Source organism: Leptidea sinapis, chromosome 16, assembly GCF_905404315.1.
Source record: "Leptidea sinapis chromosome 16, ilLepSina1.1, whole genome shotgun sequence".
NCBI classification, from domain to species: Eukaryota; Metazoa; Arthropoda; class Insecta; order Lepidoptera; family Pieridae; genus Leptidea; species Leptidea sinapis.
In genome coordinates this window covers 9383965-9444912 of record NC_066280.1, presented here as the reverse complement: position 1 = coordinate 9444912, position 60948 = coordinate 9383965, and the positions used below count along the sequence as shown (strand labels likewise).

Here is a 60948-nt window from a genome sequence, read left to right as displayed (position 1 = left end):
AGGTTCTTATAATATGATCCCTTTGCATAGAAAATACTTCAACATAGTGAAGTAACAATTTTAAACAATTCCTACATTTTACTGCAAAGAACTCATGTCTCAATAATGTGTGTACAAGAATTATGTAATAAATAACTATAAAATTGAAAAACTAAAACCGTTACCTGCATAATAACTGGTAAGGTGTTATCAAGAAAAATCAAAGTATCAAAATTATTTATTCCTACTTTTGTTGGTAATACCATATAATATGAAGTTTTTTTGAATTTTCCTAGGTTCAGCCATAGTAGACATAATATATCTACTGTGGTTCAGCTTTCGTTAGCCAGGCTATAGAAGAAATGACACACGCACACAATTGGCAAGTATTTGAAGCTAACGCTCTGTCCAGTGCAATAATTAGTCTGAGGTTTTGTTACTGTGTTTTGTTTTGTCACTGTCAAATAAAATAAGTTTGTCAATAATGTCGTATGTCAATATTCAATTCTCCATTCTTGTCACTTGTCACCGTGTCATTTGAATTTTGATGTCAAGTCAATTCCCGTTTCCCAATTGTCATTGTAAAAAATTAAAATTCGATAGTAAGATTATAAATTTGTTGTGTATAAGTTTAATTAATCGACAAATCATACAAATAATACTCATTGACTGAATGATACACGTACAGCAATTTTATTTCAATAATATTCGCAAAGTATTGTTACGTAAATGCCATAGTCAGAATTTACAATAAGGTCGATTTTAATGAACTGTGATCTGGTGTTTCAAAGTCATAAAATAATACCTAATTACCTATTATTTATTTATTATATAGAAGAAATACAATGAGTATATCAAGGTAAGACAGTACATGACAGTCACATGTGATACGTTTATTACTTACATAAAATATTTTAAATATTGTTTCCACTTTCCAAGAAATACTATTTCGCAATTTTTCTCGAAATTGCAAAACAAGTTCCGTCAAGTTCACATTTCGAGCTAATGCCATTTTACTCCAATCACCTAATTAAAGACTACCAAATGAAATATTTATCTTCAAGGAAATCATATCCTTTTAGATAAAATCTCCGTACCTACGTAAGGTAATATTGTTATGCATGTTACTTGTGATTAAAGATAAAAGTGTAAAACTATAATATATATCTCATATTACCTAACTTCTACATACTTCTTCTCACTAACCATAAATTTTAGAATTATTTTATTTCTTTTCATTATTCATTTATTTCTGTATCCCTTATCTGTTTTAATACCTATTTACGTATGGGCTTATAGCAATAACAGTTTCTGTATATGACATGTAAATAGGAACATGTTTACTGAAGCTGTACACATATTGACAGAGGGTATCTTGAAAGTCAACGTACTGAAGTATGAAGCCCTTCATATAGAGAGCTTGTCCTCAATTACTTATTTGAACTTACTAAGAGAGCAAATAATCCGCTATCTACAGTGAATCTTACAAAGATAGTGTTGATCATGCTTACAATCTCGCTGTTATATCCTATGTTAACTTTAATGTCACTGCACGGAGCTCGGGTCACACACATTGCATTAATCATGCTGCTTGCGCTTATTATTCACATAACTGTAATTTTCCAATGATTCAAGGTATATAATGTATTTAGATAGCTAGGTCATCAATCATGGTGTTTATTAGTTCAGAATAAAACGAAAATATGTTTCATTTAATGTGTTGCCGTATCATGCTCAAATAAAGACCGGATGCTTTATTATTATTGAAAGAATCCTGTGGAATCCTGGATTTTTGCTCCTACTTCGGAGTTTGCTACAAATCAGTATACTTACTATAGAACACACGCTTTTATTAGATTAGTACACTTGTAACCTTGTTGCTATTATATGTAGTGGGATATTTAGTGGCTGGGGCTCCAGAGTGTATCGTGCCAGCTAGCTAGGAACTTGTTAAGTGTGTGTTTGTGGCATGTCACCAGAGGAGGGGCACAGTGAGGGAAGCGATGGCGAGTGCTGCGTACTCCTGGACCTCAGCGGCACTATGTCACTCGCTGTTGACAGGTACTCATGCACTATTATGCAGGTAGCTTGTTGCACTGCTTCATCTGAAATTGACAAATATTGAAATATTATACGCTTATTAGTATTTTTAAGCTTGAATTATTAAACCAATATAGTACGGTGCAGCCTTAACTAAATATGTTTCTATTCAACTCTTTATACTGTGGCCTCTACGGAAGGTATACCACAAATTAGCCAATGTCACGTTAAAGTAGACCACCAAGCTCACTAGATATGGTAATGGTTAATCAATACAGCTTTGTAACTTTCCATACATCACTTCCGCCATTGAAATTTGAAACTTGTGACACAGTATAATATAGATATGTAATACATTTTGATATCCAATACTCATAATAGAAATAGATATTAGATAATATAACAAAGATTCTATGCTTAGACTAAGGATTGGTCTACACTGCGCTCCAACTAGATACCGCAGGTGTAGTTGCAAAGTGGCAACTAATACTACACCTAAGCGAGGGTACCCGAGCCACTCTCGAACAATGTGTGATGTTGACATGCCATTTGCTAATAATTGAAACTAAAATGCCTTATTAAACGTTGCGAAGTAAAACTTCACATTTTATTAGTAAGTGTTTTGTATTTTATTAATTTCCATGTAAAATAACAAACGAAGTGTATGTTACAAAATTTGTAAGATGCCACACACACAAGCATGTTTGTACTTGTTGTAATAAAAAAAGCTATTGTTCTTAAGTAGTGCAGCGGAGACCAATCCTTAATCTAAGATTCTATGTACGAACGACTATAATAGTATATAAGAGTTCCAACAACTAGCAAACATGTGTATCACCAATCCAATCGTCAAAGTCAAATCAATTGAAACATCAATTAATTATCAATGAGTACTGTTTCTATTACACGGATGTTAAATATCTTCGCATATTTTTCTCCTTATCTGATCTTATCAATTTCTTTTATCACTATTATTATTTATCACTAATTAAATCTGCTGAATTATTTCTCATTATATTATATACCTCATAATTTAATGAGATTTGTTAAAGCTTAATAGCTGTGTGCATAGTCGCGCCTGTTTACGAATACATTGTTAGTTGCACATTGCAATGTTTGTCCGTACTCGTTGATGGGTAATCTCACGCTAACGTCGAAGATATAAGTCGACGCGGAGTCCCAAGGTGCCGCAGATTAGTGGCGGTTGCGAGGTCGAGTTGTTGTCACTGTTGTCGTTGATGGTGGTAGAGCGCCAAAATCATCATGAGTGGGTAAGATGCTATGTGACTTTCAGTAAGTAAATTGTAGTTTAACATTGACCCCGCGGTGAAACAAAGACAATGTTAATTGTTATAAATGATCAAGATTAGTTGAATAATAAAATATAATAAACATAGCTTTTGACCGCGACTTGTTCACGATAAAATACTCTTAAAAATTAGTTTTTTTTGAAATGGGAGAGTGGTATTTCTCCGGGATTGCCTAATTCGGTTGTGTCCGTTACCCAACATGGCACTACCACTCCAAAAGTTCGGGCAATCCCGCCGGAAAATCCTGTATGTATGGAATATCACAATGAATAATCTAATTACTAATCTACGTTAATATAAAACCAATAAAAAATACCTGACTGATGTACTTTGAGAAAATTGATTGAATTAAGAATTTACGGAAATACATAACTATCCAATTTATTTATTTGAGTGCTATCCGACACGTGTTTGCCTCTACATGAGGCATTTTCCTGAGATGTTAACTCGCTGAAACCTGGCACAAGAATGAATTGAATTGATTTGAAAAAAAAAATGAATTGAATGAGCAGTTCAGACTTTTGACTCTCTTCACTCTCGTCGGTAAATATTAGGTACTCTTTATTATGCGGACCCGACCAAAAATCTCACAACCTCAGGTACTCTTAAATATTTCAATATACAATGTACTCTAATATATCCTTTTCGGTTCTTCTGTCAACGTATCTGCAAAAATTACAAGTCATGCAAATAATAAGGGAAATAAATGAATGACGTAACCTTCCTTCACAGAATTTAAATTTAAAATAAGAACAAATTATACTGACGGGTGATTGGTTCTTTTCTCAATGTTTTTTAATAGCAGACGTGTATTGTGTTAACACAATATTCGTTTTTTATTAATATATTATATACTCTAAAGGCGTACCAATATGAATGCTAATAATTTGTTAGGCGCTATTTTGTCAAAAATAATCAATCTTAAATATCTCAAATTGCCGGCAAGTGAACGTTTTTTTTTTCGAGAGGAGTAAAATACATTTACGTATTGAAGATCCCGAAACGGGGCACATATGTCGGGCTCGGGTGTAAACACCCCCTACCGACTAAAAACCTCCTCTGTGCTGATAGCCCTGAAGGCTTTTACAGCGAAGCCGGGCGGGGGCCTTGGAGGCCGAGCAAGTGAATGTGGATAAAAAGAAAAAAAAACATGCGACAATGCAAAACATATAAAATAATCTTCCTTCACCGCAAAAGAAACTGTTGCGGAATGCGGCACTATGAGGGCTGTAAGTCAGAGTCACTTAATGACCTTCCCTCTAAATGAGTCCTAACAGATACAGGAAATGCGTTACAGGCGCGAATATGCGACGATATTAATGTTTTGTTTACAAAGGGGGCGGAAGTAGAATGAAAGGTTATTGAGAACTGTCGACCGGACAGGATGCCTCTAAATATTGTTGAATACATTTATGATTGGTCTCTGAAGACTAAGTTAGTCTGTCTGTATCTGTAAAACTGCAAGGCATGAACTTAGAACTCCAAGGATGTGTCTCTACTGGTTAGGGAGCAACTGTGCTCGCCACTGCCAACAGAATTTCTGAATGTGCCCATCCGTAATAGCGTTTAACATAGTTGAGAATTCTATTACGACTGTCTTGCTCTATGTGAGCTACCATTGTGCCAATAAGTGAGTAAGGCAGGCAGAAACAATTAATTGGCAATCCCAAAGGTATCTCACCACTATGGATGCCTTCGAACCATCAGAAGTTTGTGTCTATGGTAGCTGGCTAAGCAATTCTCTGGACAGTTCCATCATCATAAGTCAAATGAATCGAAGAAGAATGGAACTGTAGGTCATTCAGCAAACACAGAAACAGTTTAAATTACTTGTGTGTTGTTACTACTAAAGAACGCGAGTTATGAGTGAAAGGAGGCTAGTAAAAATGGAAAAGTTGGTGCTGCTATTTTGACCACGATTTTGATGCAAATTAAGCTTTTGAAAAGTAGCACGCCTCATATATGGCACAGTATAAACACCTACCCCTTAGCGCGGTAGAAAAACCAGCAGATGCAAAAAGGTATTATGACGCATAAGCCTTAGGGATACATGAATGTGCTCTTGTGAGGAAAAAGGAAAAGAGAAGTTTATTAACGAAGTAGGAATCTACTTACGTCAAAATGACAAATGACGTACGGAGTGGTACGCTCTGCGAAAATAAGAGACCTACCTACGGATCTGTAATCAATTTTAATAATTGTTGATGACGTTGTTCTGTACATAATAAATAAAATAATGTTTTTTTATGAATTTGTCTATAATATTTCTTAACAACAAGAATTATTTCGTAAAATATGCTCCCTGTTGTTTCACAGCAGAACTGTCAAACCGTGCGTTAATAAATTCTCTAACAGAAAATATGTCCATATAAAAAAATATTGAAAATAAAAAGAATTGTTGGTCCCAAATCGTAATATTATAAGAACTATCCTATCTCTCAAGTTGGACTAAGCTGCACTCCATGAAGTGATCGAGACACTATTATATAATATATTATTATGTATTATATAATATATTAAGATTAGACCATGGTCGATTATTTTTGAAACCATTGGAAAGGGAAGAGAATATAACAAAACTGCAAGGGAAAATAAATTACGGGTGATCTGAAATTGGAACTTATATATTTGAGTTTTTCACATTAATTTTAAGGTTATGTGAAAAATGAGTAAAAACATAAGTTGTTGATCTTTTTTATTACCAACAACTTAGCTATTTTACTTTATTCTATAGTACTTGTAGTTTCGCCGTATTTATAAACCGTTTTTTACCCTTTACCCCTCTTTTCCACTTCCCGACCTCGATCGCCCTTCGTTTTCCAACAGATTTTATCCTACTACTATTTTGTTTGACTTTTAAAAGTGAATTCAAATTCATTTTTGTATAAATATGCCTGATTTCTGTCCATTTGTTTCGTTGAAATCTCTTAATAATACCGCAAATATTCAAGTAATTATTACTTTAAATTGATAATTGATTGATACTTCACAATTATTAATGTATGTAGATAAGATATGATAAAACTATATTCAAAATCACATTTACTGATGAGATGATGGTGATATTTTTATTCAGTTTTATATAAAAACAGTGCACGACTAATCTATACATTTATACATATAAATAAAATTGGAGTGTCTGTTTGTAATATGTACTTACACCAAAATAACATTTTTTACAATTTTTGTCTGTCTGTCTTCCTGTTTGTTCCGGTTAATCTCTGAAATAGGTGGACCGATTTTGACGGGACTTTTATTGGCAGATAGCTGATGTAATAAGGAGTAACTTAGGTTACTTTTATTTTAGAAAAAATCTTGTATTTTAGAAAAAAATAATGTTGCAATGTCTAACTCAAAAAATAATTTATATGGCAAAACAACGTTTGCCGGGTCAGCTAGTGCTTAGATAAGATAAAGATTGACGTACATTAGATGCACCGGTTTGTTTTGTGCACGCCACATCATTATACTACCACTAACTACAATAAATTATTATGTGTATGTCGATAAGTTAAAACATGTGCATTGAAACGTTAAAAAAAATTGGGCTTCGAGATAATGATGTAAAATATTGAGAAGAGGATAATAATTGTAGGTTTTAGTAATGATCATAGTAGATACAAAGATTAATATTATTTTACATTTTATTCGTACATCTATACATATAAATAAAATTGGAGTGTCTGTTTGTTTTTACAATTTTTGTGTGTCTGTCTTTCGGTTTGTTCCGGCTAATCTCTGAAATGGCTAGACCGATTTTGACGGGACTTTCACTGGCTATTATTATATTATAAGGAGTAACTAAGGCTACTTTTATTTTAGAAAAAATCTTGTATTTTAGAAAAAAATAATAATGTTGCAATGTCCAAGAAACGGTCTAACTCTAAAAGTAATTTATATGGCAAAACAACGTTTGCCGGGTCAGCTAGTATTACATAGATTTATTCAGACTCATTATATTTTCGATAAATGATGCAAGATGCTTATGGTAACTAAAGTATGAAATATATCTTTGGAATACTGCGTTAATTACTATTTTTGATCTTGTTGTTGATACAGTGCGACTTGTTCACATTTTCAAATAAAATTTGGCGTCTAAAAACTCAATCAACGGAATCGCTGTATCCGATCCAAAATTTACATTAATCCTCTAAACTGCATATGAAGTCCTGGTACATGTTGCTACGATGACGCATAATTTCAACCGCTATGAAAGACATTACTATCACCGCTACCATATTTATGTTATTTTGGTGTCTATGTAGTAATACGTCGTGTGCATGACGTCAGAATACATTAAGGTATACTCGCGTCATACATAAGACAATCTCATTCTCTTATTTTCTTTTCAACTGTCATCGCCTGGTGCCAATACATTGTGTAATGCTTCCTATCTCATTGTCTCCCACGTTAAATTGTATGAATGTATGTGTCCTGTCTATTTCTACTGTCTCGCTTTTTCGTTCATCGACTTTCAAATCACAACAAAGAAGTTTCCATTCCAAAATTATTTTTTTTTTATCGTAGAATAAAATTAATTATTTAATAGCCTGAAGGCGGTCACTCCATTCCCAATCTGTGGCATCATTAAGAAAGTCATTTATGTTATAGTAACAATTAACAATTCTTTTTATTCTCTTCTCTAACTGGGCTTAGCCGAGAAGTAGGTAACATTGTGATTATGACAGTTCCTACTAGCAAATTCACTTATGAGGCACCATCAGATACTGCTTGACCAGATATGAGAGCAAATGAACAAATACGTGGCCGGACCAGCCCTTTAGAGCGTTATAATCTGGGCCGATGTCCATATTTGGAATTTTTTAATTCCCTATATACTCCAGGTGACCAAGGAATTTGCCATCCCCCGATTTTTAGTGACCCCGTAGCATCGTTCATTATATATGTTAGGATGTCTTATAATGAAGTTCAATTATAATATTATGTAGGTGGGTAGAAACTTGTTAATAGTTATTTATGCAACTGTTGTGTACTACTAAACTTTAATACCTAATTATCAACAGTTGCATACAAGACTTTATTATGAATCCTCTAAAAGATTCTCGAAAAGTTAGTTTACTGCTAATATTAAAACACCAGTCCTAGTAGTAACCTAATATCATTAATTATTACTGCAAATAAACTAAGTATTAATGAAACAATTATTTATTTTAGTAGTAATTTACATTTTCTATAGTGCAATAATTAAAATTCACTCGAATATAATGTTCTTTTGCAGCGTTTAAAATGAATTTGCTCATTTTTTGTAAACAAAATAATAAAAATATCGAAGAAAAATGGCGGGGATTCGAATAACCTACTTTTTTTTACGGCGCGCAACGTTCTGGTAGTGTGGAACGCGCGTAAACGAAAATGTTCTTTTTTTTTGAAATTCATACAGATACCACGCATCGAGCAATAAGAATGTGGCTGTCTGTTGAAACTCTTTGCGCATGCAGGGATCAAAAAAAAAACATAGGGAGTGTTGTTATGAAATTCAGCACAACATTACAACACTCGTTTAGATGATTGGTTATTAGAACATTGGGTGTTTTAATGTTGTAATAAGCTAACTGTTTCAGAATCTTTAATAGAGGATTTAAAGCATGGGTGTAGATAAAATATATTAAAACTCACCGTTTCCCTTTATTTCAATCTGTGTTCCACGTTAGCGATACGCGGCCGTCGTCACGTCGCGCCCAGGCTGCCAAACGATGCATAATGCCGTCGCAATAAAAACAAAATACATGTTGTAAATGCTTAAATCCTTTGATAAGAGCATTTATTGCAGACTAATCAGCGATAACTTCAACTATATTTGCCATGTAACAAAATTGTTGGCACATACTCCTGGGAATATTCACCAATATTCAATCTTACTTGATCTTCTTTGCTGACAACTGACGACGTCGTTTTAATCTGAATCTTTATCATTTAAGGTTGACCGAAGAAAAGGAGAGGACGCCTTGCCTGAACGTAGAAAATAACAGCCAAGATAAAATGTTGAGCTCGAAACGTCGAATACTGCTGGATGTGTTATTCGTGTGCTGGGGGCTGGGAACCTGGCTGGGAGTCAATGGCTTCTTCGTACAGCTGCCGCTGCTCGTGGAGCGCCTCCCGGAGGGGTGGAAGCTGCCGTCGTCGATGTCTGTGGCCATTCAGGTGGCAAACGTCGGCATGCTTGTGTACGCGGCTTTGCGCAAGTGGATCCCGCGAATGACAGACGCCGTGTTCATATACGCGTTGCTGGCCATCGGTACGGCGGCTCTGTTTCTCAACGCGTTCCTATATGCCGAGACGGTGGAGGTGGGTGGCTCGCAGCGCTCGGTCGCCTTCCTCGTGCTCACCTTCTGCGTGGCCCTGGTCGGCTGTACGAGCTCCGTGCTGTTCTACCCGTACCTGAGACATTTCCGGGAACTGTACCTGGCCACGTACCTGGTCGGAGAAGGACTAAGCGGCTTCATTCCGTCAATCCTGGCGCTGATCCAAGGTGTCGGCGGCGAGCCCGTCTGCGTTCCATCGGCTGACAACTCGACGATGCAGGCCGTGTACCCGGCGCCCCTGTTCAGCTCGACTGTGTTCATCGTGGTGCTGGGCTTTCTGTCCACGCTCAGCCTGGCCAGCTTCACCGTGATACACAACTACTCGGGGTTCTCGTCGGAGCGCGTGCGCGAGTGCGAAGCTGATAAGGAGGAGGAGGCGTCGATGCCGGCGGAGGCGCTGCTGCTACGCAAGTGGGTGGGGCTGATGCTGCTGATGGCGGGGCTGAACGCGCTGTTCAACGGCGTGATGCCGTCCGTGCAGACGTACTCGTGCCGGCCGTACGGCACTCACGCCTACCACCTGGCCGTGACGCTGGGAGCCATGGCCAACCCGGTGGCGTGTCTGGCGGGCGTGTGGCTCCGACCGGTGCGAGGCCGCGTGCTCGCCGCCATGTTGTCTGCGGCGGGAGCCCTGCTCGTCTACATCCTGGTCACGGCCGCCATGAGCCCCGCGCCGCCGCTGCACTCCACTCCGTTCGGCGTCGTGCTCATTGTGAGTTATACACCTACACACTCAGTAACATCGATTGACAAACACAAATGGGCGTTTTTTTTATTTTTGTGTACCCAAGTCAATATTACACGAAAAATAATTATTGACAGCTAATTGATATTTAGGTGTAATCTTAGTTAGTAAATTATGTTTTTCTTTTAAGTTCTCATTAAAAGCAAACTGATTATTGCTAAGTGATAATAATTTGTCTCAGCTTAGCAATATACACCATTAATGTATAAAAGTTATGTAGTTAATTTTGTTTTGCTATTACTATTGACATACTATGTACAAAAATGTCCGAGCGGCGCGGTACTACTACGTATACGATAAACACATTAACTTATGCAGATAACATTGAAACATTCATTCAAATTAACACCTTATTGCGTGGCAATAATGTTCAATGTCTATTGTATAAAACTCTTGCCTTGTAAACGCGTAGGCAGAGTTTTGCTTCAGAATTAAGTCTAGTTGTTTATTGTACTTCAATGGCTATAAACATGCACTGTCTTATACATAGTAAAACGCTTTTCGAAGGTATAAAGCTATATTAGTTAAAACGTTTTTTAAGCCTATCGAACGTTCGATAAAATTCCTTATTCATATTCGTTGGATAAATCTCCCATAACTAATACGTCTCTATAGTACGCAATGTTGCTATTTCGTAGAAAAAACATGATTTTAACTAATTTAATGAGGAACTGTCAATGGAAAAGAACGTCTTTTCAATGTCAATGGTTTGTCAGTTGTCAAAAGTCGATGTCAAAATAATTTCAAACTTCAAAAATCAAAGTTTTGAAGTCTGTCGGTTGTCAATCTTTGACGGATATCCAACAACTTTGAGCGGGAAGCTATTTATCACATTATTTAACGAACAGCTGATCGATGTCGGCCATGTTTTTTTGCGTTCAAGTGCTTAAAATAGGTATATCGAAGGGTCCTAGCTACTTGAAGTCACGTCAGCTTTATCGAAGTGATAATGAGCGTTATAGCTCTAATATGCGATTATGAATACCATTATTTAACAAGCGTATATAAGCGATGTTTTAAATCTCCGCTTAGTCATTATGAATAAGACATACAACCAACAAACATGAGTCATACTCTTATCTGTCTATATCACTGACCTCTACAATATACCACTGGACTGGCGGCTGTCAAAGTGCTCTTGTGCCTGTTTGATATTCGCCATTTTGGCGCTGTTACAGGGCCGTGTAGCGAGAGTCTGCGGTACTATTGAAGAAAACCTCAGCAAACATCGATAGATGGTGGGAAACTATTTACAAAAAAAAATATGTTTACTTTATTACGTTGATTCTTGAAGGATAAATAAGTTCCTTCGCAGCCATTTGCATTATACGTCATAATTAGTTCCCTGGTCGCTGGCGAGTGGCGCTTCAAATAGGCACAATAAATTTGCTGTCAAACATATGGAACAGCCTGTCCAGCGGTATTTAAACAGGTCAGTGATCTGTATAGATGTTCAGGCGCTATCAAATTACTTAACTGTTTTGTCGGTTTGGCCCATTGAATAACATCCAAATTATTTTCATTTATGTCGTAATCACTATATATTATAAAACAAAGTCCTTTGCCGCGTCTGTCTGTCTGTCTGTTCGTGATAAACTCATAAACTACAGCACCAATTTTCATGCTGTTTTCACCAATTGATAGTGTGGTTCTCGAGGAAGGTTTTAGTATATCGTTTGTTAAGTTTTTGTATATAGGAACGGTATTTGTTGGAGGTGTCGGAAAAAATAAGCCGTATCGGAGCTTTCAAAAACGAAAACCTTGTCTAAGCAAGCCCTTTTTGATATAATAATGTATTCTGGAATTGTGTATCTTATATAGGTCTACAGAAAAGTCCGCGATAAGTAGGCATATGTCTATCAATTCAGTATAACATACTTTATCTATTTTAACTTTTTTCAATTGACAGAACAGCGTCTGTCGGGTAAACTCATGTATGATATTATAAATTCAATCATTTCCATTATAATTCGTCGATCATTGAAAGTGCTCTGCACCTAGCTGGGTTTTTATTAAGCTATTGCATGGCTTCTATCGCGGACCTTGAGCGTGGATACCGAATTCAGAAATTCCGTAACGAAAATAAACTAACACTTACTTACTAGATGTATATAGATATTTCGCCACGGTCATTCAGTTGCCGTGGAACAGCGGTTATTACGTATGCTTTTTGTGCAGAAGGTCCCAGGTTCGAGCCTGGGGTTGTTTTTTTTAATTTCATTATTATTTTTGTCACGTTTTTTTATTTTTTATTACTATGACAAGCATTTTTATTTAGTTTCACCTGTCCCGTTATCTATCTGTAATCAAATCTTGCAAGTTAAATTTTACTCACTTCCCGTTTGCTTATTTTTATATTAATTTTATAAAAAATAATACTGCCTAAATAAAATATATAAATAATTATAATTGCATAAGTTGATAAAAAATGCTATGCAATAGCTTTACCGCGGCAGTCCCCGAGTGCCACACGTCTTTTTTTTATTTCCTGATCTGGGCCATCAACCAGATGTTATTTTTAGTGGTGTAGTAAAGCTTTGCGATCGTTTGAAGCTTTCCTGTTATCCTTTAAGGAAAAGCTTATTTATGGGCAGAAATCCAGGAGCTTCATTTGAAAATCAACGTTCCTTTACTCTCTATCTATATCATTTTTAGCTTTAGCCCTTTTTACACTCTAACTCTAACATAATAAGCTAGTAAATTCAATCAACGTCTTCGCCCGTAACTCGCAATAAATGAAGTAATTCAATGCCTCACTGAAACAGCTTAATTCAAAACAGTTGACGAACATGAAAACGTTGACTTGATATTATATTGACGAAATAGGTACTACGTATAAATTAAATTTCGCAATGTTATTAATATAATATGAAGTATGAACATAGTAAAAACCTAAATTATTAATAAATGCATCAACCGATTTTTCAAAACCCGTTGACAAGTTTAACAGTTTTTTCAACCTGTTGACCATTGACAAAAAACAGTTAAATTAATTTAAAAACCTTCAATTACACACCTCTAGCTAGTACTAGTGATAATAGTTAAATTTTAAACGGATTCCAATCTTTCTTCAAATATATAAACACTTTCCATTTTATTAAACTCTAGTGCACTCACTACATAATAATTGAAAGTGCCTCTTCAAGTTCCATATCAGTGTGAAACAATAGCAGTGCGACTTAAGTGGGACGTGGCGGCATCTGTTATCTTAGTGGGGCATTACTAATTTGATGAATGATAAATATTTTTCGTGATTTCAGAGTTGGTCCCAAAGTTAAAGTTGTTCATATTCGTTGGTAGAACTCACTGTGAATATTTGACAGTAGTGACATTTAGTGTTTGACAGTATTTTGGTTGTTCAGTTTGGTTCTAGAAATGAGTGCTACTTGCAACTTAATTGTTGTTCGCGAAAAGCAGTTCTTTCATGTTTGTTACAATGTGGGCTATTCGCGCTATTTATAACCTAGGTGCTATAATCATAGAATCGTTAAGAGAAAAGAAAGAGATTAACTTATTAACTGTTGCTTCTTAATTATAGTCTGTCACTATAATTAAATGTAATAACATAGGCACATTAGAAGAATATTGTAGAAACTTATAATAATAATTATAAAGCCTTTATAACAGTTAACAAAACAAAAAATTACTTACTAGCTAATACACATACCATAAAACATTTTAATTAATTAACTTATCTTACATAACTATATTATTAACTTAATTATTTGCAGTAACTTTGGTTTAAAATTGGTTCGTTTTGTGCACTCGTTGTAAAATCTACTATTGTTTGTTTGTTGACGAGCTCGGCGATGTTGGTTGCAGGTCGTGTGTTGGGTGGCGGCCAGTGGACTCATATCGTACGCCCGCATGTGGCTGTACGGTTGGGCGCGACGCGGAGGCGCGCGAGGAATGCGGCTGTGTGGCGCCGCGGGCCAGGCGGGTTCCGCCCTAGGCAGCCTGCTGCTCTACGTGCTGGTGAACCACGTGCACGTGTTCCACGAGGCCCTGCCGTGCCCCGAGCCGCTCTAACACCAGCAGATCTGACCGGACACGTGCCGTGGAATATATTGAAGTGCCGTGTGACACTAACGATAATAACGGAGTTTCAAATAGGATCTCGCCGGCGCGGGAACGATGTGTCGCGTTGGTGAATGTCGGGAAGGTGTATTGTAGATGCTAACAAATTGTTATTGGATTTACATGAAACAGGCGCAAGGTATCGCTCTAGATTGTAATTTATTTTTAAATGTTTAACATTTGACCGCTTTGTTGTTGCGTGATGATATTAAATAAAAATAATTCGCGGCTGTAACCACCATATGACTTCTTGTGCCACTGTCACTATTATGTCAGTGTCAACCCTATGACGTCTCGTGTCACTGTCACTATTGTGTCAGTATCACCCTCTGACATATTGTGTCACTGTCACTATTATGTCAGTGTCACCCTCGTCTTGTGCCACTGTCACTATTATAGTTACCACCGGAACGTCATAATCGCGTGACAACAAAACAATTAGTAAAATTTTGTATAATAGTTAGGGTTAGCTACGGAATAATTATTAAATATTTGACTTAAGACAGAGAGGTAGTGCTAAGTGATATACGGAGTTAGAGTTATATAATTTTACTGTTCATAACACCGGGCTAAGCACGCAATACAAATAATAACAAACTATTTATTCAATGTTATTTATAGCGACGTCCGAGTAAACCATAGCGGGGTACTATGTTCATTTTTGCTAGATGACACATTAATTTTAACAACGTATTTATCATTTATTAAACGTTACTGCCAATGCAGTGAGTCTCATTTATTTTATAATTTATATATTGTATCGTACCTTCACTCAAAATGCAGCAGTGTATCAGGAATTAGTTGTTAGCTTATGTTTCTAGTAGTAACAGGGGCGTGCATTGGTTTTCTAGGAAGGTAAGCACTTTACATACAAGTAAAGTACCCGACATGCGGAGAACGCTCCTACTATTCGAGCATTAGGTCTGATCGGCGACTTGCTCACTCAGTGTGACATTGATTTATTTTCGGACAAATTTCAAACAATTGTTAATGACGTGCATATTATGTTGAATACTTGAATTATATATTAATAACTTTTTTATTTAATTTAATTATTGACTTAGAACTTTGGACTTATTTTATTTGATTATTTGGCGCTATGGACACTATTTGATTTTATATAATTTACATTATTTATATTATCTTTAATTTAAAATCGAATTTTATTATATTAATTGTATTTTTGGGACTAGCTTGTAAACGCTTTGGGTAAAACTGTAAGTTTACAGGTTTATATAATAAATAAATAAAGTAAACCTTAATAATAAAATAATTAGGTTATGCACACATAACATGAAGAGAATGACGTTGTGATTTACTCTGGAGATGCCAATTTAGTGGTTTTACCAGTTAGTAAGCTAAAACATACCGGGTGTGCAATAGAAACTGTATCACTAGTGCTATATATTATTAATTTAGGTTCTTATTAAAGAAGGCACTGCCTTAATGCCTATATGGAATGCACGCCCCTGAGTAGTATGAGCTTATAAGGTTTATTGCAACAATGCAATTACCATCAACAATGCATTTATACCAACTAGCAAGTGGATACAAATCCACTTGCTAGTTGGTATGTGATATGGTACGAGGAAGTGTCGAGGACAATAATATTAGTGACACACGCGGCCAGTAGTAGCCGGCATGTTTAGCATATCATGTCCTTTTATGTATCGTGTGTGTTTTGCGATTGGACGTAGTTCCTGAAAAACGTTCCACATACATCACATTTTAGGGAATTCGTGTTTAAAGTTTAATTTAGTGTATTCCGTACATGTGGGTTGGGCTACTAAGTCATGATGTCATTTAAAGAGTGACAGTAGGGCTGCCATTTTTTGTCAGTCCGTTTATATGAATCACGTGACCAGTTTTGTGGTCTTAACTCAATTTCGATATGATTGTGATTTGGAACGTTTTGTTGGAATTATGTCCAATTGAGACTGTTCTGCTCCGCACTTTTGCATTCAGTGTGATGTGCCTTTATAATAGAGAGCCGTTGCAATATAATATGCTGGAAGATCATTCCACTTAGATACGTAGGATCCTAAAGTCTGACTTAAATATGTTGCCAAACTTGTTCGATTATCATTTTTGTGTATTTTTATTTTAATCGAGGGTTTTGTGAAGACTGTTTTGCCAGCTTTTAGATACCAATGTGGCTTCGTACTTCTTTTGATGGCCTATGTCTTAGTATCCGGTCGGAAACAAGGGGCAAACTTTTCGATCCACAGTTTGGGTTTAACGCCACTCATTCAGTTGGAGAAGGTGGGGGATGATGTCTGGCAACACTGCTCGATATAGAAACACCGTACTGCCAATCAAATTCTTATTTAGCTATTTATTTCAAGCTTTGTAACACAAACGGTGATTGTTATCTATGAATTTTATATGTTGATCAAATTGTACTTTGTTTTATATGTAGATAAGCACTTTTTTATATTATTAAATTGAATATGGTCCAACCGTATCAAATAGTACCATTGTCTGTTATCTAAATTGAATTTTTGAAATTTTTATTTTGTATTTATGAAAATTTGTGATTTATTGTTACAGTTTGTTGTGTTGTTTGATAAATTATTATTGGATTATGTGGCACCTCAGTATATTAAGTTTAGTTTGTAACATGGTGGGTGTGCGGTTTGGCTCCCTGGTGACTGTAGACTGACTGTCTGACAACTACGTGCGCGACCGTCCCACGGGGTGACAGACGGCGGTGGGGACGGGGTACTTAATGTCAGCGGGTAGCGGGTTACGGCCGTCTCACGCGGTTCCCTTCCCCGCAACATTTCCCCCTACCCGCTGACATCTTTCGTTGGTCGCGCACGTAGTTGTCGGACTATAAGTGTTGGCAATATCACGTTGCGGTCCCCGGGGCCAGTGTAGGCTTATATAGTAAATATATACAAGTTAACATTTACACTTTAATTCTAAAAAGGGTTCCTAAGTGCACGCACTATATAATATTGCCTTTTTTTTGCCACTGCGTTTTTGTTTAATGAAAATATGGGAAGATACGAGCAGGACGATCAGCTGATGGTAATTGATACGCCCTGCCCATTACAATGCAGTGCCGCTCAGGATTCTTGAAAAACCCAAAAATTCTGAGCGGCACTACAATTGCGCCCGTCACCTTGAGACGTAAGATGCTAAGTCTCATTTGCCCATTAATTTCACTAGCTACGGCGCTCTTCAGACCGAAACACAATAATGTTTACAATTCACGTTCCAGCGAGGTCCAGACATAATGGGGTCGTGTGTGTTAATTAGATATGTTTTTATTAACAGTTTAATTTATTGTTGAAACGTAACATGAACAGATTAAACAGTTTTACTTGAGCTGCAATATTAACGAATTATGTTTAAGCAAACTGCGGTTTCATTGGTCTGCACTTAACTCGTGAAACCTATCGGACTCCCGACTTATGAAATGTGATGTGTGCCTCACTGTGAGGTCGACTTAACTACTTAATCTGATATATAATACATATTATATACAAATGTTATATGCAATAAATCTATTTTGACGAATTAAGTCGAAGTTTTAATTTGATTCCCAAAAATGAAAATCTCTTTATTCATGTCGTAGATAGAAAATTAACACTGGATTCGCTGTCAGCGTATGTAAATGAGATAGCAATAGTCGTGTCTATGTTATGAACTGAATTTACACCAAAATCACTGAATTACGTATTAACAATCAGAATTTAAATTAAATATTGCACCACGGCCGCCATTTTTTGTTGGGAGCCAATGAACTGGGCCAAAAAAGAATCGCATACACGAAAGGGATAGCAGATATTGTAGTGTATCTCGATTTCTTTCAATACCAATCTAATTTATGTATCTGTGTCACATTATTGCAAATTCAAATATTTTTATTCAACATAGGATTTAAAATCACTTATTGAACGTCAAAATCTACCACCCATTCAAAAGAGACTGCCTCAGACCTGAGAAGAATGGGCGCAAGAAACTCAGCGGGCAGCTATTGTTCATCTTCTATCTACGATTCAAGATGGCCAAGGTGATGATACAGAATACGATTGTCAAGTTTTCTTTTTACATTTACCACCACTTCGGAAAAGGTTGAGATTTAACGAGAAGAAGTGGCAAGAAACTAATTGCCACTCTTTTAAATCAACATTTACAGCTTCATCGTCTTACAAATAATTTTAATTATAATATAATATGTAAAGTGATGCAATGAAAATACTCAACAAAAAATTCTCAATGCCTCACACGAGTCGGTAAGTAAAAAAAGTAATGTCAATTAATAAGTAAAAACAAGAGTTATTGAGTACAATATGAAAATATAAAGATTTTAGATAACTTTAGTTTTAAAAACGTGAAGCAGAGTTTCTAGTAATAGTATCATCCTGCCACCACAAGTAACGCCCGTTCACGAGCATGACGCGTGGACCAGCAAACGCCTCCCTCGACCACATTTTAGGGAAGGAAAACCCGTCCCACGTCGCCGCCACAAACAGTGGCATTTAGAATTACGGAGCTTGTCACGAGAACTCAACCAAATAACAAAAAAAATGTGCATCTACATCTTCTGCAATACTCAGTATGGAGCAAACGGCCGGCGTCATCTTCTATGATCTACGGCTGGTGACGCACCATATGTCCCGGCTTACGATCACAGCGCTGGGTAAGTTACTTACTGGGCAACAAAAGTATTAACAATTTCATATATACAGGGTGTCCCAAAGTTATGGGACATGAAGGGAAAGTACCTTAAATATCGAAGATAGGCTATTTTACTGAAACAAGACTTTATGTTATTTTTAAAAGTTAGTATTTCTGCATTCAAAGATTTTCTAAAAACTACTTGCCTCGTCTGGGAATCGAACCGAATTAAATGTAAAAAAAAAACACACTCATGATGCCAATCGAAAGAATGGCAAAAAACTAATAACTCTTCTTAAGTAACATAGTATTTTAAAAGAAAGGAACAACGTAAAATTAATGTTTTCCTACTTTGATTGGTACGAATGGCCGGCCAGATCCCCGGACCTTACACCATATATATATATATATATATTTCTTCTTTTGGGGATACGTGAAAGATATGCTATACAAAAAGCGATACGAGAACGTGGGCGAACAGAATTGTGCCATATCATATCGAGTATTCACCATAAAATGATAAGAAAATCAACAGGCAGCGGACTCAATACAATATACTACAATAATACTGCTGCTGAAACGAGCGAAGCGTAACATCTTATTAAACTTGAGAGTGGGATACTATATCTATGATTTATCCCAAAATTATGCGGCGTATAATAATTGCGCTTATCACTTTACGGCAGAAAAAGGCGCCTGTCTTATCCACCATAGCCTAGGGGACCTTCATCCGAAGAGGGCTTGTATAACAACAATGTGTGTATTAAATAAATATATACCACATACCTACACAATAGGTATATACTTTTAAATACCAAAGAAGTCACTGCAGAATTCGCGCGGACGTACATAGCGTGGTTCCTATCCGTCAGGACTTAAACTGTTATACAGGCGGGAAGAATAGAAGACAAACGTAATATTATGACGTAACATAAAACAAGTGTATATATTTGTAACTGCACATTAATTAGTACATACTTAGTTAGCACATTAATTAGGACATTACGCCTAATGTCAATACTAAGTGCGTGGATTTTATAAAGTCCGAACCTCTTCTTAATATTCATGCAAAATTAGAATTAAATCTGTTCAGTAGTTATTGTGTTTTGCTCTTTTGAGAAAAATTGTTCTTTGAAATTCCAGTTTCTATCACAAATACTGTTGTCTTCTCGACTAGCGTTGCTGAGTCACTCCTTCTGAAAAATTGTTTTGGAAGTGCAGGAAATAATTAAATTTTCTCTGGTCTCCTAAATCCTAGACATGAAAACCCTGCTGATAAGTGGAGCATATCTGTAAAAATAATAAGTTCTATGATTGGTGCCATAGCACCATATGTTACAATAGTTTTTAATAGTTGAATAAAACATGCCGTGTTTCCTGTCCTTCTGAAATATAGCAAGATACTAATACTTACCTATTGTCTAAATGAAAATAACTATCGTGCTGTTGCGGTGTAAAATAATTTTAAGCCAAACGCTTACATACTTTAACACTCATAAATAGATTACTTCATACAAAACAATTTAGCTCGACAACGGATGCAGGTCTTGAGGTACTCAAGAATATCTTTGAAGCCTGGGAGGAATCATAGAATGCACTCGGTATCATCTGTGATTCATCTAATGCTTTCTACGTATTTAACATTTGAACGCTGATCAAGAAGCTATCTCACTATGGTATATAATTTTCATATTTAAATAAAAGAATTCAGAAGGACTCAACTCGCTATGGGTGTACCACATGGGTCTATTCTTGGACCGTTCCACTTCTTAATTTACATAAATAATCTATATAACTTTGTAGAAGAAAACCCAAGGTAGTATTGTTTGCTAATGACATTTCACTCATATTCAAAGTGGAAAGAAGCCTAGCTTTATATGAAGAAGTAAACAATGCTCTATCTGACATCTTGTATATTAAGCTTAGCGCTTACCAATAACCTATTTATAAATAGTTATAAAACTAAATATATAAAAAATACCGCGCTAAATGTCATAAAAGTAGGTGCGAATGTTTTGTTAAATGATAGTTAGTAAAACTGGTGGGATCTGCTATATTTCTTAGCATTACTGTTGACTCCAAATTACAATGGGGCCCCGAAATTGAAGAACTGGCCAATTAACTTCTTCTGCAGCATATGCGGTTATGAAGATCAGACAAGTTAATAATAATTTTCCATAATATTATGATATAAAAATACCATTTTGTGCTGCAGAAGAGGGCTATTCGCGCTATTTACAACCTAGGCCCCAATTTATTCATTTATTGATTCATTTTGAGATAAATTTAAAGAAACAAATATCTTCATAAGGACAGTAACGAATTTGCAGAAACTGTTGTGATGCCTACTACTCGGTTGAGTCAAATTAGTAAGTCTGTTATGCTTTTACAAAATTATATGTTACTCGTGGACCCAACAGACGTTGTCCTGTACACACGTCTTAAATTTGAAAAATCGGACCAGTCGTTGGGAGGAGTTCACTAACATACACATGATCAGGAGAATTATATTGTATGGACGGAATTGAGAATCTAAACCAATCTCAAATTCACTAAAACAAACAAAAAAAAATCATCTAAATCAGTCCAGCCGTTTAGGACGTAGTTTAATTGTGAATCTAAACCATTCTCGAATCCACCTGAAGACACACACCAATCTCAAATTCACTGGAACACACAAAAATATCATTAAAATCGGTCCAGCCGTCTAGGAGGAGTTCAGTGACATACACACGCACACAAGAAATATATATATAAAGATAATATAATTTTCATAATTTTCAGGATTGGCAATGGAATCCTCAGGTTATTTATAAATTAATTTCGTTGTACAATATAACATATTATATTGTAACTGTTCGGTCTTTGCATTGTATATTATTTGGTAAAGTGCCAGTTAATTTCAACTGTGGAGATCCAACTTGCTGAGGTGCCATCTATCGCTACTGTACTTCAACCCTAAGTTGAAACCGGTAGCAAACGGTGGCGCTAGTCGCGACAATCACGTGACGTATGTGTGTGTGGACGCAACTCATTAGCCTACACAAGCTCTCTTCCGCTTCGACCGCCGCCGTACGAGAAGGTTCCGTCCGAGACGTTCTGGGCCGCCCTTCGAGCCTCGAGGCTTGAACCACGTTGGTTCCTGTAGTGCCTTGCACCGGTGGATGCTGTGTGGCGAGGAGCAGTAAAGGTAGGTGGTACATGCATTGTTCCTTTTTTCACGGTTGCTTTATTGCGCCTACCAAATAATCTACAGTCCATTCTTAATATCGAACAGTAACCATATTTTTATGAAAAAAGAAGCCCGCTGAGTTTTTTACTTTTGGATGTTCGTTTTGTACGGAGGAAATCAACCCAGAGATTAATTCAGTTTTACGGTGTTCATGACATAAATATCCACATTTAATTTGTACCTACATTTATGGACGATGCGGGACACGAAACCCGCGCCTCTTGGGTTCCATCCGAGCGCTCTTACCAACTGAGCCATCGATCGTAAATCTTGGTGTCTCTCAGTTTGTCTACAGGATCTATTTTACAGTTGATAAGTGTTATAAAATAATATCTATAAATATAAAAATGAATTGCTGTTCGTTAGTCTCGCTAAAACTCGGGAACGGCTGAACCGATATGGCTAATTTTGATCTTGAATTATTTGTGGAAGTCCAGAGAAGGTTTAAAAGGAAGGAATAAATATGAAAATGAGAAGGTTGAATAAATATGAAAATGCTCGGAATTAAATAATAACAATAATTTTATTTTTTCTTTTATATGTCCCCCGTCGTTGAGAAATGAAATAAAAATAATATTTTAAAATGAATAACTAATTAGAATTTTTATATCTTTCTAACTTTCTTGTTTTGTCATTAATAAGATTTCTGAATTTAACCGCACCACAAAACAAAACAAAAAAATAGTTTGAAAATGAAGAGAATGCTTTGAATTTATCAAATTGAAACCTTATAAATAGCCAGTATTTCAGGAAAACTCTGTTTTGTAAGTAAGCAACATCACGTGTATTTAATCGAAAATAATAATAACATTTCATTCATACCGACCATTTCTTTTTAATTGCTTCAATAAAAAAAGGATTCTCTTTGTTTGTTTTAAGTTTATTTTATACAAAAGTTTAGGTCTTTTATTTATCGATTGTGGCAGTACGAAGTCTGCCGGGTCAGCTAGTCTAATATATAAAATTCTCATGTCGCGGTGTTTGTAGTTAAACTCCTTCGAAGCGGCTTGACCGATTCTCATGAAATTTTGAGTGCATATTGGGTAGGTCTGAGAATCGGACAACATCTATTTTTCATCCCCTCAAATGTTAAGGGTGGTCCACGCCAATTTTTTTTTAATTCTATTTAATTTTTTTTGAAATTTGTTTGATTATGAGTCAACATTAAAAAATACATACAACTTCAAATTTTTACCCGTCTACGATCAACAGTTACTTTTGTATTGCGATTTTAATATCGGCAATATAACGTTTGCTGGGTCAGCTAGTATATATATATGTATATATATATATATATATATATATATATATTCCGATGAAAATGATATATTCCTGTATCAGACCCAGCTGAAATAGAACCTGTAGTTGCAATAGTAATTTGCACCCAAAGAATGCCTGGCCCCCTTAACCCTTTCCCACCTGTTTGCTCAGAACGATTACCGTAATCGCAGTAATGGTTAACAGATTGACCTGATGTATTAATATTGCAAACATTAGTTAACTGTCATTGCATTACATTATCTACAGGTGATCGTTACATTTTAGTTCGAGCAGAACTGTTCGTTAGCTTTTGTGATACTCTCTAATGTACTCACAACTCCAACTGGCTTAACATCATTTGTTTTCAGATCAGTCATCTCCATATCTGCAGTTATATAAAAAAGTTTCAGTAATTAATTAACTAATATACATTATGAACCCATTGATACCTCTACTCTACACATAAGTACACTGCTGTCATTTTTATTTTATTTATGCAATAGATACTCTCTCTCTCACAAGAGTCCGGCTCTTTCCGTTGTCTTTCCGGTACCAGTAAAATTCCTCCGCAATGTGCAATTTTAATGCAGGCATACAAATCGGGACAAAAAGACATCCTGTAGATATTGTAATGATGATTGAAGAGTCAACAGCGGCGCGGCTGGTTGCGTCCGACTAATCAAACACAATATAATGACAGCGGCTGTCGAGTTCGTCCCTATATCACACGCGAGTTGAGCTGACTGTGCACTGCATGACCACCATGGATCTCGTGAGCTTCATTGTGGCGTATTTCTCCTCGAAACATCTTTTTTTGATAACAGCCATAGTTTGTTGGAAACCAGGTAATTTGTGCAACAACTATGTCAAAAATACTGATTGTTTAAAAATATAACTGTTAGGCAAGTTGTAGATCTACGTCTGTACCTTCACTATCATGGGTTACTAAGCATGACTCATTACAATTTGACCCCGATCGATAAGACGAGATCCAGCTTCCTTAGTTCTATGGTCTTCTCTGGTCGGTGCAACGTGGAAAATTCTTGATATCTTAAAAGCGCACACTCCTATTTTCCTGATTCCTTCAATGTTTTAAGGAATTACGACAAATATAGATTTTGATGGCAGCTAGAAAAATATGTAGTTTTTTAGTAAGAAGATGGAGTCATACTAGAGGAGTTATAAAGCTAAGCCTGAAATTCCGACAACGCACCTCTCGGCGGTGATCACTTCCTATCAGTTGACTGTATAGATTATCTGATGGCAAGTGTGTAGCTGGAAATCCTCTTTTTTTTCTCTCCTTTATTCCATTTAAAAAGAGTTGTTAAGATGTCGACATCTACAAGTGATCTACCACTTTTTCTGCTTCGTAGAGTCCACGTCCCGGCTGATCCGCTTAGCGGGCTCTTCCGGTCTACGAGTGAGTCTGTACGCCGACACCAGCTCGCCGCCGGAGCTGCCGCCCTACCGCAACTTCCGCGAGGGCGTCGTACTGGACAGCGCCTGTCCCCACTTCTCTAGCATTCTGGAGCAGGTGAGTGGCATCTCTCTCTCATGCCTATGGATGGTATTAGACGCTTAGCTTTATATCTGAATGGGGAAAGAGCTGCGGCAGAATGTTGGAAAAAATCTGATTCCGAATAAACACAAGAAACCATAATTAAATTCGTGTCAGCATTGTTAGAGCAATGTGACGTAAGTATCTAATTATTGAGTGAACACTGTTTATTTTAACCGGACTTACAAAATCGCTTTTAGCATGTCATTTATGCCTTTTTCACTAAGATTTGCCGTGGCGGACCTTTCAGAAGCACCGCTTCTGGGTGGAAAACGTGCGCCCAGTGATTTGGCGATTACAAGAACTTATAGCATATGTTCACAAGTGGAGGGCTCCCTTCCGAGGATGCTGGATATATCAGACCACATCAACTCGTGTACACTACCAAGCAGTAGTGTACAGCATAAACAAGATAAGATGATGCTATTAAAGAATCTAAACTAAATTATATAGCTCCCTCAGATACAGGTACATAGCATACAGGTAGTTTCTGCTCCGTGAACGACTAGATTACGTGGGATGCGTTGAGGTGGCATTTATTGGATGCATTATCACTAGGAACATTCTACCAAGAATAAAAATGTGGAATTCAAATTCTTGCACCGTACTTTCAGGACGATACGAAATAGATACTTAAATTTTTGAAGTAAAACTTCTTTGGACGTGACTTGGGAGTAACTCCGAATATTTTTCTGATAGAAGTAACGTTAGTACAATTACAAGTAATCAATTGAAACAATTTTTAACCATTATAATTTAATGGTTTAAATTTTTTTTTCAAATTGCTTTGTAATATTTTCTGAAAATCTCCAAGTGTATTTGTTCATTTATGACTACTTTGTAATAAATAATTAATAAAAGTTCTCAGTCTGACGTTTGCGACATTCGTTGTTTATTTCTCTTCGTCCCTCGGACAGGCAAAAGGTCCGAGCCCATAGAGCCATATTCGTTAATATTCAATAACAACGTTATATTGGTGTGATATTAATAATTTAATTATTTTTATTCAATTATTTATTAATAACACGGCTTAAATAAATGTAAGTATATATTTAATAATATAAATCAAAGCTTCCAGATAAGCAATATATATATATTGATACGCCCTGCCCATTACAATAATATTACGGCAAAAGATTGAAAGTCAAGAGGAATAAAGATTTTGAAAGGTTTCATCATAGAAAATAATGTTTTTATGAATTTTCTGAATCTACCTAATTCTTAATAATGTCCTATTGAATTTCAGTTTTTTCGTGAGCTAATTGTAACGCAATAACTAGAGAAAAGCACTAGGACAAAGTATTTTCATTGCAGGCGTAGATTTTAATGTAAGATACACATTGTATGAAGAACTCCTGGAAAATCGGCTTATATTTTGATGTGCAGAAAAGTTTTATTCGAGATATTGGTTATTCACGTACCTACGCGGAATATGGAATCCAGTCTACAAATTGCCCAATTAATAAATACTTTCTCAATTATTATACTAACCGATAAACAAAGCTCTGTATTTTATCTTGTATTGATATGCCGAGATAGATTTAAGTCGACGCTGGCCAAGTTGCATTATTTATTGTACACCTTTCAATAGGCATCATCGAATCGCTCCTTCAACCATCGATACTCGTGGCTCATCTTGTACTCCAGTCACGCGCGAAACTCGAGCGCGTGGGAGCGACAGTTGCCTGCCGCCGTGTTGCCTGATGCTGATCTGGTACTGGCGTTTTCTGATGCGCTGGTGGATGTGTATCGCGAGCAGGAGGGCCGGGCTCTCATCGCCACCCACCTGGGTCGCCCAGAGACCAGCCGCGATCTACGGCGGCTGTGGTGCTCCTTACCCACACCCGCGCGACGTCGCAGCGACCTGCACAACATCTACCTGAAAGCAACAACCGTTGTAAGATATGAAAATTATTTTGGTGCAAATTGTTACCATGACAACACAACATGAGAAAATGTTTCATCAAAACTCACTAATACTTTTTTTATATAGAAAAATATCTTTACTAACAAGTAAATTAAGTTATGTACAAAACCAGTGTAGGTAGATCCTAGTAGCACAGTATCGTAATTTTAGGGATTGTTTTGTGGGTACTTAGGCCTAATAAAAACATATCAAACAGAATAAATTCATTACATGGTAAACAAACGTTGTTAAGTATAATAATTATTGATTCAGCAAGGTTTTTTAGTCTATGTAAGCCTTAGACACAGCATTACATTTTATATCACTGACAATTTTGTGACTCACTGATACTACGGAAATTCGTAATCACCCGTCTAATGAAGATGGTAAAATTTAATTTTGAGTTGTGTTTGTGAGATCTACATAGTAGGTATGTTTAGATCGGTGAAAGTAATATTAATGGCACAGATACCAGAAATCCATTTGCATCTGCAGATAATAATACCGCACTGTGCAATCGCCTAAGCAAAAAAGAGAAATAAATTAAGCAGGTAGATGGAATGGGACTCGTCTTTACACAGGTCAAATACCAAGGTAGTTTTCGTTATAATCATGCTTAAGAAGCTAAGAAGTCAATGGAAAACATGATTTTTGAAACTTTTGATCGCATAATTAGCCTAGTTTGAACTGGCATTAACGATTCCCGTGAGATAGAAGTGAGAGGAAGAACCGTATTGGTAATAATTGCTACGTGCCATCTTCAAAGATATATATATCAAGAAAAACGCAATAATTTTGAATACTTACCCAGGTGGGACGACCGACAACGTTTTGAAATAATCATTCAGATTGAAATAACGAGTTCTCTGGGAGTGCCGGCAGAAGTAAAAACTTGAACATTAACGTTGTGCAATTATGAATATTTTGGATTGGTTAGCGAATAGTTTCAATTCAAAAATAAATAGATAATTGTTCTTAGATAACCTGGCCGCAGTACTTCAAAGGCTGGGACGATCTGACGGACAGACAGATAGATACGTTTCCGAAGCTGACGTATCCTTTACTCATGTTGCTGGCAGAAGATCTTAACTTTCGGTGAGTGTGAATACAATGAACGAGAAACATCGAACTTAATGTAGTAAGAAGTTTAATTATTTGTATTGGGATTCTAGTGTACTTTCAACTTTATCGATTATCAAAACGGCTTTTTAGCGACTCTTTTATTGCTTTTGTTCTGTATTTTTTTATAGTTTTTGATCTGAAATTGAATTTAAATAGGTAGTCTTGGAATTTTTAACTAATTTTCTTGGGATTGGGTAACAATGTGTATGTAATAATTGGACTAGAGATTTAATTGTAACCGAAGTAATATTGTTTTGACCTCTCCAGGACGAAAAGGGCGCTATTGCTACGTGAAAACTCGTGAAAAGCGTGAGGCAAAATGATTTAAGTTTCGAACCCTACTTGACCATACATCCGGGAATTAGGCTGCGTTAAAGCTCACTTGTTGAATAAATAACTATTTATCTTCGCAATAATGATTTATCCTACTAGGTGACCCTTTTCGGATCTACAGCACCTCCCCAGATCAACCCCTTCCAAAAAGTTAATTCTTTCTACGACAGAGTCTAAGTACACCTGGGGGACTCAACGGCCATATATGTTGGGGGTGCTTTTGAGTCTGATGTGGTCAGTTATTGTCCACCTAGAATTCTTATCTGGTCTCTGGACAAAGAGATCACCTTCTTAATGATATTTTTCTTGATAGGTTCGTCTTTGGCTCTTGTTGTCTCCCAGTGCTGTTTGTATTGAAGTAACATGTTGATGTGACGTGTCTAAATGCAGCATGAGACGGGCCAGTTACTTGATACTAAAAAAAAATACTTGATACTAACTAAGACTAGAACAAATTATAGCAAGCGTATGTTTATTTACAAAGGCGCACAACTTTTTAATAGTTTACCTTCATCTCACAAAAAGATTGTCGTTTAAAACATTTAAATGTGAGTTATCAGACTATATTATTTCAAAGTTTTTATAAAAAAACATGTCTGAAATAGTTTGTTATACGACAGTGACCTGTAAAAGTGTATTATTATAAATTTTGTGAACAAGAATTTACTAAGTACCTAGATACCAATGGGAGGGTCATTTGTACAGGATGCCTGCTAGATTATGGGTACCACAACGGCGCCTATTTCTGACGTGAAGCAGTAATGTGTAAGCATTATTGTGTTTCGGTCTGAAAGGCGCCGTAGCTGGTGTAATTACTGGACAAATGAGACTTAACATCTTATGTCTCAAGGTGACGAGCGCAATTGTAGTACCAATCAGAGTTTTTGGGTTTTTCAAGAATCCTAAAAGGCACAGCATTGAAATGGGCAGGGCGTATCAATTACCATCAGTTGAACGTCCTGCTCGTCTTGTCCCGTATTGGCATAAAAAAAAGATAATATGAACTGAAACATGTAAAGAACGGCGGATAAATTACAACAACGTATTGTGTTCTCATTTAAGTGACAATATTATGTTTTTAATGAGAAAATAAATATCTTTAAACCTAACCTAACTGTGACACTCGGGTAATCCCTGTGGAAGCCCTGTGGTATTGCATGGTGTTCGCTTTTTTGTTATCAGTCGTGACACATTCCAGATACAACATGAAGCAGGTGGACGTATACGGGGTGAACAAGCAGGGCAGGTTCGACGGGCTAGCGGGGGAGCTGCAGCGGGGTGAGGTGGAGGTGGGAGTGGCCTCCATGTTCATGAGGACCGACCGCCTGCTGGTGCTGCACTACTGTTCTGAGACTGTTGAGCTCAAGTGAGACGACCACTGCGTGATTTTATTACTGCATTATCTCCTGCATCCATTGATATATATACATGTTGGAAAATCAATCATAAAATTATCATATTTTTCCGAGAAACTAGTGAGCTTACTTAGACTTTGCTCAGACTTCACTTACGTAAAACTCAGCACAACACTTGTGTTAGCTTAGTATAATCTTTCATTTCGTTTATATGGTCATTTGATAATTGATAGCTGAAATTATGGTGAACTCAAGTTAAGACCGCCCAATGCTAAAGTCAACTTCGTGTTGTATCATACCCAGCTAAGTTATATCTAAGTAAAGTCTGAGCAAAGTCTAAGTACGGTCTATAGCTCTCAGCCTTAAACCTTTACATTTTTTATCGTATTCTTGACGCTTTCGGACACTTTTCTATGGGACGAGACGAGCAGGACGTTCAGCTGATGCTAATTGATACGCCCTGCCCCTTGCAATGCAGTGCCGATCAGACCCAAAAATTCTGAGCGGCACTACAACTGCGCTCGTCACCTTGAGACAAGACGTTAAGTTTAATTTTCCCGTAATTTCACTTGCTACTGCGTCCTTCAGACCGTATCACAGTAAAGCTTACTGCTACTGCTTCACGGCAGAAATAGGCGCCCATAATCTATACCACTCACTTGCTTTTATTTTGAAAATATCTTTAACTGTCACGCCGTTATCACTTCACTCTAAAATAATACTTTAATATATATTGTTAAATAACTGGGAAGTTATGCCGCGTTGAACAGCTGGACCAGCCATAAATATTCTATTAGATATTCTGTTATGTTGATACATAATAGCTTAATAGCTTATATACACTTTTATTACAAATTGCCAGCCACTGTTCAGGCATTATCTATAAATAAATTTAAATGTTTTATAATAAAATGGCTCTGTCGTTAATCCTCCACAGCTGAATATCTAAGTGATCGGACAGCCTGGGACTAGATTATGGTCTTTTTATAACAATAGTAATGACAGTACAATATTGTATATTTTTATTAAAAAGAGTGCAACAAAAGAATGCTGAGAGTTTCTAGCGCCGCTTCTTTCTCTCTCAGAGCGCCATTTGTTTCCAAAGCGGTTGTAGTATTTTTTTTATGGAATAGGAGGACAAACGAGCGTACGGGTCACCTGGTGTTAAGTGATCACCGCCGCCCACATTCTCTTGCAACACCAGAGGAATCACAAGAGCGTTGCCGGCCTTTAAGGAAGGTGTACGCGCTTTTTTTGAAGTATATTAGAAATGACATCAAAAAGAATTCTATAGGAATCAATTTTGAGAAAATAAATGCCTTTTATATATTGATCGGTAAGTGTTGGTTGGTTGCAGGGGAGCGTTCATCTTCCACCAGCCGTCGCAGTCGGCCGTCAGCAACGTGTTCGTACTGCCCTTCAGCCGTGGCGTGTGGCTGGCGGCAGGTAGCTCATGCTGTGGCGCCGCGCTACTCCTGGCCGTACTCGCCAGTGTGGTGCGCCGTTTGGACCTGCCGGACCACCGCGTGGCTCGACTCCACCTGGCCGAGAGCTTCACCTTCGCTATTGGCACCATTTGCCAGCAAGGTACACCTAATTTTACTATCGATTAGCCCAAAGTAATGCCGTCATTCAGTATCTCGCGCCTATCTCAGTTGATTGACTGAGTTTTTTTGCAATGAGAATATTTTTTTGCTTATTAGGAAAACATACAGCTTAGTTATATAATTAACTATAACCAAAACCATTTATTTAAGTTTCCAAAGGCTAGTTTAAAATTAATACAATATAAGATATAGCATTAGGTGTGTAGGTACCACAAACGAGATAGGACCGATACCTGCCATCAAATTTTTCTTTAGGTGTATTTCCTGATGGCAGAGATGAACCCTCCAATCTTATATTTAAATTGGTTTACTTTTAGGTATTCACAAGCTCGTATGATGAATTTATTTTGTCCATAATTGATGAACATGACTTACGCTTTCTTAATTTAGGTATGCTGTATTTTTTTAATGTAAGGACTTATGACACGGAATGTTTGATCTTTGTGTTCCTTTCTTATTTGTAAAGTAATTTAGTAGTGTTAAGTGACCTCAACCTTTTGTTCAAGCATTTTAAAAATTTGATACTTTGATGATGATACTTTCTAACATGTCCACATAAACTGAATATTGAGGGTTCCAAGCAAGTGGATGCATATTCCAGATGGGACCTAACACGCGCGTTATGTAAGCAACATAACAGTGTTGGGATTTTTAAAATCAATCGTTTATCGAAGAACAAATCCGAGCATTCTATACGCTTTGCTTGTAATTTTTGTATATTTTATTTCGAAAAGTAATTGTGTGTCAAGCTGAACTCCCAGGTCCCGCACCTCCTCAACTTGACACAATTTTTTTCCAAGCAAGAAGTAATTATGATATAACACTTTTTTTTCTAGTGAAGGTAATAGTACAACTAGGTTTAACTCTAAGCCATTATCTAAACAATATTGACTAATACGGTCCAAATCTTCCTGCAAACCTTAACAATCTTTTTCTCTTTTAATTACATTGAATTTTTTTGTGTCGTCTGCATATAAAAGTAGATAAGAGTGTTTTATACATTTTACAACGTCATTAATAAATATATTACAGTATTATAAATGTACTGGTGCGAGGTGCGAGCCCTGAGGCACGCCAGACGTTATCAGAGCGAAAGTAGATGTGGTGATGCCGATGTGTTGGACACCCGACTAATTTGCCCATACAATGCTATTTTGTAGCAAGTGTTGCAGTGAGGCACCGTCCTACTGGCAGAGAGAAGCTGGTGGTGGTCACCGCGTCTCTGTGATGTTAGCAACTGTTTTCTGATGGTATTAATATATCATTGTATGATGCGTAGCTTACTTTCATAATATTTCTTGAGATATCATTTGAGTACGTCATATTCAATATTTATTAAAATCCTGATGCGAGGGTTGAAGGTCTCAGTTTTATTCTGACAATGTTCTCAATGCTGACACTTTTGTTTAACGATACATAGCGATCCGAATCCGGCACCACCACTGGGGCATTTAATCACCAACAAAGCAGGGCTTGATAATGAAGTAGACATGATGACGCTAAACAGGCTCGGAGGTGACGCCACAGCTGATGTCAGCGAGGGTGCTGATGCTGTTCACGCTGCTGAGCTGCGTCTTCGCGTTCACGGCGTACTCCGCAAAGATCGTGTCAATCCTGCAGTCACCCAGCAGCGCCATGCAGACCATCGACGACCTGGCGCAGTCACCCATGCAGCTCGGCGTGCAAGATACCACCTACAAGAAAGTCTACTTTGCGGTGTGTTCTGTTTTTCCAATGTTTTTTATTGGTAAAATGCCAGTTAATTTACACTGTGAAGATCATTCTGCGCTAGGCATTACCATTCGCGTGGCGTATGTATGCCTTACTTATTGACATTAGCCTGTACATCCCCTCTGTGGCTTGTAACTGCCGTACAAGGGTAACAGGTTCTCACTCGCCCCTTGATTCCTGAAAACTACATTGGATTTCTGTTGTGTCGTGCTGGTGGAAGCGTACTTAATAATCATTGTTATTTTTCACAAGCCTTTTCTTTTTATTCCTATCAAACAATATACAGTCAACTTTAAAATTTAACACAATGTGAATTATTGCCTTAATCTAATTTAACTTTTCGATATAGTCGCCTTTTAGCATAACACATTTTGAAGATCTCTTTTTCTACCATTTAATTTCTTCATTCTGCACATCTAGTCCCCTATAAATAGATCTAGTGATTACCTACCGTTCTCTAAAGTCTAAATTACCTACCGTTGAGGCTAAATTTGAAGTAATAGATTTCATCTTTGTTCTTTGGTGTGGTGCAGCCGTTACCGTTTGCAACTAGACAGACTATTTGAATTAATTGGCATCTAGTAACTTTGTGCGGGTGTCTCGGCAGTCATGCAATAAGGGACAGTAAAGGAAAATTGACAAAAGATGATAATGAATGGTTTAGATACGGGAAAATAAATAGAGGAAGATAAATAATCAGTTGGGAAGATGATTTAAAAAGGTGGCAGGAACCACCTGGAGAAGAACTGCTATGGACAGACAGACATGGAAGGATCTGGATCAGGCCTATGACGGAAGACAAGCGGACAATGAAGATATCGAGTAAAACAACTGCCTTGTTAATGTAATGTATTGTTTACAAATAAAGGCTCTCATTCATTCATAGTAACTCTGTGAATGGCTCGAGCTGCGGGCGTTGCGTTCAGACTGCTTAGTATAATGGGGCTTCACTTATTCACAATGCACATTCGTTATATCGGGGGTCAAGCAAAATTAACAATAAAACAAAACAAATCTTGTAACTATATTTACAATACTATGACTACATTAAATTAAAACTATCATTTCGTGGAAGCGTACCTGGAATACTGGCAGCATTTCCGCGTTGGATAGCTAGGCTGATCCGTTGACCGAGATAGCTGCCAGCGCTTGGGTTTCCAGTAGCCTTATTGAGGCGCGAAGATAGTATTTTGAACATTCTCCGCGCCTCTGGGCCCCACGGCCCAAGTGTCTCGACACGAAAGGGCATAAAGATGTATGACTCACTGAGATCAACATATTTGCGACGCTTGCCGTCTTCGGCAGTCGAAGCAGCAGCCCCAGCACCAACTGACGTAACTTGGACATGAGAAGGAGCCAGAGTGTCGACGCAAGTCGCGTCCCAAACCAGCGCCCTTCCCCGTGCACAACAATAAAACCACTCGCGAGTATTGTATTACTGACCACTTTAATAAAACTCAAGTGCACTGTTAATATATCTCAAAACTCCACGTATCGTTAATGCTCAATAAATACAATTGAACCTGCTCACATCCAATATTAGGTATGAACCAATATAAACACGACCCAAGTGGAGCCCAGCGCCATCTATTGACGTAGTGCGAAAACAATACTAATTGAGCACTTCAGTTAAGCGCAAGCACCGATAGATCTGTGGCCACCCTCCCCCTCCCTACTTCCACTCCCCGTGATTAGCGTTTTTCTTGATAAATTGCCAAAGATCGAGCATTGTTAGCATCTGACCAGTCATGCTGTAGTTGAAATATTATTGAGGCAGTTTTTTTTTAATTGAAAAACGATTGTATCTCGATAATCGCAAACAGGAGAGCAAGGAGCCGGCCACGCGGCGCCTCTTCCAGCGCAAGATACAGCCGCAGGGCGAGCGCGCCTACCTCAGCGTGGTGGAGGGAATAGAACGTGTACGCACGCAGCTGTTTGCGTACCAGGTAACGCCGGCTTCATTATCTAAATACATAAAATAACTTTGATACGAAAATATAAGATTTTAAGAAAGCTTTGTTTGCGCTTTAATATTATTTACATACGAGTACATACGAGGGTCCGCTACCCTTATAACTTAAGTACATAGGTGAATGGTCACATTTCAGCTGTAATGCTGATATCTAGCGATCAGTGTGGTAAAAGTGGGAGCCTTTTCTAAGCGTATAACTATTATACTCAGGTCGAACAGAGCTCCGGCTATGACGTCATCAGCAGAACTTATACTGAGAGCGAGAAATGTGGTCTGAAAGAGATCCAAGCGTTCAAGCTGCCCATGGTAGCCGTTCCCATCCGCCGTCACTCCGGTTATCGGGATCTCTTCGCTGTAAGGTTAGCCAGTATGTTTAAGCCAGCCATCAACAGGCGACCGTGAAGTTTATTTAATGGTAGTTTATTTTAACTTCGGGGAATCCATCAACTATTTATATAAAAATGGTAAGATCTGATTCCTTGGCGCCTTGTGTGACTTTCAGAGTGCGACTTTGAGAGTAGATAGAGACGGCGACTATTTCTGTCGTGCAACAGTAATGTGTATACATTGTTTCGGTCTGAAGGGCGCCGTAGCTAGTGAAATTACTGGGCAAATGAGACTTAATCTTATGTCTCAAAGTGACGAGCAATTGTAGTGCCGCTCACAATTTTTGGGCTTTTCAAGAATTCTGAGCGGCACTGAAATGGGCAGGTCGTATCAATTACCATCAGCTGAACGTCCTGCTCGTCTCGTCCCTTATTTTCATAAAAAAAGTTTGCAAGTTATTTGGTGGTAAAAGGTCGGTATTGCTCATCCTATAGTTACGTTGCTGACGTTTTATGACTTGACAATCAAAATCGGTTACAGTTCGTATCGAATCTATCTATTCTACCATGTTGCAACTCCGTTAAAGATGTTTTTTTTTTGAAAAAAGGAGGACAAACGAGCGTTAGGGTCACCTGGTGTTAAGTGATCACCGCCGTTCACATTCTTTTGCAACACCAGACGAATCACAGGAGCGTCGCCAGTCTTTAAGGAAGGTGTACGCGCTTTTTTTGAAGTTACCCATGTCGTATCGTCCTGGAAACACCGCACAAGGAAGCGCATTCCACAGTTTTGTAGTACGTAGACGGTGGATGAAAGCTCCTTGAAAAGCGCCCAGAGGAGGACCGCCACACATCCACATGGTGGGGATGATATCCGAATATGTGGCGTGTTAGCGAAGGTGGAGTTTGGTGGTAGGAATCATGTAACAGCTCTTCGGAAAACTCCCCGTGATAAATGCGGTAGAAGACACACAGTGAAGCGACGTCTCTACGCAACGCCAAGTGATCCAGCCGTTCACAGAGCACTGGGTCCTTGACAATTCAAGCTGCTTCGCGTTTGTCTTTATGATAGTTTAATGTAAGTCTATCGGTATATGTGTGGCTGCAGGCTGCGTTGGCAGCGCGAGGTGGGGCTGATGGGGCGCGCGCGGCACACGTGGCTGGCGGCGCAGCCACAGTGCCGCCAGGCGGGTGGCGGCTTCGTCAGCATCGGCATCTCCGACGTGCTGCCGGCGGTGCTGGTGCTGCTAACGGGCGCCGCGCTGTCGGCCGTACTGCTACTTCTAGAGATCGCGGTTCACGCGCTACCCTCACACCCGCCCCCGCTAAGACAATGGTGCACTAAAAACTACGAGAAATAAAGACACTCTTCTAATCGATTTGTTTTATATTTATATTTTGGATAGTTGACGTTACCAACAGGCTTTAAGAATAATTGTAAGATATCTTAATGTATTTAAAACTTTTAGCAAAAGATACTTAACACAGACTGGGGGACTTTCGGCAAACTTTCCGACGTGTTCAAGAACAAACGAGTGCCTTTAAGCCTCAAGCGCTGCACATTCGAACAGTGCGTCTTACCCGTAATTACTACTCTCGCCTCTCGCCTCCTCACTCTCTCTTTCACTCTTCAACTCAAGAACATCTCACCTATGTGTATACAGGATGGCCGAGAAGTTAACGTCCAAAGCTAAAATTTGAAAGCCTCATGGTGATGAGTATCCGAATCACCCCTATGTATGTTCTACGATTTTGCGTAGAATAATTTTTTTCCCCTTTTATCCGCTTTTTTCACCTAATTGTGGTTTAGGACTTCTTTCTAATTTTTTTGAACACTTTTAGTTAATTTTATTGTTGATAATTATTAACTACAGTTGAAATAACCACATAAGAAACTATGAATAGTTTAGACACTGCGTAACTACAGTCTTCTTCTCTCTGTTCTTTCACTCACTTGAACATTGCGAACCTCACGAAGTTGGTTTCGTGCCTCAACAGCTGTAGTGAACCGATTTCTTAGAATATTGGTCACAAGAAATCGGTCATCACGAGCGGAGGTGCATCTTTTTCGGTCCTGTCCTGGTCTTCGCTCATAAGAGCCAGTTTCCCGAAACCGTTTCACTGCATCCCTTAAGGTGGTACGTGCGACACCAAGCTTCCGCGCCACTTAACGCTCACTAAACCCTTCGTCGATAAGAGCGACGGCTCTCGCCACTGAATTAGCATCAAATGGCATGTTTGTGATGACCAAACACTAGCTTTAAGTTACGAAACCAAAAAAAACTCAAATTGTTTACTTTTAATGCCACTGAAGCAATGTAAGCAGTATGGCAACGATAACGATAATGAGACGATATTTATCCTATTCACAACTTATGCGTAAAAAAAACAAAGTTAAGTGGCTAGTTTGTAATTTTTTCGTCACTACATTTCTTTCACACTTGAGTTATTTATGCCCAATAACTTACAACTGCGATAACATCAAAATTTGCCACTTTAAAAGGGTGGGCGGTTAATTGTGCCGCTGAGTGTAGTTTAGAATTGAGTCGTAAGTTCAAGATACATTTTTATTTAAGATATTATGAGTTTTAATAAATTTTGAAAATCAATAAAATAAAACATTTTCTTTAATTATTTATAATATTTGACATACTATGTTACAATATAACGAGGATAATAGAGACCTTTATATTGAAAACTGAAGAGACAAGACTTCAGAGTACTGTTGGAGCTGCCACGTCTTTGTAACGCGTCGGCTGTGTTTGCACGCGCAGAGGTCGATAGGTTTAGCCTAGGTTTAGCCAAAAACTACCATTTTTTGCAATTACAAACTTACTAACAGACTGCAGAAAAAGCTAAAGTCACATATTTTGTATTTTAATTGTTGACTGGCCATTACGAGTATTATATTCTATGACATTGTGAAATATCTAAGCAAAAACACAAATATGAATATCTGATTTGAGCAATTGAAGTCGAAGTGGTGACATTGAAAGAAATCAAGTAGATTTAAAGACCTATTTAATAACCCAAGTCTCAGCTCTCTTGGTTTTTAACCATAATGAGTGAGGATCCTATGGTTTCGACTGTAATTTAGGGAGATTATATCTATAAATGTACGTCATTTTTAAGATCTGCAGAGATTATATAAATATATGATTCTTATATAATTGAACTAGCTGACCCGGCAAACGATGTTTTTCCATATAATTTTTTTTTAGTGTTCGACCGTTTTTTCTCAGAATATATTTACCCTTATCATTTAGCGGTACGATATATAAATGTTGGCCGATTCTCAGACCTACCCGATATACACACAAATTTTCAAACAAATTGGTTAAGCGGTTTACCAACCATCCTAAGTAAAAAGAGGCTTCTCTACTGCGAATACGAGGCACCAGTAACAGTGTTATGATAGTAACAGCCAATATAGGGGCCTGTCGGTATATCGGTAGGTTGGCACAATAAAAATTAATGTCTCTTCGCAAATATAATTACTGACACAATTAAGTAATATAAGTTTATTATTAACAATCGATGGATCATAGTTGTTTGAAAATAAAATTTTGTACGATTTTCTTTTGAACTTATACTTCTTTAGGCGTGTTATGAAAAAATTATGAGAGTGGAATTCTGATGCACGCCCATCACTGTAACACAAAAGTAACAGGTTGAAGTTGGTTCCTAAGATTTTCTAACGTTTGCGTCATTCGTTATTTGTTTTTTGCTTTCATCGTTTATTCGTCGATTATTATGACAGGCAAAGGGTTCAAGCCGATACAGCCGTATTCGTTATTTAATAATTAATTGTCAAAGCCATCTTTGCAACATTTTTACAATATTGCTCTTTCTATAGATGTAGAATAGCAGGAGGAATAAATAATTTTAAGGATTTTTGCTTTGTTACGCCAAAGGAGTATAACTTCCTGCGTGCATACATAAGTGCACAAACACTTTTTTTTAATGCAAAATTAGGTAGTGTATTTCACATTATATATGTCAGGAAGATGATGAGCAGAATGAGTGCGAACAGTGTACAGAGCACTCGGTCCAGGAGCTGAGCTGCTGCAGCCCAGGCGCTACACTCCACGTCCACAGCTCCGCCCTGCAACACAGTCGTCTCTATGTACGTCATCACAAAGCCTCGATTTCACCATTCAAGTAGAACGCGATTGGAACACAGAACTAAGCTTACGCGTGTAAACGAATTTACAGATTCAAGTCGGATTTCACTAACACCAACTAAACGCAGTTCATCAGCCTAAACGCGTTTAAATGCGAAACATAGTTAAATAACTATTTTGATCTTATTCATACTTAACATACATTCTATTGTTTATTACATGTAAATTCAGTTTAAATAAGTTCTAAGGGTATCGCTGAAATCGCTTTGTGTTTAATCAAGATCAAGACTTACGTATTTGAACTCGTTTACGAAAAACTTAGTTCGTGCGTGTGTCATTCGTGAAACCGGAGTTAAGTCACTTTTATTTATTTATTGAATGAACAAAATTATCTTAATATATATAATAATAGAGACAAACTCGCAAAACCTCTAAGGTTTATGTGCGAGCGGTAAGTTCGCATTACACTAATTGTTCTAATTACTTAAGACTTAGAGCCTCGTTCACCATGTCCGAGTAAAGATGTGATTAGTAACTTTTCAATTCACGTTAATTGAAAGCTACATGTTATAAGTATCTTTTGCCAATTTCACCAGCGAAAATTATGTCCTGAGTAACTACTGATTGGTTAAGTGAGTAATGAATCTATCACACGTCATATTCGTTCAATTTTACGTCAAATATCACTTGTCAAACGTCATTGCAGATTGTCATTTAGGATTTTGTTGAATGTTGAGCGTTCACTAATCACTTCACTGTTTGCCGCCCGTTTGCCTTTGAAACTAGAAAGCTTCTGGAAATAGAAGTTTTCAAATTTTGTTATTTAGTGGGTATAGAATATCATGGATAAAATTAAAAGAGAGAGAAGTGCAAACTTTACTTTACACGAGAGGGATAGTTTTGGTCTTATTAATACTGAAATATGCAGATATCTTGGAGAGTAAGCAAAGTGATACCACATGGAAAAAAAAGGAAGCCGCTTGGGAAAATATCCAAAGCGAATCTAATGCTCGATCTGGTGGGATTTTTCGGTCTATAAAGACATTAAAGGTAAAGTATGAGGGTCTCAAACGTACGGTTAGAAAAAAATCTGCTGCAATACGTTCAGAACTTTACCGTAAAAAATCAATTTCATCTAGGTCCGTAAGATAATCGACACGGAATTTAAATATACGCATTCTTGGTATTTGTTGTGTGGAAAAATAATCTAACTCTTCCAATTGATGATCAATCAAATCGAATAAATCTATATCTAATAATTTATTATAAGCTACCTCTGAAATTCGTTGAAAGATGCACAAAGTTGAAATAACAACTGATAATAATAGTAGGCACATAATATGTATAATGCAACTGTCGAGTAACCGTGCTAATTGGCAGAAGACGCCGCAAGTTAGTAACGGGACAGTTAATCGTAAGATTAATGTTACTTTAAGATCGAGAAAATTCGCATGTATGTTACTATTGACTTTACTCAGTGATTAGCTTACTTGAATGTTTACTTGAATGTGGTGAAAGAGGGCCTTAATATAACATATACTAGTATTATTAAAAATATACATCATAGGTATTCCTGGTTATTAGCTTCTAGATAGTATTTTTTTAGCTTTACTTTGAAATTTTTCTTCTGCAGATATATATCTATTAGATCATTAGATAATGTTTGTAATATCCTTGGTAATACATAGTTACAGGTTCTTTTACCATATACATTGTTATATTTAGGTAGGCTAGTTTCCTCATATTTTGTTTTCTTTCATAATTCTTAACATTACAATATGTATTTTTATATTCTACCACTAAAATAGCGAATCTTATTTTAGAGTGTATCGACATGACATTACAATAGGAAAATAGTTCTTGGTGGTTAGTACTTGCCTTGCGGCATTTAATTTTTAAAATTGTTATTGAGGAAAGAGTCGGTGGAGTCGTATACTTAGCCTCACAATGCGTACCTTTGCAGTCGGTGTGAGCGAGATGATGGCGGAGGCAGCCGTGACTAGCGACCGCAGCGCTTGAGGCGGTGGTGCACTACACAGCGCCAGCCGCACGACAAACGCGCCAGAGGCTGCCGCCAGTGCGGCACACACGCTCGCCGCACTCACTAGCGACAGCAACGTGGGCGAGTCACTAGCGCCCGCCACGCGCGATGCCACCGATATCAACCTGAACGGACACACTTATGTTGTCGTGTCGGCTAGATTATGGCTACCACAACGGCGCCTATATCTGCCGTAAAGCAGTGAAAATACTGGGCAAATGAGACTTAACATCTTATGTCTCAAGGTGACGAGTCCAATTGTATTGCCAGTCAGAATTTTTGTGCTTTTCAAGAATCCTGAGTGGCACTACATTGTAATGGGTAGGGTGTATCAATTAATCAGCTGAACGTCCTGCTCGTCCCCTTATTTTCATAAAAAATAAATCTGAAAACCAAAAGAGTTTAGTACCAGATAGTCGGCAGGAGAGCGGACACCGCACAGAGCGGCGTGCGGTCGGCGGGCGGCAATAGCGCTGCGGCGATCAACAGTGCGGTTGCGGCGGCGAGCACCGCACCTGCGGCGAGCGAGTGTGCGGCCGCGCGGCGCCGCAACGTCACAGTCCACGAGAGTACGCGCCGCGACACTCCGCCTGCCCCCGCGTCCGCTTCCGCTTCCGCCGTACCCAGCACTGACACCAGCTCCCAAGTACCGGACTCCGACACCGTGTTCTCCTACACACAAGATTAAATTAACTCTATTGATTTGAAAATCAAAAAGTTACACTCATAGCTAAATACATTTTAGCTATTTTAGATTAGTTGAACTATATTGACAGCACGTCGCAAGAAATTCATTGCCACTGTTTTAAAAAATAAGATTGCAAAAGATAGAACATCCTATACAAACAAGAGCTATAGCTCTGAACCGGTTGTCGATTCTCCGGGCCTGCAACGTGTAAGGCGAACGAACCTTATACCTCGCCTGCTAAATGAGCTGCCCTTCATTGAGCAGCAAAATTTAACTACTAAAAACATTAATAATTATAGATTAAAGGATTACCTATTAAAAGTACTATAGCCTAAGATAATTTGAAACTGCTAATTTATACTTATTCGGTTTTAGTCGTACAAACCATTTTGACTGTTGTTAATTTAATATATATCTTAACTAGTAAGTAATTATTAGCATTGATTGTTGTCACCTGTAACCATATAGATGCTTAGTTGACCTAGTTTGTATATAAATAATATGTTATATAATAAATAAATAAAAAACAAGAAATTGTATTCAATATCTAAACTCTACAGTACTCAAACATTTTTCAAATACTTGATAAGAAGAAAAGATCTTTATTTTTTACATGGCAAATAAATAAAACTCAAAAAAGTTACGAGCGCAGAAGATGCATCAATCCGCAAGCACTGTAAACAAAAAGCATTATACGAGTAATTTATCCCAACAATTCATCATCACGAGCATAAGATATAGACCAGCCATCGCGTTCCTTGCACATAATTTTTAAAGTAAGGACGCCCGCGCCGCATCGAGCAATGCCATACGAATCTACGAGGATTCAACGAAATAGAAAAAACAGATGCTATGTCTCCGAATACCTCTACAAATAATAAATGTTTTCTCCTAGAAAATTGTGCCTACGATTTTTTTTTGTATGGAATAGGAGGACAACCGAGCGTACGAGTCACCTGGTGTTAAGTGATCACCGCCGCCCACAATCTCTTGCAACACCAGAGGAATCACAAGAGCGTTGCCAGCCTTTAAGGAAGGTGTACGCGCTTTTTTTGAAGGTACCCATGTCGTATCTATTATTATTATCAAGTCTATTACCTATTTCTATGTCCTACCATTATTCTATGTCCCTACGATTTCTTATTAACCCTTCATAATTGTTTCGTATTCGTCTAAATAGGGCGGTATAAAAATGGCATTTTTTACAACGTTTGAATAGTCATATTTTCTCATGTCGTTAGTTGATTGTAAAAAAAAATTCGTTTAAAAAAATTTACTTCAAAAACTGAAAAGTATCAAATAACTAAAAATTTTATTTAATACACCTTTACCTTTAATGTTAATAAAATGCTATTATTTATATGTGCTACCTATTGATAGGTTTTAAGTCAGTGCCAAGCCCTAAACAAAATAAAACTTAATATTATAAACGGCTTACCTATTGTAATTATTTAGATTGTCTGGCCACGTGTGTCTCTCCGCGTGGGTTGTTTTGATCTAGACGAAGCTATCCCGCTCAAAGTCACGCGTGGCGAGTGTAGGTACCTTTATTACATTAGGCTTGGCACCGACTTCAAAGTTATCAATATGTAGCGCATACAAATTATAATATTTTATTAATATTAAAGGTAAAGGTTTGCATGAGAGGTGTATTAAATAAAATTTTTAGCTATTTGATGCTTTTCAGTTTTTGAACTCGTTTTTTTTAAACGTAGTTTTTATTTTTATATTTTACGTTTTAGTGCCACTTAATAATAATATATAATCAATCTGAACGAAAACTCCAAAAAAAAGCCGTACAAAGAAAACAATAATTATGTGACATAATCAAGACAAAATCTAGGTAAACAAAATTTTCATATAAATGTTCATAAAGTGAAAACTACTGGGCCAAACTAGGTAAATTTTTTATGGGACCAAATGGCATCTATTTCGCATGAACAAAAGAATTACGTAAATCGGATCATAAATCTCAGAGTAATCGGTGTACATACATTAAAAAAATACCGATCGAATTGATAACCTCCTCCTGATAAGTCGGTTAAAAAAGAAAATATTGTAAATTTTATCGGTTAAAAAAAGTTACCTTTAACTCAATAAGATCTAGATCTATTTCATCAATATTGGCATGCGAGCGTGATGCCACCTTCAGGTGTGCCTCCTGAGTATCCTCAGGCCAGGCCTGAAGCTCCAGTGACACGGGGATGGACACGTCAAGTTTCTGCACCCAGGAGACCTCGCCGTCACTGCTCACGTGCGCCCTGAACCCCTGGTCCCCGCCGGCAATGCTCGCCACGCTAACTATCACCACGTCAGGCAACCAGAGTCGCTCGGAGGCGGTCATGCCGCCTTCACATCCCCACTCCGTGGCGTTCCAACTTATCCGAGAGTCGTTCCACCTCTGTAACATTATGATGCCGATTCCTCAAAATTTTGAGCTTTCTCTTTGACTAATCTTATATCTTTAAACGAGCAATTCTTGTATCTATATGTATTGAAAATTGTCATTGTTTAAGGTTCAATCACGCCTAAACCTACTGATCTTATCGACATGAAACTACCACCATTCGATGCGAAATTTATCCTAGATGGTTTATGGCTATGGTAATTTTTTATCTTATATCTTTAAACGAGCAATTCTTGTATATATATATATATACATAATCTGAATCTCGGAAACGGCTCCAACGATTTTCATAAAATTTAGTATGCAGGGGATTTCGGGGGTGATAAATCGATCTAGCTAGGTTTCAATTTAAAAAAAAATGGTTTTATCCATGTTTGAATGAGAAACAGCTACAATAACATTAGAATACAAAGTTAAATTTCGTCACTATATACAAGACTATTATAGCTCAGATGGGACATTGGGTGATCCGGAAAGCAGAAGACCCCGGTTCGAATCCAGAAGTCCTATTAGTTCTTTTTTTTGTTCAAGTTTTGTACATTCTTAAAAATCCGAGCAAGGCTCGGTCGTCCGGATATTTGTATTTATAATAAGATGAATAAAATTGAATTTATTTCCTTTTAAAATTCTGAATTTTGGCGGAACGGCTAGTATACATATATATGAATCTCGGAAACGGCTCTAACGTTTTTCTTAAAATTTAGTAGGTACACAGGGGATTTCGGGGGCGATAAATCGATCTAACTAGGTTTCAATTAAAAAAATGTAGTTTTTATATCCGTGTTTTAATGAGAAACAGCTACAATAACATTAGAATACAAAGGTAAATTTCGCCACTATATATATAAGACTGTAAAAGCCCAGATGGAACATTGGGTGATCCGGAAAGCAGAGGGTTCGAATCCAGATGTCCTATTAGTTTTTTTTTGTTCAAGTTTTGTACATTCTTAAAAATCCGAGCAGGGCTCGGTCGTCCGCATATTTCTCGTTTAATGACCTACCCCGACAGAACACAAAATGCTACCAAAGTATTGCTAGCATAAAAGAATTACGAGTTTTCTATATATAAGTCCACGCAAAGCAAATTCTTCGTGTTGTTTGGGTGTGCTTGGAAGAATTTTCTGAGAGAATAACGTTAATGTTAGTGAACTGCATAAACGATGGTCTTGTGGCAGTAGGATATTTATAGAAGTCGGAAACAGAAATTAACTTTCACCAGTGGATTTCAAACCTTTGTGTGTCAAATTCTTATCTTCAAACATAATAGATTCTAGAAGGCTGGCATGAAATATATGTACCTACTCTTTTCACTCACCATATGCAGATCCGCCAAAAGGTGTACTGTAGAAGATTTCTCGTAAACGTTTGCGTGTCGGACATCCAGCGTGGCTTCGATGCGGAGAGGCGTGGCCGGCATCACTTCTCTATCATACTCAGCCAGCAGCGTGTCCAGCTGTGTGGATAGCGAGCATTCTCCTAGAGCAGGTGTACTTTCTGAAAGTTGACACAGTCTACTTAAGTAATAGCTCTAGTTTAAGGCTGGGGACCGAGTCAAAGGCGTCAACGCCAACGCCGTCAAAGGAATCGAGCGGAGCTAAGTGGGAGACCAGTGGAAGGCTCGACACAGTCTACTTGAGTAATCTCTCTAGTTTAAGGCTGGGGACCGAGCCAATGGCCTTGAGGAATCGAGCGGAGCAAAGTGGGAGACCAGTGGAAGGCTCGACATAGTATACTTGAGTAATCTCTCTAGTTTAAGGCTGGGGACCGAGCCAATGGCCTTGAGGAATCGAGCGGACCTAAGTGGGAGACCAGTGGAAGGCTCGACACAGTCTACTTGAGTAATCTCTCTAGTTTAAGGCTGGGGACCGAGCCAATGGCCTTGAGGAATCGAGAGGAGCTAAGTGGGAGACCATTGGGAGGCTGCTTTGCTCAGATTATGGGTACCATAACGGCGCCTATTTCTGCCGTGAAGCAGTTATGTGTGAACATTATTGTGTTTCGGTCTGAAGGGCGCCGTAGCTAGTGAAATTACTGGGCAAATAAGACTTAACATCTTATGTCTCAAGGTGATGAGCGCAACGGTAGTGCCGCTTAGATTTTTTAGGTTTTTCAAAAATTCTGAGCGGCACTGCATTGTTATGCGCATGGCGTATCAATTACCATCAGCTGAACGTCCTGCTCGTCTCGTTCCTTATTTCCATAAAACAAAAAACAAAACAGTAACCTCTTTCGCACAAGATCGCATTAGTTTTAATTGTAATTATTTCATTAATTTTAAGTTTTAATTGTAATTAATTAATTAATTACAATTAAAACTAAGGCTATCTTGAGAAGTAGAAGCATTTTTAATTGATTACAAACATAATACAATTTTCTTTACAAAAGTAACATGTTATGTTAAATAGTATTGGTAATTGGTATACAATTAATTAATTTTCGTATAATGTTTATCTAGATTGAATGATTAGTATTGCTCCAACTGAAAATTTAGAGGTGTTTTGGTGATTTTTTTTCGCACTGTCTCTAAAAAATAGAACTGTAAAAAGTTAAAGTGTGTGTGTACTTATGTATGCATGCAAAAAGTTATACTTGTTTGGCCTAACGAAGCAAAAATCATTAAAATGATTTATTCCTCGTGCTATTCTACGTTTTTAGAAAGACAAATTTTGTAAAAATCTTGCAAAGATGGCTTTGAAAATTTATTATTATATTATGAATACGGCGTATGGGCTTGAACCCTTTGCCTGTCCTAATAGTGGACGAAGAAACCAAAAAAAAAAAACAAATAACGCAAACGTCAGAAAATTTTAGGAACCAACTTCAACCTGTTACTTTTGTGTAACTTAAAATTTCACTCACATCATAATACTGTAGATGTTTATTTTTTGTAAAAAATATGAGCTTATTATAATCCGTCAAGAAATGGTTTCAATTATGCGCGGGATAACAGCCTTAAGGCGAAGAGTAAGCAGAAAACATGCAAACAAGGTGTTTTTAGACAAGTTTTTTGGTGTATAGCATTTCGAGCTATGAACACTGTTACATATATACTTAAGTCTTATTTGTAGGTTTCTAATGCTTGCTGTTGGTTATAGTTTTCAGTTCAGAGCCTTTTTGAACTACCGCTTTTCCTTGCAGTTAAACAAGTTTTTTGGCATGGCATGACGCATTTTTTTTAGTACAATTCTAAGAAAAGTTATTCTTATAGCTTTACTTTTTTGTGTAGGTATATTTATAGATTAGTAATGAATAACGAGGATTGTAAGCATATAAACTGTTTTCCACGCAAAAAATTTGAAAATATTGGCTTTTTACATAGATGGCGGGTCGGAAGCCGTGAACTCATATCGCTCAAGGTCGCTGGCATTTAGTGTCGCCTTAAGTCGTTCATTCAGGAGACGTCAGTTTCCTTGTTGACGTAATCAAGTTAAATGGGGTCCGAACATCTAAAAGTAAAGTAGAAATTGCATCAGGTATGGCTAAGCAAATACATCAGGTATGTCTGCGCTCTCTTGAAGTTGATATCAACATACTTAGTAACACTCATCAAAGGTTACCGTCTTAGGTGTAATATTTTTCCTGTTACACCTTTGTTTTTGTTGATAAACTTTAAATTTGGCGAGCAGAGTGTAGAGCAAATATGTTGTTGGTCACACCCAAAATGTACTTTTAGCATCCGGATAATGGACATTCGAAGTGTCTTCTTGCGTCACGTCCTTTAATTGAAACATTTCATCAGTAGCAAAGAATATGGCGTAATAGTACAAGTACAGAAGTCTCACTCCGCAAAATACATTAAAGAAATAGGCACTCTTGTTATACAATTAGGTGTAATTCAGATCGCACAGCGCAATTAACCAACAATTTTATTTTTCTATGGAGATTTTTATATGAGCAAACAGCAAAGTCACTGAGGAAATATGTAAAGAAATACATACCTTGGTACTTACAGTGCTTTTACAATACATATATCTTACTCAATACAATGTTCATACGTTGAAATATGAAACATTAGGTACCTATGCTCAATCAGTGACCATAGATAATACAAACAATGACATGATAGTAATTATTCCGTGCTTAGACTTGCAAAAACTAAACATATCTTATAAATTGACAAAGTCATACTTAATATATTATACTAAAATGAAGCAACATACCTCTTAAAAAATCTACATATCGTTCGCTGCATTTGATTATACTTGCTACTTTGTTCAAGGATGATTTATGTGAGAAGAAAAACATAAAATAACCTTAAATCTATCGTATTCATTTTCTTGAAAAATGAAACGGTATTACTAGTTTTAAGAGTCAAAAGCGTTGCTTGAAGCGAGAAACTGATATTGTCTGAAACTAAATGATACTGTCTACTGATATTTAAATGATCGGACAGCTTGGGACTAGATTGTGATTATTTTATAGCGTTAGAAATGTCTGTACAATATTGTATATTTTTATTGAAAAGAGCGCAAAAAAAGAATGCTGGGAGAGTTTCTTGCGCCGCTTCTTCTCTCTCAGAGCGCCATTTGTTTCCGAAGCGGTAGTAGTATCTCGTAGTTATTAAAAATGACATCAAAAAGAATTCTAAAGGAATCAATTTTGAGAAAATAAATGCATTTTATGCCTTGTATGTCACACCAGTCAGTAAAATTCAACATATGCACTTAATGTCAGGAACAAGACAAGTCCACAGTTACGTACCATGCAGCATCACAAGGATAAAGAAAGAGAGGAAGGTCAGGATACGTCCCATGTCGACCGTTCGCGCCATGTCAACCGGCTCGCGCACGTACTACCGTCCGTCGCTTCTGTGCCACAGCGTTACTGGACTGTGGAAAGTAATGGAATCGTCAGTGGCTCTCAACATATTTTTGCCTAGAAATAATCACAATAACATAGCGATAGCACATTGGAGTCAACCGGCTAGCTAAGGCTTGGGTAAAATTATACGAAATGTACATATTTCGCATAATTTATTTCATAACTACAGTACCTGCTGTCACTGCAACTGTAGCGAGCTCTCCTCCGGCCTCTGGACACACATTCTATTCTATGATCGGATAGAGTTTTTTCCTGTTTTCTGAGAGTTGTTTCAACATACTTGCTGCTAACAAACAATTTAAATATTAGGTGATAACCTAAATAAATAAAATGTTTTTGAGGTGCGGAGCCTTCGGATTGTCCATTAAATGGAACTTTCAAGTCCCGTTAATTATTTTTTCGACGGCACTCATTCAAATAGTATGCAGAGGTATTAGTGTAGTGCAACCGCATAGTCTTATTAAACAAGTGCGGAAAATTTCCAAGATATTATTTATATACGCGATAAATAATATTTGTACTAAAAGTAAATCATTCAGGTGGAAATCTTTCTTAATCTAATTGGAGTTTCAAATATTGCGTTGTTTACTAGCAAATAGCAAACGGTTTTTTCCGTAGAGAAAATATATTTTAATCGTGTAAGTACGTCAAAATCATCATCATCATCAGCTGGAAGACGCCCATTGCTGGATAAAGGCCTCCCCAAAGATTTCCACGACGATCTCATCCAAACTTGTGGGGGGCCTACCAACACTGCGTCTTCCGGTACGTGGTTGCCATTCGAGGACTTTACTGCCGTCTATCGTATCTGTCCGTCGAACTATGAGGCCTGCCCACTGCCACTTCAATTTCGCTCATTTGGGCTATGTCGGTAACTTTGGTTCTAAAAAAAAAAATCAAAAAACTAAAACCATCATTACATGGCTCATTAAAGAAATTGTAAAAAAAATACATAGAATTTGTTGGGTATTGGCGATAAATATTTTATTAAAATATATCGATAATATTGTTAATTGTGAGGTTTGAGAGCCGCTGGCCGCGTGGGCGGGCTGTGCGCATCGCTATCGGTCTTCCGGCGCCGCAAGGATATTCCCGTGAGCGATATTTCATTATTCTTCAACAACTCAATATCATTATGTGACCGTTTGTTGTGATTCAGGAGCGAATTAGACCTATTTGAAACAGATTTTATACGGATTATAACTTTGAACATTCATCGTCATGTTTGACGTACAGCGGGTTGTCAGGCCTGCTATCTGTCGACTGGCTGACGGCCTAACATTTTAACCATGAGATAAAATATTATAATTGTGGGACTCATGATGTCATAATAGAGGACTATTCAATTGTTAATAGGTTATGCTGTTGTGATGCAAGTCTAATCACTAGATATATCTCATAGTCATTGAATGGTTGACTATCGACATCAGCGGCCCGATTCACGTAATTTTACATGAGCGATATCGCAGAGACATTTGTCGTTCACCTACGATTCGTATTCATGTGATTTAAATCGCACGTTCGAGAAACGATCCTATCCAAAAATCGCTAAAGCGTATTCACGTCATCTAGACGGACTTCAATCGTTGTGTCATTGGTATTCTGCTATCTTTTTACAATCGGTTACAAACGATTTAATGTCAAATCGAACGTCTGAGAAGTCGCTGAACTGAAGTTAGTAATTTGCAGTTGTTGGCTGTTGAAATATTTTTCATAAACATGAATATCAGCTTGTCTTGGCTAGTTTTGGATCTTTCCGAAAGGGAAGACCGGCGAAGAGAACGTTGACGCCGAAATAATTTTATGAGGATCAACAAATATTTTGCTTTCGAAATGATAGATACGGAGTTCGTGAAAACATTTCGCTTTAAGAAAGGATTTAGATCCTTGGTCTTAATGAAGACCTCGTTCCTCTAATTCCATGAGAGCGTAATACTATACTTAGTTTCCTATTTAGGTTGGTAGTTACCAAGAAAGATCTTAGTAGGTACCTACCTACTTATCTGTCTAGACATCTACTATATTTAAGAATTTAATTAAATATATTATAAAATCATGTGCTTTTTTACATTATAGGTATAAATAGTATTTTATGCTACAGGATCTTACCAAACCATTGTTGGTCAGAGTAATTTCAACTCAGTAGGTATCTCAACCTACAGTGTCTAGAGCAGTGCTACAGGTGACGAGAGCACCCAATGATGTTGAGTTATTCAAAAAACATGTTTATTTTCCTCTTGCTCAGAATGGAAGAGATAGAATAAAGAAAAGGTATTTATTTACATTTACCTATGTTATTGGACTAATTAAATACCTACTTACTTAATTATTTATTAAATATATGTAGGTACTTATTACAGCTTTTATGAAAAAACTAAAATAGCTAAGTAAGTAATTCAAGCTGACGCACGGTACAATCTTCTTCGAGCTCATTTTGTTTAATTGAACAAACCGAGACGAGAAAGAGTTACCTACACTTGGCGAAAAACCAGTTTGACTTTGATGTACGGCGGTTTTTTTTTTTATTACGACCATTTGGGTACGACATTTCATTTTCAGCATATTAATTTCTGTATAAAAATAATTATACCTTACCTTTTTACTACTCTACGGCTTCAAATATTGTTAGGTTGAGTACTAGTAACTGAGCAAAAGACTCTGATATCATAATAAACACATTTAAAAGAATAAGGTAGAAAATAAAGGAATAGTAGAATTAGACTGGCAATGTCCTATCGCAAGTCGTCGATAAGTCGCTGAGTTTCAGTCCTATTGAGTTGTCATCCTATCGAATCGGTACGTGAATACCAATTTTGGACCAAGTTTCAATAGGACGACTTCTGAACTACAAAGATTTTTGGATCGTTAGAATATACGTGAATCGGCCTACTATTGAGTTGTCGTCCTTCCTATCGAATCAGTACGTGAATACCAATTTTGGACCAAGTTTCAATAGGACGACTTCTGAACTACAACGATTTTTGGATCGTTAGAATATATGTGAATCGGCCTACAGTACGACTTCCAAACTTCAGTAGTAGGAGGCTATCTAGAAAAGTGATGATAAAAAAAAGTGTGTGTACTTATGTTCACGCGTTAGAAGTTATACTTCTTTGGCGTACGGAAAAATAAATCAAATTTTAACAAATAGTTAAGATCAAAGATAGTATAAACACTCACCCCGTTATTCATAATTGTCCGCTAACTTTAAACAGCCGCTAAGGAGTGTTAGACTGACTTAGGTCAATAGACGAAGACAGAGTGCGAATTAGCAATGCTTTAAGTTAGCAGACTATTATGAATAAGGGGGTCAGCATTTAAGGTTAATATAAACAAGTATAGATTTTTTTTTATTTATACATAAAATTTGTTAATATTTCAGAAATAAAACAAAACGAAAAAAAATATTTTTTAGATAATAATATAATAATTTTTAATTAACGATGTAAATAAATTATACATACCAACAATTAACCTCAAATCTATAAATGCACTCAAAACAGTTTATTCAAATCAGTTGTATCACTAATATTCAATATATATAGATATACTAATAAATTATTAGTAAATACTATCGCCGTCGTATATGAAACTGATTTAATAAAAACACCAAAATAATATTTATTTATTCACACTGTTTAATTATTGTACTGTAACGAAACACGTGTTCTAAATATAAAAATACTAGAATATACAACTTGAACATAGTTATCGATTTTCATACCACCTAGAACTAACTTCACGATGTAGAATTCAGATGTCGGTGTGCGCGCGCATCGTAAAAATTCACTCTCATCATTTTTCTCCATCGCGCCAAACGTATAACTTCAAAAAGTGGAGGGTGTTTATACAATTTGGTATGTAAAAATAGAGAGATCATATTATGTAGGTGTGGAAAGAACATCACAGGAGCAATCCAGAAATGGAAAGGCAGATGAATGAAGGAGTCGGTGCGCGTCACTACATACACCTTCCAGGAGCTTAGAACTTTCTTGGGATGTCCGCAAACTTCCGGAGGGTCGTCATATTTTCGAGGATTTTTCCCCTTTCCAGGACTACGTCACCTCGGACCATGCCTACGTAAGGGACCGTTCCGTCTTCTCCGTATTTGTACCCCATTGTGGTGCCCACAAAGATAAAGGTAAGTTTCTTTAAGCTGACGAGTCGAATGGACAGTCTTTAGTGCAGATATCGATGGTCTGCTTCTTGTGAGCGTTTTTAAGAGAGTATACAGCCATAAATGTGTATGGCTGAATCGTACCTAACCGTAAGCCCCGCCAAGGTTCAAACTCTGCACTGCGTGACCTTGATGCACTGTAGACAGATGTCACACCGATGTCATAAGTAACTTGTTCCTAGGATAAGTGACTCTCGTAGATTGACGCTGAGTTGGAGACGTTAGTCTGACTCCTACTGCTTTTTTCACATTCCTTGGTAGTATACTGAGGCTATTCTTACTAATACTGCGGCGACGCGGATGGCTATTTTGATGGCTACGCACTCGCATTGTAAGATGGTGGTGTGTGTCACCATGGGTAGTGATATGTGTATGTTTAGTTTCTGCTAGAAAACATTTACCACGGGAGTAATATTTAATCTTTTTAATCCACCAGTTATTCTAATGCAGTATCAATTCTAAAGTTAATTAACTAAATGCTATCTTTTAAGGCAGTAAATTTATCATTAATACAGTTACTGTAGAGGTAATGCACTAGACTTATTGAAAAATATTGATTTTTTATGCGCCACGAACAAGGCAAATTAAAATAAATTTACCTTGTACTTTTGATATGATACACTAGATATAATCATTAAAGATATATCATAAAATTTAGAAAAAAATAAGTGTTTACTAATAATACAATACACACGTTAGAAATTATGCTAGCCCAAGGAAAACAATTGAAATTAGCAAAAATGATCGAATGTTTCTCACATTTCAGATAATTTATAGCAGAAGAAAACTGGGTATCCTCTGCCAGAGTAATAGAGTTACCCTGGCTTGGATACCCGGGCACAAAGGTATAGTAGGTAATGAGAAAGCTGACCAGCTAACTAAGGATGGAGCCTCATCCCCCTTCATCGGCCCTGAACCCTTTTGTGCAGCTGGAGAATCTCTTATCCGCAATGTCCTAAGGAATCAAGAAATGCTGGAGGCAGCCAGTTACTGGTCCTCGCTACCAGGCCATCGGCAAGCTAAGCTGCTCCTTGGCAACTATCAATGTAAGCGTGCCAAAAATGCATAGGCTTGGACAGGACACATCTGAGAGCCCTCACGGGGTTCCTATTCCGGCCATTGCAAGCTGAATGGGCACCTAGCCAGAATGGGTCTCAGTGAATCAAACCTGTGCAGATTCTGCTGCGAAGTCACTGAAGACCCCATACACATTCTTCTGGAATGTGAAGCCATTGCCAGAATCAGGCTGGGGTGTCTTAAAACACCTTCACTTAAAGCAGAGGATGTGCCCTGCCTGGACCCTCGGAGGATCCTACGCCTTTTAAAAGTAATAGGTCTCGAGGATATAATTCAAATCTCGGCACACTAAAACGTTTCCTAGTTAGTAGCCTCGATTCTCCTCCTTAACTTTTAAGTTGAGGGCAGGCGCGCTAGCGCAAGAAGGGGGCGCAATAGATCCTAGGATTTAAGTGCATTGAAATCTCCAAATCATAACAATAATAATAGATCATTTATACGTCTAGATAGACTATGACAGCTGTCAAAACGTCGAAAAAAAAATAGACTCTAGAACTAACCTCTATTTTAAGGAATGCTACAACACTAACACAAAGTGTCATACAAATCGCGAGTGTAAGACGTAACTTTGTCATGCACAGTAAACTTATATTCCTGGCCTGTTTTTATCGGTTGTCTAACAGCAAGAGACTATCTAGACGTATAAATTATCTAAGCCCTATAATTATCAAACATGTAAAAAAAAATCAAAAGCCGCAAAAACGTATATTTCGAGACTCTCAAGTTTAAATTTAAAGGGTATTTGGTTGACCTAGAACTTAGGATTTGGGAAAGTCTTAATATACATTTAAAAAAACGGCCTTTAGGTCCGGTATCCACGAAGGTTTTTTCGAGATGTGGCAAAACGTGCAAGTCATCCACATTATAAGGGATGCGTTTCCGGCCCAAGTGGAATTATCTATGCTTGATTTGTGGGTAGCTTTCGGGGTAAAAAGTTTCTTGGGAAACGCGCAATTGTGGTTTGCCAGATGGAAACCTGATGCGGGTGAAATTGCGCACTTTGACGTGGGGGGTTGAACTAGCAGAATGGTTTTACTTTCTCCAATTTATCTCGTAGAGCGTGATATGTGAACTTAGTGCATACAAAAGTCATCGTAGAAGCGTTGGTGGTGTAATAGATTGAACCGTTAGCTCTCACCACGGAGCCTCTGCTTCGATCCTCGCCCGCCACGTACAAATGTGTTATCGGTTTTCAAATTCAAACGTACGTTTTTTCAACGTTTTATAAGGTAGTCATCGTTTTAATGTAATCTCTGTTACAAGAAATCATGGGCTGTGATGATCACTTACCATCAGGTGTATGCTCTTTGTTATCCCTCTTCCATAGAAAAAAAAATTGCAGTTGCAGAGTCTGCCGATAGAAGTGAAAACTTAGAACTTTTAGCATTAAAGTTTGAAATTTCACCATGTTTAAAAACAATGGCACATAATTACTTTCATTTTATTTTTAACCGACTTCAAAAAGGAGGAGGTTATCAATTCAATCGGTATTTTTAAAAAAAAAGTAAAGTTGTAAAGGTGTATTAAAATAAATTTTTAGGTATTTGATACTTTTCAGTTTTCGAAGTCGGTTTTTTTAAACGTAATTTTTTTTATATTGTATATTCTTTGGCGTGGTCTTACTTCTATATCGGCATGTCCATCATCTGTCATATATCTATAAAGTATAAACGTGTGTAAGCTGTGCATCAGCCTAGCGAAACTCTTTGTTAGAAGCCCAACAAGATAATCCTCTTCCTGTAATCGTTTAACACCACTCACACTCACATCACAAATCATACACCTACAATTACACTACACACAAACACACATACAGATTATATCACTGCACTGCGAAGAGAGACTGCGAATTCTCTTCAAACCTAGAGTCCATTGGGCTAACAGATATATTAGATCGTTAGTGATCTTCTCTCCTTCCAGCCTAGTGAGCAGGCGGTCCAAGGTTCGAGCCTCCTCCCGAGACGCCCCGCGCCTGTGAGCTACATTTTCGGCCTCCAAGGCCCGGCTTCACTGTAAAAGCCTTTAGGGCTATCAGCACAGTGGAGGTTTTAAGTCGGTAGAGGCTCGGGGACATATGGGCCCCTTCAATACGTAAATGTATTTTCCTCCTTTTAAAAAAAAAAAGCGAAACTCCCCAAGAATAAAGCGATTCACTCGATTGTATAAAACGTCAAACGTGAGGGCATTGAGAGATTGACAGATGACGTTTATATCTTGTAAAAAACGGAGATAGCCGAAATCCACTACGTTTTATGCAACTATTCGCTTTCAAACTTAGCCAGATTATACTTCGTCGCCATATTGTAAATAACTATTTCATACTTATGTCAAATCTCACTGCACGTTTCATACACATCTGAATTTCAATTTATACTTAGGCAGTGCCGCCTCTTATTACGTTGTACTTACATCCTCTTTAATGTGCATAGGAAACCATCAACTAACGAAAGGAATATGAAAACAAAAACATCAAACTACAAGTAAATTTTAATATCTGTATATTAACCTATGCAAATAAAAAAAATTATGTATTCAACAAAAATACCCAAATTAACAAAACAAATTATAAATGTAACATGCACATCTTATTTACATTAAGTGCTAAGGAACTAAAAAACACAGGAAAAACATTAACAATTCACATATTCAGATAACCGCCAAGATTCAAAACACAACAAGTAGGTATATTAACTATGTAACTGGAAAACTGGGCACAATATTATCACATACACATAAAATCTTTCATAATTTATATATCTAGATAGACTTAAAAGCTGTGAACTGATAGAAAAAAATTGCGGCGATAATAATTATGGCTAACATTTCAATTTTCAGCAATACAAGCACACATAGAAGTGTTTTTTTTGTTTTCAAAGTGACGTTTGGCGAGTGTAGCTGTCAACTGGCTGTCAAGAACACTAAAGTAATAACCTCAGCAGGGATGTGAGATTAATGGAAAATAATCGATTAAATAAAAATCGTTTTTAATAATAATAAATAATCGATTTCTGCGAAAAAAAACGATTTTTTGTATTATTTAAAAATGCTTTTCATATTCCAATAATAATCCTAAGAGATTCATACTAACTATTTATTAGATTAAAAATAAAATAAAATTATATGAATAAAAAAATAACCAATTCAAAACTAAAAATCAAAGGCTATGTTCCCTTAAAATTGCAAGGTAAGGAATTAGGAAACCAATAGCATTATTGATAAACATTTAGTACTTAAAAGTTATATTTATTATAATAAAAATGAAATGATGAACATCCCAACAAAATTACAAAGTTATTGTCTCAAAAACTAAAATATAAATCAAATAAAAAAATTGCCATAAATTGGCCATTTAAAATTCCATCCTATTTTAAATTCAACTAGTTTTAAAATAGTATACTAAAAATGAGAATTAAAAAACTAAACGACTACTCTATAGTCTCAAAAACTGAAAATGAATTACACGTAACCTTTACAATTGATTTATATCACTATAAAAATCGATAATAAATAATCGATTATTTTTTAACATCCCTATAACCTGGTGTGATACGTTACCTAACAGCTAGAGGCTCTATCTAGGCGTATAAATTATCTAAGTTATACACATTCTAATTTATATGACCGAGGCCGAAAATAGTTTATTGGGTGCTTGTCTTTTCGTTTATGCTAATTTCAGAAACAGTTAAGTCTATTTTAATGACGTTTCCAACGATAACAATATTATAATGGGGAAAATCGCGCGCACTCGTTAGTAGTAGATAAGTACAAAAGTTTCCCGTAGAAGTTAGCCTATATATTGTGAATGGATGACAGTATGGTGACAGCCGTCAGTTATAAATTATTATGTCAAACAACAAGATCTGTCAGAGCAATATTTAGGAAGATTATTCATTATACATTACTCAATGTTCTGCAGAGGCGTTTTACTGTGCAGTCTGTTAGTGAATACTGCTTTATTTGATATTTAACTTAATTTTGTACCTTTTTGTACTATGTTTAGCTGTCTGTCTGTATTATGTGATGTCTTATGTCGGTAGGTCAATGAACGGAGCGTACAGCGTAAGTGTTTAAAGCACTTGCTGATTAATACACGCAATGTAAGGTAACCCCAAGTTTATAATTACTTCTCCCTGTCATGTATTTCTGTAGTGACAAAGGTAATAAAAGGTATACCTAAAATTAAACATGATAAAAACCCACCAACCAATACGCACAATGTTTACAAATAGATATTTTGCTTATGGTTGGTTTATTTGTTCGTATGTATAAAGTTTCCCGCGTGAATTTGCAAAGCCTAAACATTCGGAAAACTTCAGAATTATAATTTTTTTAAATTTATTTAGTGGCACGGGATGCAAGTCCATAGGCCAAGAATTATCATTGTAGTGACAGTGCTGTCAGCGATATAGAAAAGGTATAAATTTATACCAAGTTTATTTGTTATGTCGAAAAAGTTTTAATCTTGGAATAACTTAACTTCGCGCTTATAAAAAAACACATTCAATGATCACACACACACAAATATAACAACCAGTTTAAAACCGGCCGAAGCCATAGAGTTATTAATATTCAGTAATAGAGTCCGTAGCGTCAGGTTTGGTGTCAATGTGGATTGAGTTGCTGTGTGTGCGGGGCGGTTGCCGGGGGCGCCGGCGGGGGCACCGCAGGGGGCGGCGGACAGGGCCAGTAGGGGGCGGCGGGGGCGTTGCCATGCGCCTGGCACGCGGCCGCCAGTCCCGCCCAGCAGAAGCGGTACGCGTAACGCTTGCCGTGCACCTGCAACCATACCACACGCTGCAGGCGTTTTACCAGGAGGCTTCTTTGCACAGGATGCCGGCTAGATTATGGATACCACAACGGCGTCTATTTCTGCCGTGAACCTGTGTGTTTCCGTCTAAAGGGCGCCGTGGCTAGTGAAATTACTGGGCAAATGAGACTTAACATCTTATGTCTCAAGGTGACGAGCGCAATTGTAATGCCGCTCAGAATTTTTGGGGTTTTTTAAGAATAATGAGCGACACTGCATTGTAATGGGCAAGGCGTGTCAATTATCATCAGCTGAAGGTCCTGCTCGTCTCGTCCTTTATTTTTATTTAAAAAAAGGCTGCTGCATGGCGCAACGGACTGACCACCTGTTCCAGCAGCGACAAAAACAACTTTTATCTACATCCATAAAGATTGTGAAACAGTTAGCTTATTGCCAACATTAAAACGTAATGTTGTACTGAATTTCGTAATAACACTCCTTTGTTTTTTTTCGATCCCTTCATGCGCAAAGAGTTTCAACAAACAGCCACATTCTTATTGCTCGATGCGTGGTATCTGTATGAATTAAAAAAAAGAACCTTTCGTTCCACACTTCCAGAACGTTGGGCGCCGTAAAAAAAGTAGGTTATTCGAATCCCCGCCATTTTACGTCGATATATTTACTTATTGATTTTTTTTTTGAAAATGAGTGATTCAAGTTTTGACAGCACACTGCCAGATATTTTAAACGCTGCAAATTACTACATAATCTTTCTAATGAAAGAATTATTATTTTTGTAGTAATTTGCAAGTTTTTGCATTAGTTTTGCAAGCATTTGTAGTATATTAATACTTAGTTTATTTGTACCTATATGTACAGTAATGGATGATATTAGGTTACTACTAGGACTGGCTGTTTTAATGTTATCAATAAGCTAATTGTTTCAATATCTTATAGAGGATTAATATTCTGGGTATAGATAAAGTCTTGTATGCAACTGTTGATATTTAGGTATTAAAACATTCATGTGATATTATTATCACACGTGACACGAGGCGAAGCCGAGTACAACCCATATTCGTGTTTTAATACCCCTTATTACACAACAGTTGCATAAATAACTATTATCTAAACTAATAGTAGTTTTCCAATTAGAGCACTAGAATGTTCCAAATACAGCAACGCTTCGCACAATCGAGCACTCTCAAAAGTGTGAAAAAATGCGTGTAATCTATACCAACGCAGTGGCAGAAAAGTTATTTCTTTAAGTTGGCATTAATCGAAATTTTATTTATATTCCTATTATCGTAAGTAATATTAAACAATATTAAATAAATATTGAAATAATTTTTTAAAGCATT

The 60948-nt window shown here is 37.2% G+C and overlaps 3 protein-coding genes and 1 long non-coding RNA gene across 9 annotated transcripts in view; 2 read left to right on the top strand and 2 right to left on the bottom strand.

The window, feature by feature from the left end:
* The first annotated feature begins 526 nt into the window (after positions 1–526).
* LOC126968701 (solute carrier family 52, riboflavin transporter, member 3-A) lies at positions 527–15969 on the top strand. Of its 5 annotated transcripts, none has more exons than XM_050813776.1 (4): positions 529–838; positions 1959–2040; positions 9269–10364; positions 14220–15969. In XM_050813776.1, the coding sequence occupies exons 2-4, from the start codon at positions 2021–2023 to the stop codon at positions 14424–14426; spliced, it is 1323 nt and encodes a 440-aa protein (XP_050669733.1). In that variant the 5' UTR covers positions 529–838; positions 1959–2020; the 3' UTR covers positions 14427–15969. The 5 variants fall into 5 exon arrangements, with proteins under 5 accessions (XP_050669735.1, XP_050669733.1, XP_050669734.1 ...); XM_050813777.1 differs by lacking the exon at positions 529–838 and adding an exon at positions 858–1085; XM_050813778.1 differs by lacking the exon at positions 1959–2040 and having other exon boundaries at positions 527–838.
* On the bottom strand, positions 1641–9054 carry LOC126968775 (uncharacterized). Its single transcript, XR_007730279.1, has 2 exons — positions 8967–9054; positions 1641–2084 (listed from the first exon to the last, which is right to left on the bottom strand). It is a non-coding gene; the product is annotated as an uncharacterized LOC126968775 (long non-coding RNA).
* An 11755-nt stretch (positions 15970–27724) lies between the features above and the next one.
* On the top strand, positions 27725–36923 carry LOC126968718 (glutamate receptor ionotropic, kainate 4-like). Of its 2 annotated transcripts, none has more exons than XM_050813814.1 (8): positions 27725–27796; positions 28039–28154; positions 29713–29880; positions 31227–31456; positions 32984–33192; positions 35031–35153; positions 35390–35538; positions 36614–36923. In XM_050813814.1, exons 2-8 carry the CDS (start codon positions 28126–28128, stop codon positions 36864–36866), a joined length of 1161 nt encoding a protein of 386 aa, XP_050669771.1. In that variant the 5' UTR covers positions 27725–27796; positions 28039–28125; the 3' UTR covers positions 36867–36923. The 2 variants fall into 2 exon arrangements, with proteins under 2 accessions (XP_050669771.1, XP_050669770.1); XM_050813813.1 differs by having other exon boundaries at positions 27796–27870.
* Positions 36924–38884: 1961 nt separating this feature from the next.
* LOC126968719 (acetylcholine receptor subunit beta-type acr-2-like) overlaps positions 38885–60948 on the bottom strand; it is a 25651-nt gene continuing 3587 nt past the window's right edge. Inside the window, exons 2-7 of the mRNA XM_050813815.1 lie at positions 49467–49594; positions 46081–46259; positions 44445–44759; positions 42080–42342; positions 41585–41795; positions 38885–39610 (exon numbers count right to left, since the gene is read on the bottom strand). Of these exons, the coding sequence (XP_050669772.1) occupies positions 39491–39610; positions 41585–41795; positions 42080–42342; positions 44445–44759; positions 46081–46259; positions 49467–49536 (1158 nt within the window). The 5' untranslated portion in view covers positions 49537–49594 and the 3' untranslated portion in view covers positions 38885–39490. The remainder of the gene's footprint in view (positions 39611–41584; positions 41796–42079; positions 42343–44444; positions 44760–46080; positions 46260–49466; positions 49595–60948) is intronic.

Excerpts from the sequence above, each read along its gene's own strand:
- LOC126968701 (XM_050813775.1), top strand. The coding sequence starts at position 1,949 with ATGTCACCAGAGGAGGGGCACAGTGAGGGAAGCGATGGCGAGTGCTGC. Across the intron at positions 2,041-9,268 it reads ATGTCACTCGCTGTTGACAG|GTTGACCGAAGAAAAGGAGA; the intron begins GTACTCATGCAC and ends TTATCATTTAAG. Across the intron at positions 10,365-14,219 it reads CGTTCGGCGTCGTGCTCATT|GTCGTGTGTTGGGTGGCGGC; the intron begins GTGAGTTATACA and ends TGTTGGTTGCAG.
- LOC126968718 (XM_050813814.1), top strand. The coding sequence starts at position 28,126 with ATGTTGCTGGCAGAAGATCTTAACTTTCG. Across the intron at positions 29,881-31,226 it reads TCTGAGACTGTTGAGCTCAA|GGGAGCGTTCATCTTCCACC; the intron begins GTGAGACGACCA and ends GGTTGGTTGCAG. Across the intron at positions 35,154-35,389 it reads CGCAGCTGTTTGCGTACCAG|GTCGAACAGAGCTCCGGCTA; the intron begins GTAACGCCGGCT and ends TATTATACTCAG.